The 72089-nt window shown below is 39.4% G+C and overlaps 1 protein-coding gene and 1 pseudogene across 5 annotated transcripts; one reads left to right on the top strand and one right to left on the bottom strand.

The window, feature by feature from the left end:
* The first annotated feature begins 10202 nt into the window (after nucleotides 1-10202).
* On the top strand, nucleotides 10203-11122 carry LOC137217618 (hypoxanthine-guanine phosphoribosyltransferase pseudogene; annotated as a pseudogene).
* A 26117-nt stretch (nucleotides 11123-37239) lies between these two features.
* Nucleotides 37240-53242, bottom strand: RAP2C (RAP2C, member of RAS oncogene family). Of its 5 annotated transcripts, XR_010940075.1 has the most exons (5): nucleotides 53027-53242; nucleotides 50613-51427; nucleotides 47821-48135; nucleotides 45149-46713; nucleotides 37240-39736 (listed from the first exon to the last, which is right to left on the bottom strand). XR_010940075.1 is itself a non-coding variant. In XM_067724062.1 (4 exons), exons 2-3 carry the CDS (start codon nucleotides 50883-50885, stop codon nucleotides 47857-47859), a joined length of 552 nt encoding a protein of 183 aa, XP_067580163.1. In that variant the 5' UTR covers nucleotides 50886-51427; nucleotides 53027-53233; the 3' UTR covers nucleotides 37240-39736; nucleotides 47821-47856. The 5 variants fall into 5 exon arrangements, 4 of the variants coding, with proteins under 4 accessions (XP_067580163.1, XP_067580164.1, XP_067580165.1 ...); XM_067724062.1 differs by lacking the exon at nucleotides 45149-46713 and having other exon boundaries at nucleotides 53027-53233; XM_067724063.1 differs by lacking the exons at nucleotides 45149-46713; nucleotides 53027-53242 and adding an exon at nucleotides 51572-51737.
* Nucleotides 53243-72089: the final 18847 nt, after the last annotated feature.

The following is a 72089-nucleotide window of genomic DNA, read 5'->3' as shown; positions in this document are numbered from 1 at the left end:
TACAGTCCTCCTTCATTCGGTCCTAAAGAAGACATAATATCTCCAGCTAATGGGCTGTCCACAAATGACCATTATTGAATGAATAATAAAGGAATAATAGCAATGTGATTTCCACTTACATCAACCACAAAAATCTTCTGGGAATCATCCAAAAACTGCACTTTTAAATGTAGCATTCTCGGAGAGGCCGTTGGGCTGCGAGCAGGCTCAGAGTGCTGTGAGTTCTGTGACAGGAAGGGGGCTTTCTCAAGGAATTTCACTCTTAGCTGGAGGCAGTGCGCTCGGGTCCCCCCACCCCCATCCAGGCACCTCCACCCAGCAGGGCACACTTCTGTTTGCTTGAATTGATGCACACTCAAGGGCATGTGTGCTGATGATCAATAGCATCTGGGCTACCTCCTATTTGGTCAACGTCAAATCCAACTGGACTCACTCTAGCCCTCTTAAACTCGGTTCCTTTCTTCAAAGAAAAAGAAGAAAGAAAACACTTGCAACCCCTGGGGATTTTCTTTACTTCACAGGAGCACGATTTTGAAAACCCTAGTTGAAGCTTTGATAAACTGAGAATAGCCATTCTCAAAAGTAAAAGGATTAGAGTTAGTCTCATATTGTACTAGAAATTTCATGGCTGAACTAGGAAACTTTATGTGTAATAATTGTAATTGTTTTGAATGTACGTGATTTAGAAATGAAAATTATATAAAAAAGAATATATGGAAAAGCTCAATTCCACGTCTGTCCCCTCTATTCTGTGCCCCCATACATCCCTATCAGTAACCAATTTTATTAGTTTTTTGTTGTTGTTATTTAGCCTTCAGTGTTTCTTTATGCAAATACTGTACAAGAAAATACGAATGTATTTCTCATACATATGTAGCATGCTGTTAAACTGCATGCTGTTTTGTGCCTTCCTTTTCTCACTTCATATATCATTGTTGATTTCTCTTTAGCTTTGCATGGAGAGCTTCCTGATTTTTTTTACAGCTGCATAATTTTTCACGGTGTAGGTGAAATACAGTTGACTCAAATAATCCCCTATTTGTGGACATGGGTTGTTTCCAACTCTTTGCTTTTATGAACAAAGTTTGAAATGAATATCCTCATATATATGTCATTTTATATGTATGTCATTTTATCTGTAGGATCGATTTCCAGAGGTGGAATTGCTGGACAAGGGTAATGTACGGGTAATTTTTATAGCGACTTCTATTTCCTTCCATAAAGGTTGTTATGATTTGATCTGTGTCCTCCAAAATTCAAGTGTTTAAGTCCTAACCCCCAGTTACTCAGAATATGACTCTATTTGGAGATAGGGTTTATAAAGAGGTAATTAATTTGAAATGAGGTCATTAGGGTGGGCCCTAATCCAATATGACTAGTGTCCTTACAAGTAGAGGACATTAAGACATAGACATGTACAGAAGGAAGACCATGTGAAGACACAGGGAAGAGAAGATGGCCACTTACAAGCCAAAGAGAGAGGTCTCAGAAGGAACCAACCCTTCCAGCACTTTGATTTCAGACTTGTAGCCTCCAGAATTGTGAGAAAATAAATTCAAATAAATTTCTGTTCTTATAAGCCACCTAGTTTCTGGTACTTTGTAATGGCACACCTACCAACCTAATACAAATGTTGTACCAATTTGCAGTCCTACTCACAATGTATGAGCGTTCCTATTTTCCCCAGGCTCACCAACAGAGTACGGTGTCAAACTTTTTGATTTTAGACAAATTGATAAGTGAGAAAAAGAATCTCAGTGTAGTTTTAAATTTGAACTTTTCATATTATGAGAGAAGTTGAGTATCTTTTCAGATGTTTCAGGGTATTCTTTTTTTTTTAAATAAACTATCTTTCCATGTAGCTCCACACACTTTTTGAAAAAAATACTGGTTATTGTCCCTTTTCCTCAATCTCTAGAAACTCTTTAAAAACTAGGAAAATTATCCCTTTGTGATATGAATTACAAATATTTTCCCCATTTATCCTTTGTCTTTGCTTATGGTGTATGTGTATGTGTTATTTGCCATAAGAAATTATTTATTTTGGTGAAGTGAAATTTGTCAATCAGTGTTTAAATGGCCTCTGGATTTGTGTCATAATTAGAAAGGCCTGCTTCACTTCAAGGTTTACCATTAGTACTTTTATGGCTTAATTTTTTTAAATTTAAATCTTTGATCTATTTAGATTTTATCTTGATATATGGTATGAAGTATGGATCAAATTTAACCTTTTTCCAAATAGCTACTCAGTTGTCCTGATGTCATTGATTAGAAAGTTCATTTTTACCCCCATCGATTTGAGAAGATGCCTTTATCATATATTAAATTGCCACATGCATTTGGGCCTGTTTTTGGATTTTTGTTTCCTTCCATGTACTAGTTTCACATTGTTTTAAGTTTTGAGGCTCTAGAGTATGTTTTAATATCCAATAAGGCTGCTCTACTCCACACTGCTCTATATTTACAGAGTTTTCCCTGCTATTCTTGTTTACTTATTTTTCTATATAAGCTTGTACAGTTTCAGGCAAAGAATCAGGTATATTTATAAAGATGTGTTAAAAATTATAAATTTATTTATGGAAAACATATCTTTCTGATGGTGAGTCTTTTTTTTTTTAACAACTTTATTGGGCTATAATTGCTTTACAATGGTGTGTTAGTTTCTGCTTTATAACAAAGTGAATCAGTTATACATATACATATGTTCCCATATCTCTTCCCTCTTACGTCTCCCTCCCTCCCACCCTCCCTATCCCACCCCTCCAGGTGGTCACAAAGCACCAAGCTGATCTCCCTGTGCTATGCGGCTGCTTCCCACTAGCTATCAACCTTATGTTTGGTAGTGTATATATGTCCATGCCTCTCTCTCGCTTTGTCACAGCTCACCCTTCCCCCTCCCCATATCCTCAAGTCCGTTCTCCAGTAGGTCTGTGTCTTTATTCCTGTCTTATCCCTAGGTTCTTCATGACATTTTTTTCTTAAATTCCACATATATGTGTTAGCACACGGTATTTGTCTTTCTCTTTCTGACTTACTTCACTCTGTATGACAGACTCTAGGTCTATCCACCTCATTACAAATAGCTCAATTTCATTTCTTTTTATGGCTGAGTAATATTCCATTGTGTATATGTGCCACATCTTCTTTATCCATTCATCTGATGATGGGCACTTAGGTTGTTTCCATCTCCGGGCTATTGTAATAGAGCTGCAATGAACATTTTGGTACATGACCCTTTTTTTTTTTTTTTTTTTTTTTTTTTTTGCGGTACGCGGGCCTCTCACTGTTGTGGCCTCCCCCATTGCAGAGCACAGGCTCCGGACGCGCAGGCTCAGCGGCCATGGCTCACGAGCCCAGCCGCTCCGCGGCATGTGGGATCTTCCCGGAACGGGGCACGAACCCGTGTCCCCTGCATCGGCAGGCGGACTCTCAACCACTGCGCCACCAGGGAAGCCCACATGACCCTTTTTGAATTATGGTTTTCTCAGGGTATATGCCCAGTAGTGGGATTGCTGGGTCATATGGTACTTCTATTTGTAGCTTTTTAAGGAACCTCCATACTGTTCTCCATAGTGGCTGAACCAATTCACATTCCCACCAGCAGTGCAAGAGTGTTCCCTTTTCTCCACACCCTCTCCAGCATTTATTGTTTCTAGATTTTTTGATGATGGCCATTATGACCAGTGTGAGATGATATCTCATTGTAGTCTTGATTTGCATTTCTCTAATGATTAATGATGTTGAGCATTCTTTCATGTGTTTGTTGGCAGTCTGTATATCTTCTTTGGAGAAATGTTTATTTAGGTCTTCTGCCCATTTTTGGATTGTGTTGTTTGGTTTTTTGTTATTGAGCTGCATGAGCTGCTTGTAAAGTTTGGAGATTAATCCTTTGTCAGTTGCTTCATTTGCAAATATTTTCTCCCATTCTGAGGGTTGTCTTCGTCTTGTTTATGGTTTCCTTTGCTGTGCAAAAGCTTTTAAGTTTCATTAGGTCTCATTTGTTTATTTTTGTTTTTATTTCCATTTCTCTTGGAGGTGGGTCAAAAAGGATCTTGCTGTGATTTATGTCATAGAGTGTTCTGCCTATGTTTTCCTCTCAGAGTTTGATAGTGTCTGGCCTTACATTTAGGTTTTTATTCCATTTTGAGCTTTTTTGTGTGTATGGTGTTAGGGAGTGATCTAATCTCATACTTTTACATGTAGCTGTCCAGTTTTCCCAGCACCACTTATTGAAGAGTCTTCTTATTCATGGGGCATGTATGTCAATTTGTTCAGGTCTACTTTTATGTCCTCTTCTACAATGTTGTATTTAATATAAATTTTCAAACATACACAAAACCAAAGAGTTTAGTACAATAAACTCCCATACATTCATAAACGAGATCAAAAACTGTTATGAGATGAACTGTGTTCCTCCCAAATTCATATATTGAAGCCCTAACCCTCAGTACCTCAGAATGTGACTGTATTTGGAGATAGGGCCTTTAAAGAAATAAGTAAGTTCAAATGAGACCTTTAGGATGGGCCCTAATCCAATCTGACTGGTGTTCTTATAAGAAAAGAAAATTTTTATACACGAGAGAGATCAGGGATGCACACAAACAGAGGAAAGTTCATGAGAGGGCACAGTGAGAGGGCAGCCATCTGCAAGCCTAGGAGAGAGGCCTCAGAAGAAACCAAACCTGCCAACACCTCGATCCTGGATTTCTAGCCTCCAGAATGGTGAGAAATAAATTATGTTGTTTATGCCATTTAGTCTGTGGTATTTTTTTATTAATTTATTAATTTATTTATTTTTGGCTGCATTGGGTCTTCGTTGCTGCATGCGGGCTTTCTCTAGCTGCGGTGAGCAGGGGCTACTCTTCGTTGTGGTGCGTGGGCTTCTCATTATGGTGGCTTCTTTTGTTGCAGAGCATGGGCTCTAGGCGTGTAGGTTTCAGTAGTTGTGGCATGCGGGCTCAGTAGTTGTGGCTAGCAGGCTCTAGAGCGCAGGCTCAGTAGTTGTGGCGCATGGGCTTAGTTGTTCTGCGGCATGCGGGATCTTCCCGGACCAGGGTGCAAACCCGTGTCCCCTGCATTGGCAGGTGGATTCTTAATGACTACACCACCAGGGAAGTCCCATACTATTTTTAAACTTTCTTTCTTCACTGATCTGTACAACATGGACATTTTTCCAGATCAGTACATTAGATCTATCTAGTATTTTATGCACTATTATATATTTTCTCAGTTCCTTTATTAATAGACATTTGGGTTGTTTTCCCTTATGAACAATACTGCAATAAACATCCTTGTACATAAATCTTTGCACATTTGTGGTGACGTCTCTCTAGGATAAATTTCTAGCACTTGAAATGGTGGATCACTGGGTCTGAAAATTTATCTTTTAATAGATACTATCAAGTTGCCCTTTGAAAATGTTATACCAATTTTCACTTTCAGCAAGAGTGTGCTAGCTAATACATCCAATGAAACATTACATAATAGTGCCAATAGTGAGCATCATTTCCTTTCTCCTGACATTAGCAGGAATGCTTCCAGGGTTTCCCCATTAAGTAAAACTCTGGCTTTTGAAGGACACATTTTCAAAAGTACATTTAAACCTGATTGGGTAAGAATCCCAAAACACCACTCTTGATCTATATTGAACCAACTTATCCTATGTCACTAAATAAATAGGCTGGTAAAATTAGACCAACGAAATGCTGCCATCTGATGTACAAGAGAGCATACCTTTGCTAATATTTTGACAGCTCACAGCACAGTCTCCACAACAACTCCAAGTGGAGAGTCAGCTGCAAGGCTGGTGGAAAAAGCTGTAACTCTGGTGACCAAAGAATCTATTTAAAATCTTACCAGCAATGTGACCTGAGACAGGTCACTTCAGCTCCCTGTGCCTCAGTTTCCTAACTTATAAAGTAAGGTGACAATTCTAATTCATAGAGTTGTTGTGAGAAAGAAAAGATCTAGATATATGAAATCATAAAATTCAGGGCCTGGCACACAGTAGGCACAAAATAAACGTTTGCTGAATGGGTGAGTATCAAGGAAATAAATATAAATAATTCACTGTTTGCTGAAGTTTAAAACAGTAAATGAGTTCTCTCTTTTCCTCTCTCTTTTTCCACCTAGACTTCAGTCCTTCAGTTATTACTGGCAAAATGTTACTAATTGACTGTGATCCAAAACAGGAAACTGTCTTAAAGGAAATTTTCATATTCTACTTTAAAGTAAAAATCCAAAGTTGGGCTCACCCCTGGAAAAATTAGCCTGGCCAGTCTGTCTTCACTTTAGTCCCTCCACACATAAGGAGGTGGAGAGGGAATGCTGAGCAGGAGGCCAGAATAGGAGCAAAAGGAGATTGGGCGATGGATCCCAGGGTTGGTGAGCTAGGATGTAAATGGAAGAGTGTACTAGATAGCTTTTACCCTTACCATTTAAAAATAAACCTAAATCAGAAATAAAAATAAAAAGCACCACATCACTGTTTTTTCCTAAGATCCAAAGGGTGAACTGTGATATGACTTTAAGGGTAAGAGTTAAGAATTCTGACCAAAATTAGGGCCCCAGTTCCTGGCATTTCATCATTAGTATCTTATTTCTTTGGGGTTAAGGACTATTCTTTTTCAAAAGTTCCTTATTTTTTCCAGCTTTATTGAGATATAATTGACATAAAACATTGTGTAAGTTTAACGTGTACATGCGATGATATGATACACTTATACATTGTAAAATGTTTACCTCAGTAGGGTTAGTTATCACCTCCATTACCTCATGTAATTACCATTTCTTTTTTGTGATGAGAACATTTAAGATCTACTCTCTTAGCAGCTTTCAATCATATAGTACAGTATTGTTAACCATAGTCACCATGCTATACTTTAGATCCCCAGGACTTATTCATGTTATAAGTGGAAGTTTGTACACTTTGGCTGACATCTCCCCATTCCCACCCCCGCCCCCAGCCACTTACAACCACCATTCTACTTTGTTTCTGTGAGTTTGGGTTTTATAGATGCTACATATAAATGATATCATACAGTATTTGTCTTTCTCTGTCTGACTTATTTCACTTAACTTAATGCCCTCAAGGTCCATCCATATTGTTACAAATGGCAGGATTTCCTTCTTTCTCATGGCTCAATAATATTCCCTTGTGTATATATGCCTCATTTTCTATATCCATTTATCTGTAGACTGACACTAAGGTGGTTTCTATATCTTGGTTATTGTGAATAACATGGCAACGAACATGGGAGTGCAATATCTCTTTGAAGACTTGATTTCATTTCTTTTGGATATGTACCCAGAAGTGAGATTACTGGATCATATGGTAGTTCTATTTTTAATTGTTTGAGGAAACTTCACACTGTTCTCCATAGTGGCTGCACCAGTTTACATATCCACCAATAGTACACCAGTGTTCCCCTTTCTCCACATCCTTGCCAAAATTTATCTTTTTTATAATAGCCATTCTAACAGGTGTGAGGTAACATCTCATTGTGGCTTTGATTTGCATTTCCCTGATGACTAATGATATTGAACATCTTTTCACGTACCTGTTGGCCACTTGTGTATCTTCTTTGGAAATGTGTCTACTCAGTTCCTCTGCTCATTTTTTTTTTAAGAAGATGTTGGGGGTAGGAGTTTATTAATTAATTTATTTATTTTTGCTGTGTTGGGTCTTCGCTTCTGTGTGAGGGCTTTCTCTAGTTGTAGCAAGCGGGGGCCACTCTTCATCACGGTGTGCGGGCCTCTCACTATCGCGGCCTCTCTTGTTGCGAAGCACAGGCTCCAGACGCGCAGGCTCAGTAGTTGTGGCTCACGGGCCTAGTTGCTCTGTGGCATGTGGGATCTTCCCAGACCAGGGCTCAAACCCGTGTCCCCTGCATTAGCAGGCAGATTCTCAACCACTGCACCACCAGGGAAGCCCTCCCTCTGCTCATTTTTTAATCATATTTTTTGTGTGTTTGTTTTTGAGTTTTATGAGTTCCTTCTATGTTTTGGATATTAACTCCTTATCAGATATATGATTTGCAAATATTTTCTTACATTCCATAGGCTTCCTTTTCATTTTTTTAATTATTTCTTTTGCTGTGCAGAAGATTTTTGGTTTGATTTAGTCCCACTTGTTTACTTTGGCTTTTGTTGCTTGTGCTTTCAGTGTCATAGCCCCCAAAATCATTGCCAAGACCACTGTCAAGGGACTTTTCCTCTATGTTTTCTTCTAGAAGTATTATAGCTTTAGATCTTATGTTTAATTCTTTAAATCCATTTCAAGTTAACGTTTTGTGAGTGATGTGAGATAGGGTTCATTTTATTCTTCTGCATGTGATTATCCAGTTTTCCCTATACCAATTATTGAAGAGATTATCTTTTCGCCATTGAGTATCATTGACTCCCTTGTCAGTATTAGTTGGCTGTATAAGCAAGGGGTTATTTCTGGGTTCTTGATTCTGTTCCATTGGTCTTTTGTCTATTTTTATGTCAGTACCACACTGTTTTGATTACTATACGTTTGTAATAACATAGTTTGAAATCAAGAAGCGTGATGCCTCTCACTTTGTTCTTTTCAGGATTACTTTGGTTCTTCAGGGTCTTTTGTAGTTCCATAAAAATTTTAGTATTTTTTCTCTATTTCAGTGGAAAATGCCATTGGAATTTTGATAGGAATTGCATTGAATCTATAGATGGCTTTCAGTAGTATGGACATTTTAACAATATTAATTCTTCTAATACATGAACATTAGATATATTTCCTTTTATTTGTGTCTTCTTCAATTTCTTCAAATTGAACAATCTCATGCAAAATTATTCAATATTTTTGCAGATTATATTATATTATAAATTGTTACAAGGTAATAGCTAAAAATTCCCTGTGTTCTAAAATGTATCCTTGCTGCTTATCTATTTTATTCATAGTAGTTTGTATCTGTTAATCCCTTACCCCTAGTTTGTTCCTCTCCCCTTTGGTAACCACTAGTTTGTTCTCTATATCTGTGACTCTATGTTTTGCATATACATTATTTTTTAGGTTCCACATATAAGTGTTATTATACAGTATTTATTTGACTTATTTCACTAAGCATGATATTCTCTAGGTTTATCTGCATTGCTGCAAATGGCAGAATTTCATTCTTTTTTATGGCTGAGTAATATTCCATTGTATATATATATATATATATATTGCATCTTCTTTATATATTCATCTGTTGATGGGCACATAGTAATCTCTAATGGTTTTTCTAATTTCTGTGGTATCAGTTGTAATATTTCCTTTTCATTTCTGATTTTATTTGTTTGAGTCTTCTCTTTAAATTTAGTCAGTTTTTGTTGTCTTAAAATTAAAAAATAGCTCTTAGTTTCATTGATCTTTTCTATTTTTTTTTTTTTTTGGTCTCTATTTATTATTTCTGCTCTGATCTTTATTTCTTTTCTTCTACTAAATTTGGGCTTAGTTAATTCTTCTTTTTCTAGTTCTTTGAGGTGTAAAGTTAGGTTATTTATTTGAGATCTTTCTTTTTTCTTAATGTAAGTACCTATTGCTAAAGCTTCCCTCTTATAAGTGCTTTTGCAGCATCCTATAAGTTTTGGTATGTAATGTTTCAATTTTTGTTTGTTTTCAAGATATTTTTAAATGTTCCTTTTGATTTCCTCCTTGACCCATTGGTTGTTCAGGAGTGTGTTGTTTAATTTCCACATGTTTGTGTGAATTTTCCAGTTTTCCTTCTGTTATTGATTCCTAGTTTCATACCTTTGTGGTCAGAAAAGTTACTTGGTATGACTTCAGTCTTCTTAAATTGGCTAAGAATTGTTTTGTGATGTGATCTTTCCTGGAGAATATTCCATGTGGAACTTGAGAGGAATATATATTCTGCTGCTGTTGAATGGAATGTTCTATATACGTCTGTTAGGCCCATTTGCTCTAAAGTATAATTCAAGTCCAGCATTTCCTTCTTTTATGTCTGGGTGATCTATCTATTATTGAAAGTGGGGTTATTGAAGTCCCCTACTATTATTGTACTGTTGTCTATTTCTCCATTCAGATCAGTTAGTGTTTGCTTAATATATTAGATTAGCCAAAAATTTCGTTTGGGTTTTTCCATAAGATGTTACAGAAAAAGCTCATCCCAGACTGCCCTCAGCCCACACGCCAGCCAGCTCCATTATGGTGACCCACAGCTCCAGCATCATGGACCGAATGGCTGGCTTGAGATGTGATGAAGGAGATGGGAGGCCATCACATCACGGGCCTCTGTGTGCTCAAGTGGGGCTATAAATTCTTTGCTGACCTGCTGGATTACATCAAAGCACCGAACAGAAATAGTGATAGATCTATTCCCATGACTGTAGATTTTATCAGACTGAAAATCTACTGTAATAAGCAGTCAACAGGTGACATAAAAGTAATTGTTGGAGATAGTCTCTCAACTTTAACTGGAAAGAATTTCTTGATTGTTGAAGATACAATTGACACTGACAAAACAATGCAGACCTTGCTTTCCTTGGTCAAGCAGCATAATCCAAAGATGGTCAAGGTTGCAAGCTTGCTGGTGAAAAGGACCCCTCGAAGCACTGGTTATAGACCAGACTTTGCTGGATTTGAAATTCCAGACAAGTTTGTTATAGGATATGCCTTTGACTATAATGAGTACTTCAGGGATTTGAATCATGTTTGTGTCATTAGTAAAACTAGAAAGGCAAAATACAAAGCCTAAGATGAGAGTTCGAGTTTGGAAACATCTGGAGTCCCATTGAAGTCACCAGTAAAATTATCAAATGTTCTAGTTCTGTGGCCAGCTGCTTAGTAGAGCTTATTGCATGTATCTTCGAGGAATTGTATCTGTTTTGCATTTTAGAAAGGTCAGTTGCTGCATTCCTGAACTCTTTATTTGCACTGTGAGTCTATAGACTATCAGTTCCCTTTGGGTGGATTGTTATTTCACTTGTGAATGAAAAATCTCTTAAACCACACCACTATTGAATGAAAATATTGAAATTGTATCTGTAAGAAACATTTAAAGAGATGAATATATTAGTTTTTTTAACTGAGATTTTAATTTTTATATAGTCAAGAAAGAACAGAAGTGATTGAATACTGTTAATTATACCACTGTGTGTTTAGAAAAGAAGCAGTTTCATATCAGTGACAGCATTTAGAGGTCATTATGTCGTATAAACCATATGTCCTGGCATTACTTTAGTAGGCTTCAGTAGTATTAAATTGTATTTTCCCGCTTGTTCAGATTATTTCTGGTGAATCTTTGTTCCTTTTAAATACAGGTCAATAAGTTCCAAAAACCTACCACTTTTTGAATTCTTCAATGTAAAAAACCCTTAAAAATAAAGGCTGTCTCTTTAAAAGAAAAAAAAAGGTTACAGAAAAACCCAAAAGAACTTTTTGGCCAACCCAATATTTAGGTGCTCTGAGGTTGAGTACATATCTATTTATGACTGTTAGGTCCTCTTGATGAATTGACCCCTTTGTAATTATAGAGTGACCTTCTTTGTCTCTTGTTATAGTTTTTTTCTTAAAGTCTATTTTGTCTGATATGAATATAGCCATCCCTGTTCTCCTTTGGTTTCCATTTGCATGGAATATCTTTCTCCAATCCCTTTGCTTTGAGTCTATATGTGTCCTTATAGCTGAAGTGAGTCTTCTATAGGGAGCATATTGTTGGTTCTTGGTTTTTTTTTGGTCCATTCAGCCACTCTACGTCTTTTGAGTGAAGAATTTAGCTCATTTACATTTAGAGTAATTTTTGATAGGTAAGGACTCACTAATGCCATCTTATTAATTGCTTTCTAGTTGTTTTGTATTTTTCTTATTCAGGGGTCCCTTATAAAAGTGCCAATAGTCTTGAAAGGTAATCAACTTTTTACAATGGATTTAATAGAATGTCAGAGCCTAAAGGACCTTTCTTAGGTGTATTGACTTATTCTTTTTCTGTGTCTCCCATGAAAATAGTTTTTTATGATCATATAAAAATAAGTGTTCATTTTTTAAAGTTTAGCAACATAAACACACAAAGAAGGAATTAGAGTCACCTGAATTTATTCAACAAACCTGAGATATTCACCATCAACATCTTGGTAACTATCTTTAAAAATTATAGTAGTAGTCCTGGTACCATAATTTGCCAACTGGGTGATTTTGGTAGGTTGTTATCTAAGCTTGTTTCCTCACCTATAAAATAGGGATAATACCCCCTGGGTAGCAAACCTTGTCAATGTGTCTGTGCTTTGCCCAGATCCCCTCAAATACCTTTTACTATTTTTGTGTGCCCATCTTCCCAGCATCTATGTATTTTGCTTTTAAAGTCCAGCACTTGTGAAAGTTTTTACGAAGACTGTCCCTGGGAGACTGGAGCCACTTTTCCTAAAAGTGCAGACAAATCAGAAAATCCTGTGAAATTTAAATCTCTCCAGGGCAGCAGTTAACCAATGGCTGATGCAGAAGTATAAAAGCTCAGCTCTGATGTATAATTTACATGTTAGAGCCTCCCTGAAGGATAAAACTAAGGTTGGGACTTAGCCCAAAATTGCACCTTTTTTTTGCTTCTTATCCTTCTGTATCCTACTTGCCCCACTCTTTCCAGTTCTTCCAGGAGTAATTACTTAATAAACCATGTGCACATGAAACTATCTCAGTGTCTGCTTGTGGCGAACCAGCTTAAGACACTCAGGTTGCTTACTTCACAAGTTGTTGTCAAGATAACTCAAGAAAGTGAAAGTGACAACTTTTGCTAGGTAAAGGGCCCTCCCATGACCATCTTTCTACTTTCCTTTTCAAGAATGAGCTCTATATAAGACTGACACTCAGGATCCATGCAGAACCACCTCTCTAGAAATGAGTCTTTGCCCCTGTTTAGAGTTGAGGAAACTGCCACTCTTTCTAGTCCAGTATTTCTTTCCAGGTATGTTAATCCCAAGAATACTAATAATTATAATTATTATATGTAGAGCTCTTACCATATTCAAAAAGTTTGAATATGTTATCACATTTTATCCTCAAAACAGCCCCCTGAAGCAGGAATTCTTACTATCATCCCCATATTACAGATGAGGAAATGGAGGTCCATAAAAAATAGGTATCATCAAATGCCAGTGCCGGAATTTTAACTCAGGTCACATATTCATGACTTCGGTGTCCAACTCTTGACCACTACACATATTGCCTCCCACTTTTTGCTTACCTCTCACTCAGGGAACTCAGGAATCCTGGTTTTCCTCCCCATACGAGCATCAGGATTTCACCACTTAAAACATGCCTCCATTATATCTTAACATTCACCCCTGAGCGAGTCTCTGAATTTCTGTAGTATACATCTTTGATCTTCGCTTTGGGAAGATCTATATAAAACAGTTTATCTTGACAGGATTCTTCTGAGACTTCTGGGAAAATGAGCTTTTGTCGAGTGTTCATTATGAGCTAGGCACTTTGTTAATCAATTAGCTAATCAGCTCATTTAATTTCCACATAAACCTATGATGTGGGCACTGTTTTTATCAGAAAAGGAAGGAAGATCATTTTGTAGGCGAAAAAATTGAGGATCAAAGAGGTCTTACCCAAAGATCACCCTAGCAGTAGCTGGCAAACCTGGAACTTGGGGCCTATTGACTCCGAAGTTTGAATTTGTTCTTTTTCCATCAGGCTGCCTGTCAACTTTATTTGTCCAAATCTCAAATTTGTCTTGTTGGCTACAGAGCCAAATGTGTTGTGTCTGTTCTTAGTGATGCACTGTTACTGAAGAGGGTGTTTGGTGAATATTCTGGCTTAACCAGGTGCTCAGTCTGATTTTTGCAAGCTCTGTCACATGCCCAGTTTTGGGGAAGGTGAGAAAGAAATGACGAGGCCAAAGGCACTCCGTCTGGTGGCTTTTTTGCTCTTGGCATAGCCAGTCTCCCATTACACACCTAACTGGTCTAAGAGAATAGCAAGAGGGGTAAGAAGATGGGTGGGTGAGAAGGGAGGACATAAGTCTTCTCCCACGTGTGAGCTCAGCTTCCTGCAGGGCTTTAGTTACGTAAGAGGCACTAAGATTTTCTTGGGTGCCTATTATGTGCCAGGCTTCTTCATATGCTATTCCTCCATCATTCGTTCAAAAATCTCTGTTGAGCCCTGTTAATGTAAGGCATTATTTATTTTAGACATTGGAGATATAGCAGTGAACATAACAGGCAAAATACCTGCTGCTCTAGAGCTTGCATTCAAGTGGAAACCAAAGAGAAACTTGCTTTTCTTCCCCCAGCTCTAGCTGCAGCTCCACCCCGGGCATATTTGCTTTTATTTATTCAATACATCAGGGTTCCAAGTGAGAATTCATTTGAAAAAAAAGGACCCTGTTGCCTAGAAGAAAATGAAGTTTGAGAAGGACCATGCTAAACAAATCAGATAATTAGATCTAAAGTAGATCTGTAATTTAAACACAGTGCTTTGGGTTAAAAAAAAAACTTGTTGGAAACTAAATAGTTGCTTTTATCAGAGAACATCATTCTCAGTATAAATCAGTTCTGAGTAAAGGCCTCTGGCTTAGAGAGCAAGAAAGAGATTTGAACACTTTTGTTGTCAAAACTGCAAGAAAACCCCAAGTAAATTAAAATATTGTATTTTAAAATTATCAGGTGAGGGTTAATGACAGCAACATTGCTCTTTCATTTCATTTTCATTGGAACTGCATAAAGTAGATGCTATGATTACCCCATTTCTCAGATAAAGAGACTAAAACTCAGGGAGATTGAGTTCCTTGCTGCTGTTTCTGTGCTTCATCCACACAATCCGTATGTGGAAGGGCTGGGATTTGAATCTAAGTCTGTTTAACTCCAAAGTCCAGACATTTTTTACTTGAGCAGATACTGTCTTTTAGTGAACATGCTTGTGTTTCTGCTCCCTACACTCATACTAATGAAAGACAGTGTTCAAGAGACTTCACTAATGTTTTTCGGCTAAGAAAGAGGAAGAGCAGTGTGGATCCCACAGCTTGTGTCTCAGCTGAGCTTCCTGGGGGTCACCTGACCCAAGGTCCCTGGGCTTCACCATGCCAGTATGGGCCTGCATTTGAAGGAAGGCAGTCTTGCCTCCTGTCAGATTCCAGGGATTGAACTTCATACAGCTACAAAGGAAGCAGCCATTTATTAGATCCTTTCCACTCCTTGAAAATTTCCTGTGATCCCTGCGAAGACAATCCAGGTTCAAGGAGGTGCAATGAAACTCTTTAAGAGAAGGGCCACTGGGGGCACATTGTGCTGCTGAGAAAAGCCAATCAAGCCGTAGAGAGAGAGCTGACAGTGTGCCAAGATTGCAGCTTAGAAGCATGAAGCGTAGAACATTCTTCCTTATTTGCCCCTCAACTCTGGCTTCCTCAAATACCAGTCTCAGAGCCAGTGTAGCTGGCTGAAACATCCAGCAAGTCATGGATGCCCTCAATTGTCAAAACACAGCCAGGTCTTTGAGAGCAGATACAGTGAAATCCACCAGATGGTGATGTTTCCAAACAAGGTGATGTGGAGCATGACTCGGAGCTGCCTGGGAGGTCTGGAATGTTCGCTGATGCTGGACTAAAAGAAAGCTTCACATGTTGCTCAAGAGTCAAAGGGCATCTCTAAAAGCCATGAAGATGATGGGTCTATGCAGAAAGGAAAAAACAACTTGGGGAAGGCTGCTTGGGACCCAGAATCATTTGTTCTCTAAACAAGGAGCCCTTTAGCCTCCTGGGACTAAACGTACCCTCCCTGAGGGCCCTGAGTACTTGATGTCTTGGGGAGAGGGATACATGACTAAAAATTAGGGCTGATGTCAGACATTTCAGCAAGAAAGCAAGTTCCAACGTCTGTCCTAAGATCAGCCCAGATGAGGCCCCATGTCCCACATGATCTATATCAGTGGTTGGCAAACTTTCAGAAAGGGCAGGCCACAGCTTTATTTAGCCCCTCTAATTTAAGGTTGTGCATGCCAGGAATACATTTGAGCATTTGAGGTCTCTTGACTCAACTCTTCACATATGTACAGCAAATATGATTTCTTAAGTGTTCAAAGGCCTTCTTTTAAAATTCAGCTGCAAAAGCAATTTGGCCACTTTTGTGTGATTCCTTGCCTTGACTTTTCCTTGCAGAATATCTTCATGGATGCTTTAATCTACCTTGACAAAATGTAGCCTCCAGCAGTCACCTCCCCCCCACACCCCCCCACCCTCCCGCCCCAGGGTTGTGTCCCTCTGCCTTGCAATTTCCCAGGGGATTAGAGGATTTGTTTCCATAGGGCAAGCCACTGGAATTCTCTTTTCCCTGGTCCTCAAGGACCAGGGAAGCATATGCAGTCCTTCCCTGTAGGCGGCCTCAATTCCTACCAGGAATGTGGACTAGCAGGCTGAGCACCCTAGACCTATCAGAGACCAGCCAAGCATCCTGGCTTCTCTCAGCCTCCTTCTCTTTCTCTTAGCCCTCTTCCCCAGGCTAATTTACTCATTCTCCATGCTGCAGCGGAGGTGTCTTGCCTGAATACTTGGACTAGAAGAGCCTTCTCTCTTAAGCATGCTAATCAGCCCCTTTGTAGCATTAATCGTAACTCTAAATTAAAAATTACTTAAGTTTTTAATGCCTACCCTCTGTACTAGACTGTAAGATCCATGAAGGCGGGGAATTATCAATTTTATTCACCATTATATCCCTAGTGGGTGATAAAGTCAAGCATTATAACGTTCACTTATAGTAAGCCCTTAAATGTGTCAGACATTGCTCTGTGTGCCTACGTGTGTGCTCTGTGTATATTAATTCATTTAATCCTCACAACAATCCTATAAGGTGTGCACTATTATCATCACTGTTTGAGAGGTGAGGAAATGAAAGTGTGGAGAGGTTAAATAGCTTGCCTAAAGTCACAAAGCTAGGAAGTAATAGGGCTGGGATTTAAACTCAAGTAATAGGGCTTCAGAGTCCATGTTCTTAACCATCACACTCTAGTGCCTCTCCCTGAGACTAATACATGAATGGAAATGAGTGAAATGAAATAATCCACCTCTACCATATTCTCCAGTTATGATCAAAAGTAGTGCTTTTCTTGGACCCCAGAAATAATCTTTTGTGTTTAAAACTGGAAGCCAGATGGAAGCAAGCACACAAGTATTGGCAATCTTGGTTTAGAGGGGTCCATCCAAGAATTGTCCTTTGCCTGGCTAACAAGAGAATACCTTGGACTCAACTCATTTCATATCACACATTGAAAAACACATTCTTAAAGCTCAAACAGGGATTTAGGAGGATCTTATCTTTAAGACAAGGCAGAGAAGGCTGAATAATACTGTATTATTGGGATTAGGTTTAGTTATGAGCAATAGTGAATCCCCAAATAAGAGAAGTTTATTTCTCTTTCATGTTTAATAAGTCCTGAGGTCATCAGTTCAGGATGGGGGCATGGTGTTTCTTAGTGACAGGGACTGTGAATGGAGATGTAAATCGGGGAGCAAGAAATAAAGGACTGGAGTTCAGGGCAGAGAAACTCCACTACGTTGTTGGTAGGAATGTAAATTGGTGCAGCCATTATAGAAAAGAGTCTGGAGATTCCTTTAAAAATGAAAAATAGAGTTACCATATGATCCATCAATCCCACTCCTGGACATATATCTGGAAAAGGTGAAAAACTTTAATTCAAAAAGATACAGTCACCCTAATGTTCATAGCAGCACTATTCACAATAATCAAGACATGGAAGCAACCTAAGTGTCTATCAGCAGATGAATAGATAAGAAGATGTGGGAAATATATACAGTGGAATATTACTCAGCCACAAAAAAGAATGAAATATTGCCATTTGCAGCAACATGGATGGATCCAAAGTGAAGTAAGTCAGGCAGAGAAGGAAAAATATTGTATGATATCACTTATATGTGGAATCTAAAAAAGAATAATACATATCAACTTAATTACAAAACAGAAACAGACTCACAGACACAGAAGACAAACGTATGGTTACCAAAGGGGAAAGAGGAGGGAGAGGGATAAATTAGAAGTATGAGATTAACATATACACACTACTATATGTAAAACAGATAACCAACAAGAACCTACTGTATAGCACAGGGAACTATATTCAACATCTTGTAATAACCTAAAATGGAAACGAATCTGAAGCTATACAGCTGAAACTAACACAATATTGTGAATCAACTATAGTTAAAAAAAAAAGAAGAGAGGTTGGGGGTGGGGCACAGAGGTGAGATGATGCTGAATTTGAAGCACCTCTGGGATATCTAGATGAAGATGTGTATCAGAAAGTAAGATATAATGTCAGAGGACTGGACTATAGATACCGATTTGAGAGTCTTCATCTCAGAAACAATAATGAAAGCCCTTGGAGGGATACTATTTCAGAATCTGAAAGTATAAAGAGAGAAGAGAATAGGCCAATATCATGAGGTTTTCAAAATAAGAGTTTCAAGGAGGAGAAGGAAAATCAATAATGTCAGCTGTTGTAGAAAGCTCAAAGAGGATGAAAGCTAAGAAAGGAATATCAGAGACAACAAGCTGAAACTGCCCTGAGCAGTCTTGGGTGGTGAAGAGCTGTGGGAAGTGTTGAGAAGGTGCGGGTATGCAGGCAAAGCAAGGCAAGGAAGAAGGGAAAAGACCCCGATTTCAGGGTACCTAGTGTGGGCAAACGGTGAGGAAGTTTGGGTCCAGGTTGTAGACCACGCATTAAGGTTTTGATGTGTGAGTTGAGGGTGGGCAACAAGGTATGCTCACTTTTACGCAAAGCATGGAATTTCAGAACTGGAAGTGCCTTTCGAAACTTCTTCTAATCCTCAACTGAGCAGTAATAAGAACAAAATTTATGCCCACAAAGCAAAACCTAACCACTTCTGTCCTCAGCTGTTACTAACCAAGGCACCAGCCTTTCCTTGGCCCTATAGGAACCCATGTGGGCAAGACTACAAAACACTCTTCAATCCCATTTAATAAAACAGGGAGTTTTTCCAAAGATTCAAAGTCTGACACCAGGGAATTAATTATCAGTCTTCTTTACAGAGATAAAGTATCGCCTGTGGAGACACCTATAGAGAGAAATATTCTAATTACTATTTGGGTGCCAGAAAACAATATCTGGAATCCCAAGGCAGAGAGAAGTTTTGGAAGCCACTGGACCTTGAAAACTAGAAAGTGGGCCTAGTCTATTGACTTACTACAAGGCTTACTCTGACCAGTCATTAGATATTAGGGATGCAATCAAGGATGGGGATCTCTGTGAGTTTCCAGAAAGCACCTTAGCTAGTTCATAGTAGAGAACCTAGAGAGCTTTATTCTTTACATATGTTCCTTTCTGAGAAGTTACAAAGGGAAGAATCAAGCTCCAAGGCCCAGTAGACCCTGATAGAAGGCTATGCATTTACGGGAGGAAATAAAGGCCACATACAAGGAAAGAGCAATGTAATTTTTAAAAAATTAAATAGTGTTCCGCTCAGCCAATTTTTTAAAATTTAGAAGAAGAAACATAAAAATTCTATTCAATAAATTCAGAAACAAAAAGCATACCTTAGGTGACCCAAAACAGAAACTCTGTAGCCATAAGCAATAACTCCCCATTTCCACCTCACCTCAGCTCCTAGTAATCTCTCCTCTACTTTCCATCTCTGTGCATTTGCCCATCCTAGATATTTCATATAAATGGCATCATATGATATGTGGCCTTTTAGGTCTGCCTTCTTTGGCTTAGCATAATGTTTTCAGGTTCAGATGAGTGGACAGAATTGAAATTCGGCATGGGAGTAGGGGATCACAGAGTGAGGGACAGGACACCCAAGACCCTAAGGGAGATGAAAGCAGAGCGATAGAGACAGAGATGTTACAAAGTGAACAGAGACAGGGAAAGAGGAGACTGGAAGGAATATCCTTCTTGGAGTTGTGACGGTATAAGTCTATGGAGAGGGTGGCTAAAGATAAAATGCGAGTCCCAGACTTAGCAAAGACGTATCAGAGTCATGACTTGACCTCTGAAATGCTCACAAGCTCTGCAACAATTCAGGAACCATCCTTTCTTCACTTGGAACATACTTCTGCATTTATTTTCAAACCGAAGGTTTATTTTTAAATAAAGGTGCATTTACCCATGGAATTCTGAAGGTTTTATATAGTTACAAAGGAATGGCTTAAGTTATAGAAGTCTCCATTAGAATCTTAAAGGAGTTGATTTTCTAGCTTTTTTTGGGGGGGCGGATTTTCTAGCTTTAATCTTTTTTTCCCCCTTGGCTGCGTTGGGTCTTCATTGCTGTGCGCGGGCTTTCTCTAGTTGAGGCGAGTGGGGGCTACTCTTCATTGTGGTGCATGGGCTTCTCATTGCAGCGTCTTGTTGCAGAGCACAGGCTCTAGGTGCACAGGCTTCAGTAGTTGCAGCACGCAGGCCCTAGAGCACATGGGCTTCAGTAGTTGCAGAGTGTGGGCTCAGTAGTTGTGGCGCATGGGCTCTAGGGTGCATGGGCTCAGTAGTTGTGACTCACGGGTTCCAGAGCACGGGCTCAGTAGCTGTGGCGCACGGGCTTAGTTGCTCTGCGGCATGTGGAATCTTCCCGGACCAGGGATCAAACCCATGTCCCCTGCATTGGCAGGTGGATTCTTAACCACTGCTCCACCAGGGAAGTCCTCTAGCTTTCATCTTAAACTATTTATTCCTGAAAGGTTTGCTTCCTGAAAGAACAATGAGATACCACTACACACCTTTAGAGTGGATAAAATCCAAAGCACTGGTAACACCAAATGCTAATAAGAATGTGGAGCAACAGGAACTCTCATTCATTGCTGGTGGGAATGCAAAATGGTACAGCCACTTTGGAAGACAGTTCGCAGTTTCTTATAAAACTAGACACACTCTTACCATATGATCCAGCAATCACACTTCTTGGTATTTACCCCAGTGAATTGAAAAATTACATCCACGCCAAAACCTGCACATGAATGTTTATGGCAGTTTCATTTATAACTGCCAAAACTTGGAAGTAATTAAGATGTCCTTTGATAGGTAAATGGATTAGCCAATTGTGGTACATCCAAATAATAGAATATTATTCATTCTAAGAAGTAATGACTTAGCAAACTAAAAACATTGAGGAACCTTAAATACATATTGCTAAGTGAAAGAAGCCAAATCTGAAAAGGCTACATACTGTGTGATTCCAACTAAATTACAGTCTGGAAAAGGAAAAAGTATGGAGACAGTAAAAAGATCAGAAGTCGCCAAGGGTTCTGGGGGAGGTAAGGATGAATAGGTGAAGCACAGGGTATCTATAGGGCAGTGAAAAATCATTCCACATGATACCTTAATGGTAGATAAATGACATTATCCATTTGTCAAAACTCATAGAACCGTACAACACAGAGTGAACCCTAATGTAAACTATGGACTTTAGTTAATAATAATGTATTGATATTCGCTTATCAACTGCAACATGTATCACACTAACGCAAGATGTTAACAATAAGGGAAAGTGTGTGCAGGGTGGTGAGTAGGGGAGTGGACAGAGTGGGTATATGGGAACTCTCTGTACTTTCTGCTCAATTTTTCTGTAAACTTAAAACTGCTTTGAAAATAAAGTCTGTTGATGGAAAATGAAAGGCAAATAAAAAGGCCACGCACCCTCCGAAAAACGTTGATGTCCTCTTTACATATTTTGTGGTTGTTGCTATTTATTATCTCTATAAAAATACTACCTCGACTAAAATCTGGATTTGATTTGTAACAAACCACCCACATTAAGACATAAATTTTGATTTCCAGTTCAAACTTTGGGAATTATGGACCAAGCTAGCTTAAATCTCTCCAAGAGCAAAGATCATCTAGAATCCATGGAATGACACCAAGATTTTCACCACTCTTTATAGCTTGTCAGTTCTTCTGTCACGTAGCCAGAGGTTTCGGCCTGAGTGGAATATTTACAGTAACCCCTCTTGTGAGGGTTTATTCTCGACTGGAAGCTTGTCCCTGGAGCAGTGGTATTCTTTTATACTTGCTAACTGTATTTGTTTTCAAGGGCTGCTCTGACAAATTATCACAAACTGGGTGGCTTAAAACAATAGAAATTGATTCTTTCTTAGTTCCAGAGGCTAGAAGTCTAAAATCAAAGTGTCAGCAGGGCCATACTCCCTCTGAGACTCTGGGTAGAATCCTTCCTTGACTCTTCCTAGCTTCTGGTGGTAGCCACCAATCCTGGGTGCTCCTTGGCTTAAATCTGCATCACACAGTCTCTGCCTCTGTCATCACATGGCATGTCCCTATGTATCTCTCTGGGTCTCTTCTCCTCTTATGAGGACACCAGTCAAATTTGATTAAGGGCTCACCCTACCCCACTATGACCTCATCTTAACTTGATTCCATCTACAACTACTACTACAACTCTATTTCCAAATAAGGTCCCATTCTGAGGTCCTGGGGGTTAGGACTTTAACATATCTTTGGGGGGACACAAATCAACCAACAATACTAACAGAATAATGAGGTCAAGTTGTGGGCACGGTTTGACTTTTAACGTGAAGCAAAGCCTTCTCAGAAATGACATCTTCTACTGAGAACAGCCTTGGGATTCTACATAGACCAAAAGTCCAACTCTTACTACCATGTACAGTCATGCTTCCTCAGACATCAGGTAGAACATTCATTCAGGGGCTCTTTACCTATAGGCTAATAGCTCTAAAGAGGCTTTTTTTTTTTTAATCAGCCTCACTGGGCAGGACTGTGTAGCTCTTTGAAGCCATCAAACCTGACAGTTCACACCGCATAGGTAGCATTACCCAAAACCAGGCCTCGATCTGAATTATTCACAGCCTCAGTTCTGAACTTTCTGCCCTAGACTTTCCTCCCCACTTATATCTTATTCTTTCAGCTTCTGATCTCATGATTCCTCTTACTGATGATGGTTATACTTGTTCTTTGGACTTGATGTTTAGCACCATTCCTCTGGCTCTGACCAATATCTTTCTTCCTGGACCCCAGTTTGAACTTACCAAAGACTGTTGTAATCATGCATTATGGGCAAATACCCTATAACGTCCACCCATACGCAGCACAGTCACCTGCAGTTAGTGCTCCCATTGAACCATATGAATCAGAGCCAAACATCAAGCCATGACCTCTAAGGTTCTAGGCCATACCTTGTGCTGCCATGAAAAATTGGACCTTCTTTGATCCAGACAGAACCATCCTTTTTCCACTGGGAACATATTGCTGCATTTATTTTCAAAACTGAAAGTACATTTTTGAAATAAAGATTTATTTTCTCATGGAATTATGAAGGTTTTACACAGATATGATGGAAAGTCTTAGGATATAGAACTCTCCTTCAGGTTCTTAATGGTGTCAGTCTTCTGCCCTCATATCTTGCCAGGTACAACCCTAGGAAATGTCCCCAGTAACCTCCTAATTACTACATTCAATCACTTGTTTTCAGCCCTCACACTGCTTGACTTCATAATGCCATTTGACACTATTGACCCCTCCCCATGTCTCAAAAATCAGCTCTCTCTTAAGAGATAGAACCTCTGCTATTTTCTCCAACTTCACAGTCTCCTTTGTTCTCTCCTCTGGCTCTGACCATCCTTTAATCATTGGTCATTCTCCAGGCTCTCTCCTTGGCTTTTTGCTGTCATGCTATACCTTCTGTGGGTGATCCCATTTCCTGTCAAGGCTTCAGTTATATGTTAATGATTTCCAAATCTGTATCTCCAGCCTCGACTTCTTTTCTGAGCTCCAGACCTGTGTATCCAACGACTGGGCACCTCAAGTTCAACGTGTCCAAACAAATCTCATTGCTTATATTGTCTACCTCAGTGAAAGTACCATCAGCCTAGATTTGTTGCCCCATTTCACCCCTCACTTCTAATCTACATGTTCTCTTTCTCTTAAACGACCCTTTCTCTTTGTACTCACTAGCTTTACCCTAGTTGGAGGCTTTACTACACTTTGGACCATTTAAATAGCCTTTTGCCTAGTTTGTCTCTCATTTCATACCGTTCTCCACCTGGCATTCAGAGTGAATATGTCACAGCATGAAAGTCTTCAGTCACTTTCCATTGCCTACAGGATAAAGTTCGGTTTCCTTAGTAAGCCATTCACGGGGTGGCCTTTCGCACTTTGAACCTCATCTTTTGTTTGCTACACCTCCTCCCCAAAGCTTCAGTCATATCAAACTACTTCTAGATCCCAATGTGTATTATTGTTTTATGCCTTTAGTTCTTTTTCTTTCTGCCTGGAAGGCTTCCCCTTCTCCACCCCCGACTACTTAGAAAAGACTCAGGGCCAGACCTCCTTTCTGAATACGAGGTAAGAAAGGCGGACCTCTGTAAGAGCTCATCCTTGCGGACGTCCCAGCAGACACTCTGTTGGGCAATTGCCCCCTTTTTCATCTGGGCCCTGAGAGAGAGAGAGCTATGGCATGGTGACCCTGGATCCCTGCCAGAAGCTGCAGGGCAAAGACAATTTCTGTGGTGGACTCTTCCGGATGTGTGTCAGTTCCAGGTGAGGCTTTGAGGCTGCCAGGTTCTCAGGCTGGATCTCCTGTGGGCAGGCAGACAGCTTCTCCATGTCCTAGGTGCCGGCATTGTGAAGGTTTCTGCTGAGGGGTTCCAGTTTTCCACAGTTACACAGATAGCTAAACCTACCCTTTTCTTTGGCCTGACTCAAAACAGATGGGTGAATGGGACTGTTCCCATCCCCACTGGCTCCTGGGGTACATTGTGGCTGGCCCACAGTATCCATCATGCAAGAGGCCTCTTTCTCGAAATAACTTATAGGATGATCTCTCTCTCTCTCTCCTCAGCATTTATTCAATCAACCAATATTTATTGACCAAGAACTATACACCAAGCACTCTACTAAATACTGAGGACACAGCAATATACAAAAAACAGGCAAAAAAAATCAGTGCCTTTTTTGAGCTTACAGTCTAATGTGGGAGACGGACATTAAATACAAAGACATGTAAATATTTCCTTAATAACTGTTGTGAAGGAAACAGTGCAATGAAGGAAAAGTGCAGGGTTCTATGAAAGAACTGAGTCTTTGTCAGCCTGATTGTTGGAGAAATGAAATCCCTCAAGTGAGTACAAAGCAATTGCTTTTCTCTTGAAGTTTTAAGTTTTTCTTCTCTATTTGTATGAGTTTCTTATACGTTAAATCTATTAATCCCTTGTCTACTATATTTGTTGCAATTATTTTCCATGTTAAAAAAATTCTAATTAAATCTAAAAACTCTGACACATTTGAGTATTACAAAATACTCAAATATTTTTTTACAAAATGTAGGTGTCCCCTATTTGAGTTTGTCTCATGTTTTCTCATGACTAGGTTCAGGTTATGCATTTTTGGCACAGTTGTCATAGAAGTGATGCTTCCGACTTTTCATTGCATCCTATCGGGGGCACATGATTTCAATGTATTCTATTACTGATGGTGTTCACTTCCATCACTTGGTTAAGGTTTTCCACTGTGAAATTACTCTTTTTCCCCTTGTTTTATTATTTTGTGGACTCCTTTCTCACCCTGAATGGACTCCAACACCCCACACAAGGCTGCTCACCCATGCATGCCTTCATCACCCAGGAATGGACAACCTTCTCACCCCGTTCAGGCTCTGACAACCCATGCCTGGCCACTCCCATGTGTGGATGCCCTCCTCACCCTCTCTGGGCTCTGACACCCTTTGCCAAGCCTTTCCTCCACACGGATGCCCTCTCTTACCCTGCTCTGGTTCTGACGCTGAGTTTTCCCCCTTCATGGAGGCCACTGTCATTCACTTGGGTTCCAACATCCTATGGCAGGTGCTCACCTCGCAGATGGACACCCTCCATTTGGGCTCGGATGTCCCATTCTGGGTCCTCCCCCTGCATGGACACCTGCCCACGCTGCTTAGATTTTAAACTGCACCTGCTTGGAGTCTGACTCCGCACAGATGCTGGGGCTCTGCAGGGATGCCCTTCTGACAGTGACCTGGCTCTGACTTCTCACTCCAAGCTGCCTTTCCACGCACCTTGCTCCATCCCTCTTAATGGCATGGGGACTGAACTGCTCAGACAGAGAAGAAAAAGGAACAAAAGAGGAAGAAGTAGAGCTCTACCCACTCTGCTACATCCAGAGTCTAAAGCCACGGTCAACCCTCATCAAGATTATCTGGATTATTTCAAAAAGCTCCACCTTTTTAAAGGTACATTTAAATGCCATCTCTTTATGAAGCATTTTCTTTTCTAAAAAAGAATTATTTTATAATTAAGTGTGCCAAGTGCTCAAGTGAGAGAAACGCATAATCTGTAGGTCATTAAGGGGTAGTCGAGAAATGAGGATGAAGAGATAGGTGAGGCCCATGTAAAGCCCATGTGCTTTACATTTTAAAAATATCCCTCTAGCCATTGGGTGGAAGATGGAATGGGGGGTGGGGAGGTCAATTTTGAATGTAGGGAGGTCAGTTAAGGGGCTATTCCAGTAGTCAAGGTGAGAGATGAGCCTGTTCTGGACTGGACTGGTAGCAAGGGAGATGAAGAAAAGCTGATGGGTATAGAATACACGATGGAAGTAAAACTGACAGGACTAGCTGATGGGCTGGGTGTGAGAGGGAAAGAGAAGAATCAAGAATGACCCAGGGGCTTCCCTGGTGGCGCAGTGGTTGGGAGTCCGCCAGCCGGTGCGGGGGACACGGGTTCGTGCCCCGGTCCGGGAGGATCCCACATGCCGCAGAGAGGCTGGGCCTGTGGGCCGTGGCCACTGCGCCTGCGCGTCCGGAGCCTGTGCTCCGCGACGGGAGGGGCCCCAACAGTGAGGGGCCCGCATACCACAAAAAAAAAAAAAAAAAAGAATGACCCAGGTTTTCAGCTTCAACAACTGGGTAGTGCCAATAACTGAGATGGGAAATCTTGGAAGAGAAATAGGTTGATGTGGGAGGGGGAAATCGAGAATTCTGTTAGGTATCCAAGTGTAGATGCTAACTAGGCAACTGGATATACATTTCTGAAGCTCAGAAGAGAGAGCTCCATCTCAGAAATGTCTCAATCTGAGACACCCCTCCATCCCTAATCACAATCCCCCATCCCTTTACCTGTCTCCTAATCAACATGCTTTTTGGTTTCATCAAGACCTCAATTCCCATCCTCAATCCTCATTCTCCAAGTCTGGCAGCCACCTTCTAGCTTCATTATTTTTCTCTCCGGCCCAAACTCAGCGCTCTGCTTTGTCAAACATTCCAGTTGAATTTGCTCTATTTTGTAACTTCTGTCATATCCGTCTTGCTAATCCTCAATCCTGGACAAATACAGTCATGTTTCTTTTTTTTTCTGTTCCTAGTCCCTCTATGGGTTCATAACCTGGGATCCAAAGATGGGCTTCATGAACCCTCTGACTTGTAATATATATATATATATATATATATATATATATATATATATATATGCATTTATTTGAATAGACCATGCATTGTACTTACATTTCCAGAAGTATTTAGGACCTTAAGAAATTTTGAGAACTTTTACATTAAATGATACTGGCAAATATTAAAAACAAGCAACAATAATTAGTCCCATTGTAAATTCATGTTATGGGAGCTCAGCTAGTTCCTTAAAGTCACTTAGTGATACTTTTTACTGTTATTAAAAGTTCAGGGATTAGGGAAATATGAGGGAAAAAAGACTCACAAAATTAAATTTGGGGTTGATTCTTTCACTTACAGATGCTTCTTAAGGCATAGTGGATATTCATCTAGGCAGAGTAGAACAGAAAGAACATGGAATTAGGAGGCCCAAGGTCTAGCTCCATCTCTGCCTAAAACTAGTAGTGTGTCTTTAGGTAAGTCACCTAACTGTTTCTAAGCCTCAGTTTCCTCATCTGTAAATAGAGATGATAGTATCTCCCAAAGTTTTTTAAGGGTCAAAAATTGTAACAAACATATGTGAAAGTGTTTTGTACATACCTAAACTACAGACCCCATGTTGCTAAGGAGAAATGGCTGAATTCTCAAAAGTGTGGCATTTCTTTTCCTGAGACGAATTGAGAAAAAGGGTCAACAGGGCAAAGTCCTGGAAGCAATACGAAGTGGACAGAGAATTCATAATTAGCAATTGATTCAACATGTTTTGCTGTAAACATACTCCTGGAAATATTTTGAAAATCTTCAGCTGTTAATCTCCAGGCACTGAGTTGGGCCAAACAGGGAGGGGACTTGGGTGGAATGATGAAATCCAGGATGTGTCTTTTTGGCCCCCCCCTCACCCATCCCCAGCCCCACACTCCACGCCTGTACCCAGTGTCTCCTGCTGGCAAAGTCAGAAAGTATCTCACCCTGCAGCAATGTGGGAGCATGGAACAGCCTGAAGGCAGAGAGGGGCTGAAAGCAGGCAAGCAATCCTTCCTGGCAATTCCCCTGCCCTTGGCCTCTTGCCAAAAAGAAGTCATGTGTCCACCTGGCTCTCTCTCCCTTCCTGTCAATTTCCTTTCTACCAGGGAGCTTTGCAGTTTCTTAAGGAACTCTCGAAGACCTATAATTTTTCCAGACCCCAGTGAAAGGATTTTTCATGGTGTCATTCTAGGCACTGTGACCAGCAGTGTGTAGAAGCAATGCCTCCTCAGCACATTAAAAATCCAGCTCAATATTTGCTTTCCAGTCTTCCTGATCTGAAGATTAGCCTTGGTGACAGAAAAGAGAGCTACAAGCCTTGAACGTTCTAGTCAAACATTCTCTTCCCAGAATCATGAGTCACCAGGGTGGTTGGCTTAGCTAATAAATAAATATTGAAGCACTGGCTTCTTGTTGAATCCTTGTAGTTAATAATTCTTCAAAAATAGATAATCCTCAGTAGTGTCACATAGCAAACATACTTGAGATCATGGTATAGTGCAGTGGTGCTCCATGTAGGGTGTGCACTGGAATCTGTTGAGGGAGGGGATTATTGGAATCAACTAGGACCCAACTCCAGGGAGTATGATTCATTTGCTCAGAGGGTAAGTGATGGGTGGGGTGGGCAGGGCATTAGTATAGTCTAAAAACTCTCCAGGTGAAACAGTCTAGCAGTTCCTTAAATGATTAAATATAGAGTTGCCATATGACCAGCGATTCCACTCTCAGGCATATACCCAAGAGTAGTGAAAACATATATCCACACAAACACTTGTACATGAATGGTTTATAGCAGCACTATTCATAAAAGCCAAAAGGTGAAAACAACCCAATGCCAATCAATGGATGAAGAGATAAACAAAATGTGGTATAGCCATAAAATGGAATATTATTCAGCCACAAAAAAGGAATGGAGGACGAATATAGGCTACAACCTGGATGAAACTTGAAAACATTATGCTAAGTGACAGAAGCCAGTCACAAAGGTCCAAATATTATATGATTCCATTCATATGAAAGTCCAGCACAGGGAAACCTATAAAGACAGCAGGTAGCTTAGTGGCTGCTTAGGGCTGGGGGTGGAGGATGGAGGAATAGCAGGGTGATAGCTAATGAGTATGGGATTTCTTTTTGAGGTAATGAAGATGTTCTAAAATTGACTTGGGTCAGGTTTGCACGTATATGTGAATATATTAAAGTCATTGAAATGAGTGAATTGTACGGTGTGAATTATATCTCAGTAAAGTTGTTTAAAAGAGAGAGAGAGAAAATAAAATACTGCCCGGGTGATTTTAATGTGCTGCTGAGGTTGAGAACCACTGGTGTAGTTGAAGGAGCATGCAATTGAAGTTAGACAGACCGGAACAAAATGACTGTGTCGTTAGGTGACCCAGCTGTGGTTCTCTGAGCTTCATTTTCCTCATCTGGAGAATGAGGATAATAATTTCTGTCTCATAGGCTTGGAAGGAGGATTTAGTGTGGAAAACAAATGAAAGTATGTATGTGTAGCATCTGACACTTAGCAAGCCAGCACTCTATTAAAGGAAGCTATTGCCATCATTGGTTTTCTTTTCTGCCTGAAGGCTCAGAAGGACAGCATTAGAAATATCAGTTCTCACTGCACAAGCTGGGGGAAGGCAAACTGAAGAGTGGAGGGGACCAAGCCAAATACATTATCTGAATGTAGACTCAATAAATGTCCTCTGTGCTGCTAATAATTTTTTTGGCCCTGTCACAAAGCCCACATTCTTCCGATGAGTAAGACTGCAGTGTCATTGTTCACAAAGGAGATGGGTTGCTTCTTTTTTGCCTTAAGTGTTGATGGAAGACCAACACAGGCCCACAGTGGGATCTACTGACTTTCATAATATATTTGCTGTCAAATCTACCACTGTAGGGAATTCCCTGGCTGTCCAGTGGTTAGGACTCCACGCTTCCACTGCAGGGGGCCCAGGTTTGATCCCTGGTCTGGAAACTAAGATCCTGCAAGCCAAAAAAAAAATCTACCACTGTAATATGTCTCTCAGATCCCCTCACTTACATCCATTTCCACTGTCATTACCTTAGGCCTCTAACACCTCTCGCCTGATGACTGCAACATTCTCCTTAACCGTCTCTAACCCTTTCCCCTCCTACTTCTTCTCCATACCTCAATTCCAGCCATCTTGGTGAAGCACCATTCTGATGGAATTTTTTATTCAAAGACCTTTCAATGGCTTCAAGCCTTTCAAGAGTTGCTGCTATATGACAGTTCTGTTAATAGTATCATCGTCTATGCAGTTGAACTCAGTTCAACAAATCTTTATTGATGGTCTGCTTCATGATAGGTTGTAGAATAACTAGTAAACAAGACACAGTCCTTTCCCTATCAGAGTTTACTTTCTTGCCAAGGGAGGCAAACAAGCAATTTGGATGTATGTGTAGGAGATAGGCAAAGAAGAAGAGGCAAGGGGTTTCAGAAGGAAGAAAGAGAGTGAGCAAGGGCATGAGAGTATATGCAAGAAACTACAAAGCCACAGGATATTAAAGGGAAAGGTGTGAGGACAGAGTGGGGGAAATAAGGATGGACAAATAGGCAGGGGCCATGTTACCTTAAGAAGTTTGGGCTCAGTCTGATAGTGATAAGGAGCCCTTGGGGAGCTTTTGGCTAGGGGGAGATACAGGATTATATTTGCATTTGTAAAAGATCACTCCGGCTGTTTCGTAAAGGAAAGATTATAGTGGGTCAGGATTGGAGGCAGGGGAAGCTCTATGGAAGCTAGATTATTTATGACTGTCCAATTACCCAAGCTAGAAACTACTTAGTTTCTATTCCCCCTCTTCATCATAACCAATAATCACATCAAGTCCTGTCAGTTCTACCGCCAAAATTGACTTAATCACTCAGCATTTATTGAATCCTTCTATGCATCAAAAGCTGGGCTTGATGACAAAGGATCCATTTCTCTCCTAAGAGAAGCTGATTGTCTTTGGGGGGGGAGACAGATATGTAAATGGATAAATGTGAAATAATGTGATAAGTACTCACTGGGCGCTGTCAAGGCAGGAAGAGGAAGAGAGAAACAAATGAATGTCTCTGCCTGAGGGCAATGAGACAGAAATCAGGGATCCGTGGAGATGAGGTATGAGTTACGTCCTGAAAGATGAGTAGAATTCTCTAGAGGGAGGAGATTTGGGGAGAGTGTACTGCCCATGATGGGAATAGCTCCTGCAAAGGCATGGAAATGTGAATGAACAGGGCTTATTTGGGAACCAGCAAAAGTTTGGGGTCATGGGGACTGGAGATTAGGTTATGAAAGGAGGCATAGAAAAAGATGAGGTTGGAGAGGTAGACCAAGTTGGAATGTGAACTCCCTTGTTTAGGGCAGTGGATCCTGGAGAGTCATGAGAGAATTTTAAGCTGAAGAATGTGATATGAGCAGATTTGTGACTTGAGTCCCTATCTTAGGCCATATTAATTTATCACCATCTCTTCATTTTTTGAAGACATCCTGATTTTGCCCTATTAGGGCACTTGTTCTTTCTTGTTTATATGATTGCAGTGGTCTAACAGGTCTCCCTGCCCCAGAATCCTCTTCCAATTTATCCTCCACTTTGGCATCCTTCTAAAACACCTATCCATTCCTGCCATTGCCCTGCTGCAGCCTGCCAGTGGCTCCCCATCGCTGCACGGCACGCAAGACCCTTGTAATCCAGCCTGTGCTGCTGTCCAGCCTCATCTGTCATCCCTCCTTCCCATCCTTTTTCCAGCCTGCCCCTTTTGCTATCCTTGTTAACTAGAGGGCTCCCAAGACCACCAGGCACATTTGGGGCTCCACATCTCTTCTCGTTCTCCTCCTACAAAGTCTATCTGAAATGCCCTTACTGCAAACTTCTCCTTAGCTTTCAAGAACCAACTCATAAGGCAAGTTCTTTCGACCTTCCCTTGACCCCCTACAGGGAGAACAAACCCCACTTCCAGTTACGTTCACTCTAAGCATCTTTGCCACAAGCATTTTTTGCCATTTAACTAATTTGCTGTAAGGCAATTTTGCCCTGAAAAATTAAAAACACTGGTTGACAGTTTTTGGTTTGACAGTTTGGTTCCAACTAGTTGAAATGCATTTCCTCCAATTAGTGATGTTATTGATGGCTTTATGGAGCTGACAGATGATGGATGATAATTTGCACCGAGTTAGTTTCTTATTTAAACACACTGTATTGGAGGAGAAAGAGGCCAAGGGCCTCAAAGGCACAGACTTGAACCTGAGTTTCCCATAGAACTTTGGAATGTCTATCAAGGGACATGTGACAACATGCCAAGAACACCCAACAGTGTAGAGGCTTTCACAACACAATACAGAGCTCTGTTTTGTTTTGTTTTTGTTTTTAATATTTATTTACTTATTTGGCTGCGCCAGGTCTTAGCTGTGGCACGCAGGATCTTCGTTGCAGCACGTGGTATCTTTAGTTGCAGCATGCGAACTCTTAGTTGCAGCATGTGGGATCCAGTTCCCTGACCAGGGATCGAATCCAGGCCCCCAGAATTGGGAGCACGGAGTCTTAGCCACTGGACCACCAGGGAAGTCCCCAGAGCTCTGTTATGGATATGCATCCTAGCATTTGAAAATTGATACCTCTCTTAATGAAGGAAGACATTTTAGCAAAAAAGAAAAAGTTCAATGCCAAACGAGGAGAGGAATCCACAAGTTAGAAAAAAGGAAAAAATACTATGAACAGAAGACTTGGAAGACAAGTACTTAACGTACAACCCACAAAATAAAATCAGTTATTTTTGTAGCATTGCCGTGAATCTACACACATTTAAAATGCTTTCTTGTATTTTGCAATAGTCTTTTAAATTTTATTCATTTTCATGCTTTATTATGTTGTCTTTAATGTCCCTCTTTTATTTTTCATTATTTTATCTTTTAGGGCAAAACTGCTTACAGCCAATTAGTTATGTGGTGAAAATGTGGTCCTTTTAATTCTGTTATTTATTTTTCATGTTTCATTATGTCCTTCTCAATGCCCCTCTTTTATTTTTCGTTATTTTATCTTTTATGGCAAAATTATCTTACGGCCAGTTAGTTATGCAACAAAAATGTTTGTGGCAAAAATTCTTATGGCAAAGATGCTCATGATGAAAATATTGGATACACAAATCCTTTCCCTTCTCTGGGCTCCCTGGCATCTGGTACATGCTGATATTAGAGCATACAGCATATTGCCTCATAATTATTGCTCGTAGGGCTGTCTCCCAGGCTGGAATGTAAGCTCCACCAGAGGATAAAGTCATATCACATTCCTCTTGTAAACTCAGCCTCATAGTACAGTGCCTGGCATATACATAGAAGCTCAGTTAAATGAAGTTAAATAAAGGTGTTGATTTTCTTGTCCCTTTTTTGTCTGGAATAGTTATCTTCCCCACCAAGCAACTATTTACTGTCAAATGGATATCACTCTTTTCTGGGTCGGATTTCCATCCCTCGGTCACTGAAAATATTCTTTTTAGCCAGCTGGAGAGCCAAAGGCCTGCAGCTCAGACTTCTCTTGGGTTAGAGAACAAGGGTTTCGATTGCCATGCCATAGTGGTCAGAAGACTCAAGCAACCACCAGACTCAGCTTGTAACCAAGCAGCATGATAAAGCCTTGCATTTGCCATTTAAATGTCCACACCCCCCATTTACTTCTATATATTTTGGGACCTGAGCAAAGGGCCAAAACACTTGTAGAGATATCCTGGGGGCATGGCATAATGTCTATGCTTTGGTTGGGATTTTTCTAAGGGTAACCATGCAAGTGTTCAAAAGAGGGACTGCAGGAAACCAGAGAAAACGATGCCCACTTGTATAAGGGATTCCTGAGGCTCCCTCCTAAACAATGAACCCCCAAACTGGGATTTACTGAAGGGTCAGAACCCCCAGAGATCCTTACATTTCTTAACTATAGACTTCACACCTGTCCACTTTCAAGGTCCAAGAGAAAGTTCAGATGGGCTTAAGCCCCTCGCTCCCTCACATCCCCCTTCCAAACTTTAAAGCTTACAGCAGCTGGTAGGAGCTTCAAACTACTAAGTCCAGGGCATTCTCTGAGGCTTACAGCATGAGTAAAAGTATCTAGAGCCTCAGGAGCCAATTCCTGGAGGGCTTTTTGGGGCATCTGGGAGTCTCTGGTTACACGGCAGACTGCACAGATCATTGACATTGAAGCACATACATGGGACTAACATCTGGGGGATAACCTGACATTGGTTTAAGGCCAACCTGAAAATGTCTCCAACTACTGGTGTCAAAGGATTTGGAGACTGAATCTTGGTGTTGGGGGAACCAGAGTAAAAAATCTTTACTTCCATTAGTTTTATTACTCATAAAACTGTCTTATGGAAAGAAGGGAGGGGGCAGGGTAGGAGTTTGGTTACATGGGGTACAAGTTAATTGGTAGGTACGATGAAGGAATGGGGACAAGGATTAAAGGAAAGGCCAAGAAGATGACTGTAGGGGTGTAGGTGGGGAATCGCCTGAGATTTTGCAGAGAGAATAGGAATTATTGCCTCATTAAGGGGAAATATTTGAGAGGTTGGGGGACCCAATATGAACATTTCTCTGACTTGTCTAAGAATGAGGCTGGGACAGGTCTGGGTCAGCTTCGAAATCTACTGGAGAGGAAATCCAGGCATGAGCAGCAAATACTCTTTCTTGACTGTATTCTCCTCCCTAGATTCTGGGGGAATTTAATCTTAGACTCAAGGCCCTTCCGTCCATATTTACGGTATGCCTGTATGGACCATCTCTTTATGGTATACATTTCTCTTGAAAATGAGTTTGGAAACAATTACTTCTCTCATAAACAAAAACAGAAAGCAAAACAAAGGAGCAAAAAAAAGTCAACTTAGTGCTGCAGAGGATGCAGGAAGGTGGAGGAAGAAAATGCATTTCCCATACTACCTGCTATAAATGAAAATGACCAGTAGGAAATGGCAGGGTTAGAGTTTTCTAAAGAGTCAACACCCATCTGCCATACTGGTTCTGTGATTATAATTTCATAAAATATTTATTGAGCACCTATAACACACTAGAGGTTAAGAAGTGACTTAGGCAAGGCCCTACCTTCAGAGAGCTCACAGTCTATGGGAGAAAACTGATGAATGGGTCCTGTACAATGACAGGACCATTGAGTTTGTGAATGGGGCAGCCTGGGCCATAGAGAGCAATGCCTAAGCACTGAAGTAGGTTTGTTTGCTGACAAAGGATGTGTCTGGGATCAACTGCACTTCTGGTCCTCCATTCAAACGCTAAGTTTAGGTAGAAAAAGGGTGCAGCTGAACTCTGCAATGGATTCAGGATACAGCTGCTAAACCTAACTATAGTTCTTTTGGCACCGCTAACTGGGCTGGATTCTGCCTGGCGGCCAAAGACTGCCAAATTCTGATTTAAGACATTGACTTTCCAAAGAAAAATAGCTATAATGAAAATAGCTTATGTCTTACATAAACTCTTAGCAATATAACAAACACATTACCTTTAAATAGGACGCATAGTATTTTGTTACATATGAACTGTCACACTGACTCAAAACAGTTATTTCTTGCTGTGTGTCTTTTGTGTTGTTTCCATGAGCTTATAATTTTAACAGCACATATTTGACACTACTCAATGATGAATTAATTTTAAGCCTTGTCCCAAAGTACCCTCCTCAACATTTTAATCATTTGACTTTGCCTTTATGATCTTAAGTCACAACTTTCCTGAGCTTTGGTTTCATCAACAACAAATTGGGGACGATAAAGTCCAAAACACCAGATAGCTGTAAGGTTCAAATGAGATAAGTATATGTGAAAGCAGGAGCCTATCTAAAAACTGTCCCTGTTTTAAATCTGAACGAGAAGTCTTACAGCTTTGGATATTGACCCACACAAGCGGCTATGTCCTGGAGGATGAATCTTCTCCCCAGATGAGAACATGAAAAGGGCAGAAAAGGTGAAGATATAAAGGTGACCTGGCTGTGACAGAGTACCCTACTGATATGGCTCATCAGGCATTTACCCTACTCCACCCTCTCTCTCTGTTATTCACTTGGTTAAAAATGTTGACCTTGCTGGATGAGGGATGCTATTCCTTCGGTAGAAAAAAAGGGGGAGGGCTCTGAAGTCATGAGAGCCTTCCTTGTAGAAAAGGGCTTTTGGACTTGAAGGACAGCATCTAGTATGGCATATATGGGGTATTTAGAGCCCAACTAAAGACTGATAATCGATGGTAATAAACAACATAATATCTTCTGTATGTTATGACACAGGTATATAAATCTGCCCATTTTTTACAATTAAAAAAGTCCAGTTCATAATACATTTGGACAGACAGAACTGTCCAACTTCGAAGAAAACATGTGGCTTTAAAGAACATTGAGATTAAAACATCTATTCTGTTCAACAATTTAAAAACACTAGGTTAAGCAGTGAATTAAAGTGATTGGCAAAACCTTTCACTGGACAAAACAAAGTGATAATTGTGTTGAATTTTCTTAATTCATTATTTCAGAATTTAATTATATTGCTTAATATCATCTGGAAAGTCCTACACATGGACAATTCCCAGCCAGATTTGTAGCTGGGCCACTTTCTCCATTTGGGACAAGTCATATACATTATACTTTTTTACCCATTATTTCTAATTTCTAATTTATTTATAAGTTATTCAATTGATTAAATATTACATTTTAGGATATATCTCAGTTTTTCCCCATATATGCCAGAATGGTGACTAAGGACACAAGTGAACGTTTAACTTGTCTAAACATGTACTGCAATACACATTATCATTTTGATAAAAAGTAATGACTTTGAGTTATGAGATTTACAAGCTAGCAAATAACAAGTAGTAATACACCAAATAATTCAAGAAAACAACCTCAGTAATACAGATGTCTATTTTATTAAAAAAGTTACAAACAGGTGGACTGCAGGGTCGTCTTACAAAATGACAAGAATGAAATCTATTGGAAAAATTTTACTTTTACAAATCTTTATAGGTCATTGTTCAATGTTTGTACTTGTTATTCGAGATTTTTTACCTTTCATTGATAAAGTTACAGTACATTAGATCCATGATAATAGGTTACATGATTTTATTTGCAGAGCCCTACTGCAGTGATTTGAACAACTCCTAAACAGATGCCATAGTAAAGACGAGACATATATTGCATTTAATATTAATTTATTATCCTAATAAGCAACTTGACATGCAATCTATTGAGGAAGCTAAAATAACTTTTGGTCCCTTTTCTTAAAATGTGCTGGAGAAACCACCTTTAAATCACTTTCCCCTGATTCCTGTGATCCTAAGTGAATTCAAGTTAAACTTGCTGCTGAGGTCAGTGACAGAGAGAGCGAGAGAGAGCAAGAGAATGAGAACTATCCATAGGAAAGAAACACTGTATTAAAAAAAAATCCATCTGCAGAAAATTTAAATTATGAATTATTTGATTCCTTTAGAATTTCACAAAGCTAATAAAGATGAACCACAATCACCTAACCTACTTTGAACTGAGTGTTTGGTTTTAAGTTTGGTGTTAAAGTGCAAACTTAAATTAGGTATTCATTTCAAGCAGTTTATAAATAAGAAACAAAGTTTCAATTGCCTCCACCCTTACAATCTCACCATAAAATTCAAAATCTAAAATCAAGAGTTCACTTTGAGGGAATTTGATCAGGAATCAAATGCAACACGATTTTAAAAAAGGAAATCAAAGTTTAATTAATTTCTACGCAATAATTAATGGTCATGCTGACCAATAAATCACATGAATGTAGATAACACTTTATTTGAACATCACACACAATATAAATTTAAAATTGCCACACCCTTCCAAAAACCATCACTGCATATATTAGAGCTTTCCTTGACAAAGTTATTGAGCTATTATTATAGATCAAAAGTATAGTTTTGGTTTTTTTTGTTTTGTTTTATTTAGAAGCATGTTCAAATGACTAAAGCTGGGCTCCTAAAATCGAGAACTTTGGTGCAGTAGGTGAGCTGCAGTTATTAACTTCTGCAAATTAAAAGCACACAACTAAAACCAAATAAAAACCCAACAACAAAATACTGTCAAACTTACAAAATTTTTAAATCATTGCTAGAAAAAGCGCTCGTCATGATGTTAAAACTGAACCACAAGATTACTCTTTATAAGTTTTCTTTCTGCTTCTATACCTGTGTTACTGTTAAAATGTTCAAGTATTCAGACAAAATGTGCTGATTAGGTAAACAACATGGAAGGCAATGGCTATTAGAAGCACATTTGCAAAAAAAACAAAAACAAAAACAAAACGCCCAGAGACTTGGCGCTATCCTCCCTCCTGTTACACAGATTTTTGTCTCTACTACAAACATGCTTCTTGAGAAATAACTAAAAAGCAATTGTGATAGTGCAAGAAAACTTTAACAAATATTGCTTTAAACTATTACTCAGAAAGACAAATATTAAGAACTAGAAACTGTATATGATTTTATTTGAATTTAATTTTACATGTGCAGAAGTCTACTAGATGTCAATTGCAAGCCTGACAGGCAAAGCTGAGCTATCTCTGTTTAGGTATACAATTAATTTACCATGGATACAATATCCCTCTTCAAAGGCATTGCTAAGTAGGTCATAACTAAATTTAGAACTTCACAGAAAGGAAAATGTTACTGCTGCAATTTGATGCTGTAAATGAGAATAACACATGTGAAAACCTAATGGAATCAAATACTTAACTCTTCAGCTAAATGCTCTACAGTCAATTTCAAATATCAATTGTAACTTTCAGAACATTTTAATTACAAAAACACATCACAAACTGCACTTGAAGAAAAGGGATATTCCATCCATACAGGTAAAATGTGATCTTTAGTTTCTTTTTACAACACTGCCACACGTAAACAAAGGCTCAAAGTATTAACCAACCATTTAAAGGAGAAAGATTTTACAAATAGAATGAAGCACTGGTGCGAGGTAATATACAGAAGTAACCATTTGTTTAAGGCTCAATTTTTTCTCCATTATAACTTTCTTTTAAAAGGCATTGAGTAGGTAATACTGAGTTTGAGTATTTAATAAATACAAGTTGAGAAACTGATTAAAGAAATCAATTAAAATATTAAAAATTAATTCTTGCATATTAGCCATCAATAAGAACTTAGAAAGCTACAAAAGGACTGATTGATAAAGAACAGATTTTAAACATATGGTAAACGTGCTAAGCATTCCTGTTTAAGGTCAATGGATCTTGAAGGCCAAAGACCTTATGCACTTAATTAGATGTATGGCAACATGCTGTAATAGAGACAGGTTTACCAAGGCTCAGTTCTGCAACCCAGGTTGTAAAGTTCTCCAAAGCAGCATCTGTGCAAATTTCCTCTGAGTTTTATCTGCAATTAAGATTAAAATGTCATTAAAATGTAGAAATATAGATTACAGTTTAAAATGAAAACACTGACAACAGATCTCTATACACATGCAAATGGTACCAGAATCGTAAAGTGGAATTTCACTGTGTTCCCCATAAATTTAAGCAAAAATAATTTTCTGTGGTCCAAAAGAATCATTAAATTTTAGCAACACTATAATGATGCACTGGATGTAATATACTGTAACTTTTATTTTTAAAAATATTATATTTTATAAAGTATACAATATTAAAAATGTTATTACATGTTTAAAAGATCTTACAGTATAAAAGTGGCAAATGTCACTTCTACTTTGATCTCTTCATGTTTTTATTGGGAAATAGTATTAGAATTAAATGTATACTGATTATGAACTAACTTGACAATATGCAAAACTTCAAAAGTTAGGGTTTTTTTTGAGATTTTAAAATAAGAGAATGTAATTCAATCAAAGTCTAGCTATCAAGCATCTACTAGGTACCCCGACTTGGGTTAGATGCTAGGTGACAGCAGTAGTTCAAATTTCCCACTCTGGTCTGCCCTCTTCAGTACATCCTCCCAACCATAAAAGCTTCTCCTATGATTGAGATTTCTCAGTCTCTGCTCTTAGAATTGGTAGACTTCTGCCCTCCTAATTAATACCAGGGGGAAAAAAAATCTATCATTCAGACACAATGTCTTTTAAATATGCTGGATCACCAAAGTGCTTCTAGGGGAATGGAATTACATTTTTTAGTGTAAAAGATTAAAATTGTTAAATAAAGCCAGAAACAAAGAGTAGAATAGCAACTATGAAACAATGCCAAGTGAAACCAACTTAAGATCATCTTAGGGCTCTACCAATGTTTATACATGCAAAATTTTAATTTCATTTGACAGCTACACATCTATTAGTGTTCAAAGAGCCTGAGAGAACTCTTTATTAGCAGCTATATCATAAAAATGATTAGTTTTAAAGAACGTCTCTCATTATTATTGAAATTCTGCCACCTAAACACATTAGGAAAAACAGAACAAAAGTTTGCCTCTTCAGAAATTATTAAAGAAAAATTTTTCTTCCAATTAAAATTAAGACTTTCTTTGCATTAACGCAAGTTGTTAATTAGGACACTGGTTATTTAAGCTTGGACAAGTCCAGTTTCCTCATCATTAAAATAAGGATAAAAATTCTTTCCTGACAGGGTTGTGGTAAACATCACATAAGGTACTATGTGAAAGCACCTTACATGTCAAACGTCAGGTAACTTTTTCATTTCTCAACTACGTTATAAATTTCGAAAAGACCAGGATTATGCCTTTGATATCCAAATTAAAGACCTTTATATTTTTAATTTTTGGCCTCATTTCAATTTTTATACCTATTTGAACACAACAGTATTTCATTATATACTCAGTTCATTGTGAGGACTCTTTTTCAGATCAGACTTTCGTCAATTAACATGAATTAGTAAGTTGACTCTAATTTTTTTTTTTTCCGGTACGTGGGCCTCTCACCGCTGTGGCCTCTCCCGCTGCGGAGCACAGGCTCTGGACGCGCAGGCCCAGCCGCTCCGCGGCACGTGGGATCCTCCCGGACCAGAGCACGAACCCGTGTCCCCTGCATCGGCAGGCGGGCTCTCAATCACTGCGCCACCAGGGAAGCCCTTGACTATAAATTTTAACCCACATTTTTCAAAATAAGCAATTATAAAGAGTTTAAGATTTCCAAATATGAATATGTCTCTTAAATAGGGAAGACTTGGATGATTTAATAGTTCAGGCATTCTCTGAAATCAAATTGAGGAAGTAGTAATTATTTCTAGCCAAAATAAACATTAAGAATACATACCAGCTTATTAACCATAATCTACATTAAATAAAATGTGATAAATGCATTATTTCCCACCCTCTAAAAACCTGGTTAATACTTGGTCTATCCACATTCCACAGGATGACAATACTCCAGTGAAATCAAGAGACATAGATAAATCCCGGGTCAGATTCAACAGTATTAATATGAGGCATACCATTAAACAAAGTATTAATACCAACTACTTTTCCAGAGAGTAATAAATTTTAATTCTCTGCAGTAATAAATTCTGAGGCAAAAGCTTGCATGAAGCCAAAAGTACAGTCTCTCTCAGATTAGAAGTTCCCTGAATGCAAAATGTAAACGCTACTGCTCCACACTATGAAAGCAAAATTTTCAGTGTACTAACAACTCTTATTCATTTAAAAAACATTCCAGAAGTTTTAAAGGCAGCTGGTCAAAGTCATACTTTTTAACTCCCAGGATATCACATCCAGACACACTGCAAAAGTACATGCTACTTGTGAGATAGAACCCAAGTGATGCTCGTCCTTACTCTCAAGTTTCCAGCAAGACACCCAACAAATCTGAACGCTGGAAGCTTCTGCTCAAATTCTTGCTTAACTGGTTTCACTTTTCCACTTTTTTCTAATTAGATTTTGTTAGGAAAGAATAAAAAAAAATCCCAAACAACAGTCCAAACCTTTTGCTCAGGAAATTATGAAATAGGGTCTCCCAAGTGGGGTAAATTGGTACACGAGAGTACCAAACACAGAACTGAAAGAACAAAGATCATTATTTATGTCAGCGTGAAGAAAAAGGGAGACTCTTGATTCAAGACTAGCACATCATTTCACGTGGCAGCAGAATGCCTGGGATATTAACAAAGGCTCCTAAAAGGCTTAGCAGTTTATGAATGCCTTTCTAGCTTAGCTGGATTTAGCATTTCTAAATACAATGGTATTTACTAGCATTCTTTTTAGCAAATATAAATGTGCAACCATAATCAATTTTAACTTTTTCCAGTTTTATACATATGATATTCTGGGGACTTAACCAAAGGAACTTTTAAAAAAATAAATTTCGTTTTCCCGTTTTTACTTGGCATTTTCATATCCAAGTTAAATATTAATTATATTAGCAAAGCACTAGGCTAGAATTCTGTTGATAGAGTTTATGTTTTTTGTCAAATATCTTGCTTGTTTCTCCACTGTAATTTGCATAACACTCATGAAGCTTATTAGGGGGTGGAGTGAGAGAGCTATAGGATCATTAAAAGTGCTCATCTGTCACCCATTAGAGAGCAGAAGCTGAACCTATGGCATAGAATCCTCAAATGGAAGGTGAACCGTGCTTTAAGGAGAACATGCACACTAAAAGTTTACAGTAAACCCAGGGTAAAAAGGAAAAGCTATTTTTCTTACGTCCTAGACCTAAAATCTCTAAGTTTAAATTAATATGATGAATTCAATTCTGAGATCTCAAACAGTATGGTCATGCCCACTGATAATAAGCAGTGTGAGCCCAATGATCTGATCCGAGCTGCTAGCTTTGAATTAAACCAGGTAGGGCACTGCTTCCCTCAACTCTAAATTGCTTTTTCTGAATCCCATACTCCTAAGACTGTGGCTAATCAAAGGAATTTGGGAGTATGTTTTTAGTAGGATAAGTTTTTCCAACAGCTGACAGGATTTAAGTTTTTCTTGGTGATATTATCTTCTGGATTTTAGAATTCCACTGAGAAGTACTCCCACGAGGAGAATCTTTCCTGAAGTATGGCTAGAATACTTCCTCAGTGGCAATTCTCCAACTCCATGATGCAATTTTTGTTAATTCTACTGATGGCTCATTCTAAGCTAGAGAGGTAACAGAGTAAAAGTGAATGGCTCAAATGCATTTTATTCTGCAATAAAAGCCTAATCTTGAGGTTAAAAGGAAGCAGTTAAAGTGGGAACAGATATACAAAGAGTCATTCTAATCACAGACACCTCCACACCCAGAGCAGGTCTAACTAGGCACCTATCCACCCTGAACAGTCCCAAACCATGAACCTTGTGGGGGTCAGTGAAGGTCTGGGAGAATTAGTGGGCAGAAAGGACAAGGCAACTCTGTTCTTCCCTTTTCCCCCAGGTCCATTGCAGATCTATATGGTGCACACTACCCCAAGGAATGCTTTCTCCTCCCCTCCACTCAGGGCCGCTGTGTCACAGGCTCCATTCTGGCTCACTATGTGAACTGGATGACGAACGAGCATTTAAAGTAAGCTATTTTCTCCAAAGTGATAAGCAAGATAGGGCAGGGGGGAAAAAAGGAAGTATCTATCTAAACTGTAACTTCAACAATAGAATTCCACCCCAGTGTTTTACTGACATGATTAATATTTAACTTGGATATGAAAATGCCAGCATTTTAAAGTACAAAATGTGATTTAATTTTCATGATTTCCCCCTCACATCTGCTAAATCCCCAGCATATCATATCTAATTAAAAGCTGGAAAAAAGATTAGAAACAATTCTGATTCCACATATTTATTTATTTTAAAAAAACCTGAAAATGCTAATCAATTCCACTGTGTTTAGAAATAGTAAGGCCAGCTAGACTAAAATGACATTCATAGATGGTTCAGCCTTTCAGGAGCCTTTGTTAACATCCCGGGCATTCTGCCGCCACGTGAAATGATGTACTAGTCTTGAATCAAGAATCTCCCTTTTTCTTCGGGCTGACATATATAATGAACTGAGGCTGACATAAATAATGATCTTTGTTCTTTCAGTTTGATTCCCGGTGTTTGGTACTCTTATGCACCACTTACTCTCGTCGAGAGAACCCGTCCATAATACACGGAGAAAAATAGGATAAAATCCTGCAGGAGACCTTCAAGCTGTAGTAAAGAACACCTTCTTTTATTCCTGTTTTTTTAAAAAAATAATTATATTAATTTCTGTCAATACTGGACTGAGATACAGGAATCCTTGAAAAAATAATCTTTAAAAAAATTCTATTTGCCAAAAGAGTATTTACCAAATGATCACATTTAAGGAATAACTTTACTGTACTTCCCTAACAGAATATTTTTAGGATATTATTTTCTTTCTTTCTGGCATTCCCTCTGTTTGGAAATCACCTCTACCCCTCCCCCCATCCACTCAAATCCTACCCATTCTTCAAGGCCTGACTCAAACGCTACTGCTCCCCGGTTCCTCTAAATCAGTGGTTCTTAACCAGGGGCAATTTTGCCCCCAGGAGACACCTGGCGATGTCTGAAAATATTACTGTTCACCACGACAGAGGGGCGGGGGGAATGCTCTTGGCATCTAGTAGGTCGAGGCTAGGGATGCTGCTAAACATTCTGCAATGCACAGGATGGTCGCTACAGCAAAGAGTCCTGAATGTTGAGAACCTGCTCTAACTGAACGTGGTCTCTCCTTTCCCTGAAACCCCACAGCACTGTGATTTACTTCTTTTATAGTATTATGAGATTATTAACAAAACACTCATCATTCTCAACGACAGTATCTCACAACAGCCTAATGTCAACTATTTACACCAATACAGGGGAACGATGATACAGTTAATAAAACCAAGACAGGGCTGCAACACTGACCTGGGTTTCTATTATACTTCTGCTGCATAGTAAACGAAGTCCTTCAAAGCAGTTGGTGGCAGGCTCCTCAGGTCAGTAAGGAAACCAGCCACGAAAGCAGTGCATAAGGAATCTGGCATTGCTTCCAGACTTACAGTAAGATTACTGCCAGTGGGAGGGTGAAAGGTGAGGAAACAATCCTGGGAGCCATGCAGATAAACAGGTGTTGGGCAACAGACTGGTCACTCAAATTGAAGGGTGGTAAGAAATAAATGTGAGGAATTATCAGCAGTAATGCTTAGAACATTAATATATTTTCCCTTTCAATTAAGAGAAACCAACTTACAACAATCACAGTTCTTCTGACTCACTTGAGTCTTACTATCTCTAATTTGGACAAGGTACTCTTATAAATATTAAGGACAAACATTTCCCAAATCACCTTTATTTGTCAAAGTTTGATCTTCAATCTGAATCTGGGACTGGTAGACTTCAGAGCTCTATGACTCAAGCTACAGGACTCAGAATCCATCACCTATTTTTTCAAATAAATAGTAAGCAAGCACAACCACAAACTTTATGGACCTCCAATTACAGATACCTGTGCACATCAGTTCAATTTTATTTGATAGCAAAAAAACCCACTGCGTATAGTGTGCTTTGTTCTAAAAGATCTTGGTCAGGGGACTCCCTATAATATTTTCAGAAATCCAGCTGATTAGATATTTTATTTCAAGACTCACACCTTCAATTGTGTATTCTGCTTATAAAAACCAAACAAAAACTACACAGGCAACTTAACCCATTATTATAAAAATGAGCAATTATTGTTATTAATATTTTCTGATTTCAGTACCTTAGTTAACAAAAAATATAAACATAGTTTCCTTGAGATATTAAAAAGTCTACTTAATCATTCGTGTAGGTAACCAAACAGATTAAAAGTAATTTAGATCACACAAGCTGCAAAATGAAATAAACTCAGAAATAACTCAGAATAAGAAATCTTTAAAAATAGCTTTAGACATTACTCATTTGCCAATTTGAATAAGACAGTGGCCCTCTACATGTGAGACCAATTTTATTCAGTTTCCTTCCTATAGCTGTCTACATTAATGACAGAAAAAAACTGGGAACATTTTGCAGGAGCTGGTTAATTTTTTATAAAGATGATAAAACTAAAATGCACACACTTACGTCATTTGCCTGGTTAAAAGTGTCAGATAGAGAAGTAGAGCATAACGGTAAAGATGCGACACCACACAGAACTTGCTCAAACTTGAAGCTGGCTTACAATTTAAGAAGAGACATTGTGGTATCAAGAACCCTGGACTCAATCACCTACATAGGCCTGTTCCTGCCTCAAAAAACTATATTGCAAGTGTGATGCTATCAACAAAACATATGCTGGGCTACAGTCTGCACAGTGACACTATATGATAACAGATGGAGCTAGGTATAAGACAATAAATGTGTTTTCATCTCATTCTGGTATGCTCAAAAACTGATGAGTGAAAGCATTTTGAATAAAGCACTGTTGTCATCCTTCATTTTCAAAGATGACACCAGCTGACAGAAGATCTTGTCTGAAAAGATAAATTAGGGACTGTTAGTCTTTTCTCCAGGGAGCACATATAAAGCCAGACCTTTGATTAGGAATCATCTCTGCAATCTGAAATGACTGTTGCCATTTGCAACACTGCCTCTTAGACTTGAGGTCAGTCTTGGCTCAAAACAATCAATTCCATTCCTGATATTGTCAGGCTAGTCTGGCATTTTCTGTGGTTTCTCAGTCATCCAGGATATTTGTTGTCTTATCTTATAATCTAAGTATTATTGTCTAAGTGAGACTATCTGCCCAATTACAATCTAGATTAAAAGATCATGACATGAATAAAATAATCTCATTTTAAATGCTCAGTAAATTTTATATAACCTTACTTTTCCAAAAACACATTCATTAAAAAAACCTTTATTAAGTTATTAGCCCAATGAAAGGTTTGAAGATTTTACTATTGTTCTTATTAACTCCATTATTTATTAAACTGAATACATTATTTTCCTAGGCTTGGGACTGTCCGTTCTAAACACATCACAGATGATTTCACCAGATTCTCATCTGGACCATATATTCATAATGAAGTCAAGGTACATTGTGGCACTATAATTTATTATTATCAGAGGTCACTTAAGTCCCTCCAGTGCAAGGTACATATTAACTTGATTAAATAATCATCCTGTAAATCTAGCACTTGGGTGATTAGTAAATTGATGATTTCAATTACAGCAGCTCTCCAGCCCAGAAAAGAAAAGTATAGAAAACACAAAGCTAATCATCTTCTCAAATTATTACTGGATGCTCTCCCATGCATTTTGGATGCCACATCACCAAAACAGGGAAAGGTGTATCATCCTTTAACTTACCCCACCCCAAAGGAATGTTACCAGAGAGAGAAGCACAGTAAGTTGCTTTAAAAAACAAATCTTGGTGATGGGAATACAGGCAATTTCTTACCTTCATTTTACTAATCTGTATTTTTTTCGATTTTCTACATTGAATGTTGACTATTTTGCGCTAAGGGAAATACTATTTTAAAAATAAAGAAATTTAAGGTAGCACAATGTGTATTATTAGTATTACCCAGCTTTTTGTTCCACTTGACCAAAAACATAAGGTTCCATCAACAACTAACCTGCTCGGTATGGCCATGATTGAGGTTATCTTTTTTTTACTGGACAACGCAAGTTGTACAACACTGATCTTGCTTCTCGGGCAGGGAAGAATAGTTCATTTGCCTGACGATCTCGGCAAAAAGTTCATCCACCATTGATTTACTTTTTGCCGATGTCTCCATGAAAGGACAGCCCCATTCTTGAGCCAGAGCTCTGCCTTCTGAAGACATAACCTCTCTTTCTGGTTCCAGATCCACTTTATTTCCTACTAGGATCAGTGGGACTTTTTCATATCTCTTCACTCTGACAATCTGATCTCTCATTGGCTTGATATCCTATGTAAACAGTCACAAAGAGAAAGGAAAAAAATTATGCTATTTGCATAACCATAAAAGAAATATTGCAATATTGCAAGAAGTCATCCTTCAGTAAGTAGAGAACGCTGAATCCAAAATAAAACCACACACCCAAATAGAGAAAATGTCATTTTCTCCATTGAAGTAGCAAGTAGGTAATTTCCAGATTCCACCTGCTGGATTTCTGTCAAGAATATAAAACATAGGTTGCACACTAACTTTAGGACTCATTTAATCACTTCTTTCCCTCAGTCGATACTGATTTGAAAAGCAAATTCCCAAACATGATGAATCCATTTGTACAAAAGGGTGTCTGGCCATGTCCTTAAACCTGCCGGCTTGTCATCACTCCTGATAACACCTGTTATCCTAGCACAGGATGGCAGCATCTATGCATTCCTAGCCATTTAGCAAGAGCGCTTGAGAGAAAGTGTTTTAGGTGGGAACAAAAACACTGCTTTGTGTCTAGAAGACCAAAGTTAAAAACAGATTCACACATGTCAATGTTTCATTTTAAATGTAACGGTATGCCTTTATCCTCAAAATACACTTCAATGTTAGAAATTACTGTACACTAGTGAGCAGCTCCTGGGAGGGACAATGCAGGGGGGAGTCTGGGCGGGAAGAAGTCAAACTTTCCTTTGCCTATGTTCAGGTTTACAACTTGAATTTTCTCCCGCATGTATTACTTTTTCTAAGTAATTACAATTAATTACAAAAGGTAAGAGCCTTAACAATTCTCTAGGAGGGTGAACTTTGGGGGGGGCGGGTAGTACTGATTTAAGACATGCTATAGATTTAATACTAACATTAGTTTTTTGGATTTTTTTGTAACTTAAAAGATTTGACTTAAATATAACACGTGTTTAATTTGAATAGTTACAGTGCACAGTATTCACTTGCAGGATGAAGGAAGAACAAGGGACTGAAAATTTACAAAAACATACGGTTATTTGACATTTGTAACAATTTTGTTTGATCACATATCAATTCAGTCTTCTAGGTTAAGCTTCTTTTCCCTGTGTCCTTATGGAAACACAAGTTCAGCCGAGAATCCAAATTTACGGCATTTGGGCTTAAAAGAGTTTCAGTCTCCATTGAAATAATGGCAGTTTTTCACTCTTTATTTATGTGTATAAAAGAAGTAGCTATAATGGATATCTTATGAAAAACCCTTCAAAAGACTGCCAGCCTCAAGAGAGTCAGCTAATAGAATAACAAATGTCCCAAGGATCCTTTAGAAAGAAAACGCCTGTCAAATAGCACCTTTAGCACATTGGTACTTTCTGGTGAAAAATGCTTTTATAATAGTAATGCTTTGGAATTTAAGCCTACATAAAATGAACTTTAGTTTGGTCACAGTAGCGTTGTTTCATTTATTATTACCTTTAAAAGAAAAAAAATCCTGAAGTTGCTATATCTGGTTACTGGAAAAGCTCACTATAGTACTTTAAGTTAAAATACTAAGAAAAGTGGAATTAGCACATTGGCTTGGCTAAAGCACTTAATGTCTCTTATGTAAGCAACATTAGTGCACACCTTTAAATGCAGAAAAAAATATCCATTTCCTAAATCAATGGAGGTCAATATAACGGGTCAATATGAGGTTATTTATTTTCAAGGAATAAATAGCAACATTTATTGCATCTCTTAAAATAATGTTAAACCTCCAGTCTGTCTTCCAGTGAAGGACACGACAGATTTTCCGAAGAAATTGGACCACCTCCAGTTCGGCCACCGGCCGGGGGTTAGAAATCTGCACTTGTTCAGTGTTCCCAGTTCCACATATTTTCTATAAATATTGTCAATATTATCAGAAATGATTTGGATGAACTGCAAAAAAGGAGAGTCATTCTAGATTTTTGTTCGTTATTAATTCTAGGTACTAGTCTTTTCAATTAGTAACTTCCCTTCACACGCTCCAAGTAAGTAAAATGCCTAGAAGGCAGGTCTTGAGTTCATCTTGCAGCCCTAAGATTTATACATCTGGCTGAGAGACTTGGCTGAGAACAGAGAGGGGGAGGGGGGAAGCAGACGCAGAGGAGTTATCTGTGCAACAGATAATCGGCTCCAAATAATTTTCCTTCTGAAGTGCTCTATTTGCCCGAGATTATCTTTTAAATGTTGTTTTGTTGAGTACATTAACCAAGACTTGTTGACTTGAACAAGCAACTTCAGAAGGCTATATTGTCCAGGCTAAATATACACAAGCTGACATTTCTTTTTCACTTCTCTTTCACTTAAAAATAACTTTAAAACATTTGTTGACGGTTGACTTTAGTCCTCTCTACAGAAACAACTCGATACTTTTCCGTGCCAGGAGTAACCTCAAAAATGCGCCATGTCTAACTTTCAAAAGCAAAACACAGTCATTTACGCACGGTGCAAGCAAACCAGAAGTAAATGTAGGATTACCACACCCCCTTCTAACAAATTACAAGACTTGGTTTGGTTACCTGAAAAGACTGTTGATTAACCAGACTATAAACCAGGATGAAACCTTGGCCGTTTTTGATGTAGAGATCTCTCATGGAGGCAAACTGCTCAGTTCCTGCGGTGTCCAGAATTTCCAGCACGGAGGGGGAAGAGTCCACTTCGATCTCTTTGCGGTAGAAATCTTCAATGGTGGGGTCATATTTCTCAATGAAAGTCCCAGTGACAAACTGCACAGTCAGGGCAGATTTGCCAACCCCTCCGCTCCCTAACACCACTACCTTGTATTCCCTCATGAGTCTCACCTTCCCCAACTCCTACCAGAGGGAGGGAAAAATTACACCCCGCTCGCTGCGGCGCGGCTCTGGGAGGCGGAAGGTGGGCGGAAATCTGCGAACCCGGGAGGAGAGTGCAGAGCAGCCGAGGGCCCAACGAGGGAAGAAGAGGAAGTTAAAGGAGGGGGAGGGGAAAGAGCGAAGTGTCGGGGTGGGTGGGGATGGGATGGTAATGCCCTTCCTATAGGAACTGAAGCCCAGGCAGGGGGCGTGGGGAGAGGGCGAGCCCGGAGCAGCCCGGAGTGGGGGGGAGGCGAGGCGCGCCCCCCGGAGGGAAGGGGTGGGCGCCGCAGGACCGACGGGGGCTCCCGCGGGAAGGCGGGCGTCGGAGGAGCCTGCGGCCGGGGGCTGCCCCGTACCCCTCCCCCGCCCTTCACACAAAGGGGCCCAGGGACCCCGCTTCCTGCTCGCGCCGCCGAGCCGGCCCGGGCCTGTGTGCTCTGTTCCAGTCTCTGCTGCCCGGACGGGTCTCTGGGCCGCGGCTCCCGCGGGCGTCGTCCGGCCTGTGATGGGGCGGGGAGAGGGCGCGCGTTACCCGCCGGACCCCCGCCCGCCCCAGCCGGGCGGCCCGGCCAGCCGCCTCCCCTCCCCCCGCCCCCGGCTCCCACCCGGACCCGGCCACCGCCGCCAACACCGCCGCCGCATACCCTGCCGTCCTCACCCGCCCGGCCGCCCGGGAGGCTCTGTCACGCCAAGGCCATGGCCATCGGCCGGCTCCTTGGTCTCACCGCCGCCCCTGCGCTGCGGCTCGCAGAGGGAAAAGGGGCGGGGGCCGTCCGGCGGCGGCGGCCGCTGGGACTCCAGGCGAACCCACCTCTTTTTTTTCTCACCCCCCACCCCCCCCCCCACCGCACACACCCGGAAGGGTTTCCCTGACACACTGGTTGAGGTGCCCCAGTTCCCCGAGACTGGACGGGATCACTTCCGGTGGGGAAAGTCCCACCTCTCCGGGGCGAGCCGGCTGGCGCTGGGGCCGCGCCCTGCTGGGCGAGACGGCCAGGGGACGGTTTCGGGTCGGGGCTATGGCCTTGGCAAAGGGCCTCTCCCAGAACCTCCGGCGTCCTCCCTTTTTCCGCCCGGCTGCCCGCAGCTGCTGTTCCTGCTGCTGATGCTGCGGACAGTCCCACCCCGACCTCGCGGAAGCCTCTCCGCGTCTCAGCTGCCCCCAGCCCGGCCTGAGGACTCGATCCACTCTTGGCGGATCTAACGACCCGGAGAACGCCAAACATCTCCGGACTAGAAGCAGAAGGGAAAATAAAACAGCCAAGAAAGTTGATTCTCTTTGCTGGTATTTCTTCCACTTGACATTTTTCGAAGAAACGCGTGCAAACTAGCCTTCGACTTCGCTAATGGTTCTGATTTCCTCTGTGGTGTGTTTTATTTAGCCGTGCCTGACAAATAATTAAGCACACACACGGTACTTTTATCATCTGGCAAATCTGCCTTGTCTCCATCAGCAAATGCCAAAGTCATTCCTTTCTTTCTTATCACCAGGGTCGAAAAACAACAGGATTAGAAGTACACTTTACGGTACTGTAACTCAGCTTTGCCCCATTTTTTATTCCAACCGCTACGCAGCAGGGAAGCCTTGATTGGAAATTGTTTAGGCCAGCAGACTAACTTCTTTTAATCTTTTCATTATTTGCAGGCACAGCAATTTGCATGGCTGGCTCTTCCAAGTTAAAGTTTGTTTTAACGGCCATCCTTCATAGTCTTTGAATTCAGAAGCAAAGGACTCGGGTTAAACACACTAAGTTTCTATTTTTAGATAAAATTGGTACTTCTTACATATCTTTCCCTCTGCTAACTTTCTATTTGTAAACCTTGTGTCAGATCCACAGAGCCCCAGGGTCCCAGAAGCCTAGGTTATATTTTAGGCATGTCACTCCCTTTTTGATTCAGGCATGCACCCAGAAACCTGAGTCAGTGGCCAGTCGAATTAAATTGACCCCAAATCCCCTTACTTGTAAGCCCTAATGGCTGAACTGTATAAATAGGGATTTATTACCAAACCCAAATTGTTAGACATTAGACAACAGGCAAATTACAGTAGTGTGAAGTCCCACTGTGTCTCTCCCTGAGTACTCCCCAATGTCACTTACAGTATCCAAAGGAGAGTTTAGCTCAATTTCTCCTCAGCCTAGGGTTGGTGTCATCTGTCCCGCGAAGTCCCCAGCTCTGGCTCCAGCTGGCCTGAGTCCCACCTGATATCTGAGGCACTGCCCTCTGCTGGAAGAGGTTTGGTCTATGAATTATGAGTCTCCTTGTAGGTCACTGCGCTTCCACACGTACTGTTGCCTGATTTGGAGCTCTGCTGCCCACCTCCCTGGCTAGCTGTCTCCAGACTGTCTGGGGGAATCCACAGCCCTGCACCAGCCCTGCTTGTAACTGAGTCTGGAAATTCCTCTTCTGATCCAGCAATCAGTGCTGAGCAATTGTAGCAAGTCTCTGCTGTTACTAAACTGGCTAAACAGGGTGCCCTTCTTGTTGAGGTGGTCCCACCTGTTGGCAACTCTAATATGATTGTGTTGGCCAAAGTATTTTGGAGAGAATTCTTCGTTTCTCCCCGCAGGGAAACATACTCCTACCCTCGGTACAGAGTCCGATTGGGTCACTCTCATCGACTACAGGGTAGACAAATGTCACACAGTCTGAAGATCCTTCTAAACTTTCTTAGGAAGGGTATTCATTACAGCAGCGTCTAGGAGAGTAAACAATTGGAAGTAACTTAAACGTCCTTCAGTAGATGATTTAAAAAATAATGTGTACATACACACACATTCACAAAATAAGATACCGTGCAGCTATTAAAAAAAGTAGATTTTTAAGTGCTGATATGAAAAGATGGCCAAGATATATTGTAAGGATTAAAAAAAGCAATATACTGAACAAATATATAGTTGCTCCCATTTATGTAAAATATGTGGGAGTGTGTGCAATATATAGTTATATAGCCATTATAATCTGAAACACAGTCATTAATTATCAGTGAGGGGTATTATGAAAGGACTTTCATTTCTCCATATCATTTTAATTTTAAAACAGTGATCAGGTATTATTGAGGAAAAAGGGAATAAATATAATTTTATAATATTTTAAAGGAGAAAAAAATTCGTTGATCCTCCCCTCTTCAGGGAAAAAGAAAAACACCAATATCCTGACTGTCTAGGGGTCAGTGGACAGGTCTCCCAATTTAAATTCCCTCCTGCTGCTCAGCCTGTCCTCCCCAAACATCTCTATACTTAGAAAAGTATTTTCACATACATTACCTCATTAGACTCCAGTTGTTTGCCAGTTCACTCTTATTAGGCAATGAGAATATAAAGACCAATTAGAAGAGCACAGCCTGGTAGTTGAGAGCCAAGGGCCCTGAATTGAGGTGGACAGGCATTTCAAACGGCAGCTTCCCCACTTCCTAGCTGTGGGACCTCAAGCAAGTGATTTCACCTGAGCCTCGAACATCTCACCTAGAAAATGGAGCTAATCATTTAATGTCAGACTATAATGAATTATATGTAAAATGCTTAGCACAGTCCCTTACTCATTACGAACCTTCAATAAATGCTAGCTATTGGGTTTTTATTTTAAAGATTTAATAAAGTGTTTTTCTAAAAAAAAAAACTCAGTGAACATGGAGAAGAAAACAAAACTTTTAAAGCCCAAGTATCTCCAAATGGTACAAATATAATAACTCAGTTACTCTTTCCAAAGGCATTTATTGTTAAAGGCTTTTTTGTTTCCTTTCGGGGAAAAAATGTTTATATGCTACTACATCTATCAATCCATCTTCTATATGTGTTTTTTAAATTACTACAAAAGTAATCTTACTATACACACCATTCAGCACCTTGCCTTTTCCACTTACTATATCTTCGTGATTTTTCCACTTCAGAACATATAGATCTACTTCATGTTTTAAAATGGCTGAACCATGAATTAGCTAACCAGTTTTCTACTAAAGGACACTGGTTGATTCTAGTTCTTTGCACTGAACATCTTGCACATGTTCTTTGCCAGTTAAACCTTAGGGTGAATTTCCAGTAGCTCAATAATTGAAACAAGGGGTACTTACATTAAAATTCTTCTTGTAAATATTACCAAATTGTCCTTCAAAAAGATCACAGTAATTCACATTTCCTATGAACATAGTATGACCACCACAGAAACATATCTGTTTCTTTATAACGTCACCCTAGGCATTACTAAGTGTAGTATTTTATAACTATTGTTACTTGCTTTAGGGTATTTTCAGGACTAATGAATGCAGGCTAGCGTTATGGAAGGAATTTGGGCGTCAAAGTCAGACAGTCCTAACATTGCCCTTTGCCAGTTAGATCTCGATTCCCTTACTTGTAAAGTTGGGCATAATAGCAGTGTCTAACTCATAAGGCTCCTTTGAAGAATAAATGAGTCAATCCATTCAACGCACTTAGGCTTCCAAACACTAACTGCTCAATAAATGTAACTGCGCAAATAATAACTTTCCACTTCCAAGGCTCAAAGATGGGGGGAGGGGTCACTTCTCCCAAGAGTGTGCCCTTGAGATTTAGAATTTTTCTTTAATTCTGTATCAACCTCCACTCCAAAGTAACTATTGCTGGGGCAATCATTTTCAAGAACACAGCTGAGTTTTACCACAATGTGAAGAAATCTTAGGGTATAAACTATATGCAGTATCTGTAAATTACAGGTACATAAGCTCATTTTATGCACTTAGCTTGGCACAAGTTTAAAATGCTAAACAGTTTGCTTCAGGCACTAGTTGTTCACTTCTCTTATTCCTCCCTTCTAGTTTATACCTACTTCCGTTATGATCCCTGGAGCCATTAACTGTTCTGGATAATTCCACCTTCCAAGTGAGCCCTCTCACCTTCCAGGTCCTGGAAAAAAAAACCCACAAACACCCAGGCCATGTCTATCCACGTCCCAGGCGCCTGCCTTCTCTTTGCTTAAAGCTGCCTTTGAGTTAGCAGAAAAGTAAGTCTGTAGTGTCCTCGGTCTTTGCCTATGGAAATCTCCAGCAGAGCATCGCCTCTTCTTCAGTGTTTTCGGGAGGCCCCTCGATATCAGATCGTCCTGGGTTTTTTCCAGCCTCTAAGTTTCCAATCTTCTTTTTCAAATCATGCCTCCAGCTACACCAGCTGTTAGTTCTGCATGTCAGTCCCCTCCAGGTCCACAGAAGCAATTTTATACCTTTATTATCTTTTTCTCATTATAAAAAATGTTTTTTGAAAAAAACTTTCAAAAAACATTTTGAAAAACATTTTTAAGGGTCATCCCACTACCCAAAGAAAAAAATCACCATTATATATTAATGCCATTCACAAATTTCTTTCTCTGAGAATGAAAGAATATTTTTTAAACTAAGAATGGGGTCTATAATTTTGCAAGCTGCTTCTTTTACTTACTGAAACTTCATGTTTGTGTAAAGTATTAAAAATACTCATGTAGCCCTCATAGCCTGAGTACATCTTTTCCCCCATAGCTTTGGCTTTCGTATGACCCCAATTAGTATTTAATCACATTTAACCTTGCCCACCTGGAATCCTCCATCCACCCAATGGGATTTCACCAGAAGGGCTGCTTACCACAGAGGCCACTACCTGAGCCCAGCCAGGCAAACACTCCTGTGGAGACACAAAACTCTTTATTTTCCAGATATGACGGCAGAGAGAGTTAGTTCCTTGGAACTCAGGGGCCTACTGAATAGGTATGTACCTAAAACAGATCTGAACTCCTTAATAATTTTTCCTCTCCATTTCATTTTTTTTTTTGCGTTATGCGGGCCTCTCACTGTTGTGGCCTCTCCCATTGCGGAGCACAGGCTCCGGACGCGCAGGCTCAGCGGCCATGGCTCACGGGCCTAGCCGCTCCGCGGCATGTGGGATCCTCCCGGACCGGGGTACGATCCCGTGTCCCCTGCATCGGCAGGCGGACTCCCAACCACTGCACCACCAGGGAAGACCTCCGTTTCATTTTTAATGTCAAAGGTAGTAGTTAGGAAAGCCTTTTGTTAATTTATTAAGTACCAAATAAATGTAGGAAGTAGTTTAAAAAATAACCATAATCTTTTAATTGTTTATATCTGCATGTTTATTGAAAATTTTAATCTGTTGTATAACCATACCCTTCATTTCTGTGCATCTGAATCACCTGGGGGTGTTGTTAAATTACAGATGGCTCCGTCTCAGCCCCAGAGTTTCTGATTCTGGGGTGGGGAAAATAATTTGCACTGCTGCTGCTGGTCCAGGGACCACACTTTAAGCACCACTGTTCTAAAAAGTGGTAGGACTTTGTACTTGGACCTTCCCTGCTCAATATTCATTAATCTATCCACTCATTCATTCATTCATTCACTCATTCACTCACTCAACATACATTGGTTGAATTCCTACTTTACACCAAGCACTTTGCTAAATAGTGGGAATAGAAAGATGGATAAGACACAGCGCCCTAAAGAGTTCATGGCCCCTTGAGGAACACAGACAATGTAATCAATATTTATATTATAGTGTGGCAAGTGCCATGACAGAGATATGGCCAGTGTGCTCCTGAAGGGCATCAGGGAAGGATTTTTGGATGCAGTGATTGGGCTGTAGGCATGGACGCCAGAGGGGTTAGTAGGGGCCAGACCCAGCTAAAGAAAAGCCTTATGTAGTAAGCTGAGGGGTTTGACTTTTGCCCTGGAGGCCGTAGGAAGTCATGGAAGGTGGTTTTTGAAAGGTCGAGCAGTGCTGCACTGAGCAAAAGTAAAGGATTCAGAAACCAGGCCTAAGTTCAAAACTTGGCTTTGCTACTAGTATGACCTGGGGCAAGTTACCGAATCTTCTTTGGGTCTCCCTTTCCTTATGTGGAAAGAGAAAAATAGTATTTACCTTATTTAGGTGTTGTGAAGATTAAGGAAGAAAAAGTACCTAAATGCCTGGCATGTACTAATGAATGATGATTTAATGAATGGTGATTATGATCAGGTTTAACCTTTAGAAAGCTAAAGACATGGAAGACATGCCTCTCAGATAACTACAATTCATTTGAGACTACCAGGCTAGTTCAAACATCAAGGCCATATTTGTCATAGTGGCAAGTTGGATGATTTAATGGTATAATAATAATGATCTATTGATTACAGACTATATTCCAGGCATTGTGCAAAGTGATTCACACACATTTAATTCTTGTAATAGCTGTAAGAGTTAATTGTTATTATTATTATTCCCAATTTTACAATGAATGGAATAAAGCTCAGAGAAGTTAAGTAATTTGTACAAAGTCACACAGTTTGTCAGTGGCAGAGCTTGAATTCAAACTCAGGTCAGTCTGACCCCAGAGTCTACACTGTATTAACCACCTTGTTTCAGAGCAAGCAGTTCTGTTTCTTTGGCATATAGAGTAGTGAATGAGTGGTAAAACAGTGTTAAAAATTTCGGAGTTATCTTTCTGTTTCTCTAAACGTGAGCAAGGCTGACTGTTCCTACTGATTTCCTATCCCCTCTGAGAACATGCCGCCATGACCTGCCAGGGGCCACTTAACTTGGGTCTGTGGCACTTCCTGTTGATGCCGAGGTTGTCACAATTACATTCCACAATGCCCTGGAGACTTTGCAACAGGGAACCTCCTTCTCTTGCCCCTGGGACCATATTCAACTCCATGCGAGGGGGCAGGGAATAAGCTTAATTATTTTTCATACTGTTATTACAAATAGCAGTTCTTGTTTATTGGGCACTTGCTATGCGTCAGGAACTTTGTAGAACACTTCAATCCTCACCACAACCCACGGCAAGTACTACTATCCCTAGTTTAAAGAGGAGGCAACTGAGGCTCAGGGAGGTTGAGATCTAAGATCACACAACTAGCAGATGCAGATTCAAGCAGAGAACTGGTACCTTCATTTTTACAAACCTTACATTTTTCATTTCTTCATTTTAGCCTCTGTAGCTAAAACACTTCCAAACACAAATGTAATCCTCTTGAATGCTTCTACTGCCTACATGACTTAGTTACCAGACAATAGTTCAAACCCTGTTTTTAATGATGTGTATGCAAATAATGCCTGTTGCCTCAAAATTATTGCATACCATAAGAAGTCACTTTTTGGCTATTATCAAAAAAAACAAGAAGTAACAAGTGTTAGTGAGGGTGCGGAGAAAAGGAACCCCTGGTACACTTTTTTTGTGAATATAAATTGGTACGCCTATATGGGAAACAATATGGAGGTTCCTCAAGAAATTAAAAACAGAATTACCATCTGATCCAGCAATCCCACTTCTGGGTATATATTCAAAGGAAATGGAATTGTATCTGAAAGAGATATCTATACCCCCATGTTCGCTGCAGCATTATTTACAATAGCCAAGACATGGAAACAATCTAAGTGTCTGTTGTTGACAGATGAATGAATAAACAAAATGTGATGTATATATATATATATACACACACAAACACACATTTATTTTATTTTATAAAATATATATAAGTATGTATTGTACAATATAAAATATATATACTATTATATATAATATATATTATATATAATATTATACTATATTATCATACTAAATATACTATGTATTATATATTATATATATTATATAGTATGTATATTATATATATTATATATATGTATGTATAAAGTAAAATGCTTCTCAGCCATAAAAATGAAGGAAATCCTGACATTTGTGGCAGCATTATGCTAGGTGAAAAAAGTCAAACAGAGAAAGACAAATATGGTATGATCTCACCTATATGTGAAATCTAAAAAAAACCCAAACTCACAGAAACTGAGTAAATTGGTGGTTGCCAGGGCCAAGGGTGTGAGGGAAATGGGTGAAGGTGTTCAGAGGGTTCAAACTTCCAGTTACGAGATGAGTAAGTTCTGGGGATGGAATGCACAGCCTGGTGACTGTAGTTAGCAATATTGTATTGTGTATTTGAAAGTTGCTAAGAGAGTAAGTCTTAAAAGTTCTCACCACACACAAATGACGTAACTGAGGTGAAGGATGTGTTAACTAGCCTTATCATGGTCATCATTTCACAACATATACATACATGGAATCGTCCCATTGCACACTTTAAATTTACACAGTGTTCTATGTTAATTATGTCTCAATAAAGCTGGGGAAAAAAAGAAGTCATTTTCCCCTCCCCCATTTACTAATTCATTCTTTTTGGCAAATGGTAGTTTATAATAGTTACATACAGGGCTAAATTTTGGCTGTTTAGTATAAACCCTCAATGTGAAATTGAGGATTCTTAAATAGTTGAAAAGTATGGTTATGAAAACATTGTGAATTCCAGTCCCACCTGATTCAACTTCTAAAGGGAATTTATCCTCAGTCCCACCTGATTCAACTTCTAAAGGGAATTTATCCTAAGTGTTCACAACTTCCAGAAAGTGAAATCTTGACCTCCTTGGGCCTTCATGTGCTCTCAGGAATTCCCCCAGCAGGTAACCAAAATTGAGAATAGAAAGAAATTGCCTTCACATTGAATTCTTAGTCATTTAAAAGGACTGGTGTCTGAATGCTTTAAAAGGCTGATATATAAGTATGAGAAATGATGTTTAGATAGATATTATTTGCCAAAAGAGATTGTTGTTATTGCTGAACTCATGGCACTGTATAAATCCTGTTAATTTTTTTTCTTTTTTAAGAGCAGCTAGTTGAATATGCAGAGTTCCAGCACTAGGTGTCAGCAAAACATTAAATAGAAACTCCCACTTTTTTTTCTTTATTTTTCAAAGTTTTCATAACAATAAAAATAAAATACATTTCCTGGATTTTAGAAAAGACGACACAACACACTTCCTTGCCGCTGTGACATCAGTGGAAGAGAGGCACCAGAGGGAATCACCATGGCTCAAGAAACTGTAAGTCTTAGTTTGACTTTCAACTTTGAATGGCCTGGTACTCAATTTTGTGTCACCTGGAAAGGATTAAAATTTTGAGGTGAGGGTGAACTAGTTCCTAAAATTCTAAATAATGAATTCTTTCACAGAGAGAAATCTAATTTTCAAGCTGACCACAGCACTGGTGTCAATGAACTCATTGAATGCTTTTCCCATGTGAACAAGATGAATAAAATTAATATAATGGTTCACTTTGATGAGCCTTGGGAGTTGTCCCATCCTATGTCTGGTCTGGTGTATAGAGAGATTTGAGAAACATTACTGTGAAAGTTCTTTCCTAAAGTCTGTAGTAACCTAGGTAGTGTATGTCTCTAATCCTTCCTTCACACTTCCAGAGTGTCATGAAGCAAGTGTGTTTGAAGCAAGTCTGAGTACATCTTTCTGCTGATTTCAGCAACTCCCTATCAAGATAAACTGCAAATTCATATGCATAGAATATAAGGTCACCTATAATTTTGTCCCTGCTTACCTTCTGCATCTACTGAGATGATCATATAGTTTTTATTCTTCAATTTGTTAATATGGTGTATCACACTGACTGATTTGCAGATATTGAAAAGTCCTTGCATCCCTGGGATAAATCCCACTGGATCATGGTATATGATCCTTTTAATGTGTTGTTGGATTCAGTTTGCTAGTATTTTGTTGAAGATTTTTGCATCTATGCTCATCAGTGATATTGGCCTGTAATTTTCTTTTTGTGTGTGTGGCATCTTTGGTTTTGGTATCAGGTTCGAAAGTATTCCTTCCTTTGCAATTTTCTGGAATAGTTTCAGAAGGATAGGCATTAACTCTTCTCTAAATGTTTGGTAGAATTCACCTGTGAAGCCATCTGGTCCTGGACTTTTGTTTGTTGGGAGTTTTTAAATCACTGATTCAACTTCAGTACTAGTAATTTGTCTGTTCATATTTTCTATTTCTTCCTGGCTCAGTCTTGGGAGATTGTACCTTTCTAAGAATTGTCCATTTCTTCTAGGTTGTCGGTTTAATTGGCATAGAGTTGCTCATACCTGCTTACCTTCCAAGTACATCCCCCACCTTCACATCCTTTATGTTCTAGTGCAACTAAACTCATCACGGTTTTAGTAAATTTGCACCCAGTCTCAGGGCTTTAAATACCATCTTTTAAACTGAAGACTCCTAAATTTCCATGTGCAGCCCAGACCATTCCCCTCAGCTCTAGATTCACTCTTACTCTATAGCTGTACTTGTATGTATTCAGACATCTCAGATTTAACATGTCCAACACTGAACCTTGACAACCACCTCTCCTCAAAAAAAAAAAATCCTCAGTAAATGGCAATTCCAGCTTGCAGCTGTTCAGGCCAAACCCTTGTGATGGTCCCTGAGTCTTCTGTTTCTCTCCTGCCATATCCAATCCATGTGGAGATACTGAAGGAATTACCTTCATAATATATCCAAAATTTGACCACTTCTGTTACCAAAACAAACTTGAGTCCACTCATCTGAGTGCAGTAAAGCCAATCTACTGACACCAGGTTGTGGTGAAGGGAAGTACAGCATTTATTGCAGGGCACCAAGCAAGGAGTCCAGGCAGTTAGGGCTTAAAAGACCCAAACTCCCTGATAGGTTTCAGCAAAGCATTTTTTGTAATAAATGTATTTATTTTATTCATTTATTTCTGGCTTCCTTGGATCTTCGTTGCTGCGCGTGGGCTTTCTCTAGTTGCGACGAGCGGGGGCCACTCTTCGTTGTGGTGCGCAGGCTTCTCACTGCGGTGGCTCCTCCTGTTGTGGAGCACAAGCTCCAGAGTGCAGGCTCAGCAGTTGCTCAGTAGTTGTGGTGCACGGGCTTAGCTGCTCCGCGGCATGTGGGATGCTCCCAGACCAGGGCTCGAACCCGCGTTCCCTGCATTGGCAGGCGGACTCTCAACCACTGCGCCACCAGGGAAGCCCCAGCAAAGCATTTTTAAAGGCCAGGTGAGGGAAGGGAGTCCCAGTGTTTGTGATCAGCTCGTGCACAATTCTCTGATTGGTTGATGGTGAGGTGACAGGGCAGTGTCACAAGGGTTAACATTATCAATCCTTAGGCTTCAGTAGGTCTGGGGGCTATGCGGTCAGGGTCATCATGTAGTTAATTTCTTCCATTTGGTGGGGGTTTAGCATCTACAAAACAACTCAGGAAATGTGCATCAGATACTCTTACCTAGGTACTGTAGAGAGGAGCTAAAGCAGAGGATATGGGGAAGGGGTCTGTCCCGGGAAGACCCCACAGGGTCCTGCTTGGTGATACTTCTTACCACCTCTACTGCAATGAATCTGGTCCAAACTACCATTTTCACTTTCCTGGGTTATTGCTCTAGTCTCCTAACTGCTCTTGCTGCTGCCATACTTACCCCTCACTCAGTGTCTTTTCAACACAGGAACCAGAGTGTTCCTGTTACAGCCATAAAACCCTCCAGTGGTTTCCCACTTCACTCAGAGTGAAGTCAACATCCTTAGAATTGTCTAGAAGGCCCTGCATGATCTGGCTGCTCCAAAATGTTAGGCACACTCTGACACCAGCCTCTGTACTTGCTGTGCCATCTATCTGGAATTCTTTCCCCAGAGACACACAGCTCCCTTCCTCTCCTTGGGTCTTTTACTCAAAAGCTGCTTCTGCAATGAGGCTACTCTATATAAAATTGTAAACCACCCCCCAGTACAATGCCTTCAATCCCTCTTATCTGCTTCATTTTTTTTGTTTTCAATAACACTTATTCTCTTCTAACTAGGCATTTTGTTTAGTATATTTCCCCTGTTAGAATGTAAGTTCAACAAGGACAGGGATTTTACTCAGTTTTGTTCACTGCATATTCCAGTGCCTAGAACAGTGCCTGCAACATAGTGTTAAACAGTGAGGAATTGATTAAACTGCTTATACTATTATGCATATATGATATTTCTTTCCCATGTACCTCTGTTTATGATATTACTTCTGCCTAGAAGTCTTTTCCCTCTCTTCATTTTTTCCCCTATGGATTTCTTATCAGCATTCTTTTTAAAAAATATCTTTATTGAGATATAATTTGCATACTATATAGTTCATCCATTTAAATTGTATAATTCAATGGCATTTACTATATTCACAGAGTTGTGCAACCATCATCACAGTTTTTTAGAACATTTTCATCCCCTCAAAAAGAAACTTTTTAGCTACTGCCCACCCTGTACCCTTAATCCCTCCACCCCTAAGCAACCACTAATCTACATCTCTATAGGTTTGCCTGTTCTGGGCATTCTGTATAAATAGAATCATATAATATGTGGTCTTTTGTAAGTGGCTTCTCTCCCTTAGCATCATGGAGAGGCTCATCCATGTACTAGCATGGATCAGTATTTCTTTTCTTTTCATGGCCGAATAATATTCTATGGTATTGATATACCACATTTTGTTTATCCATTCATCAGTTAATGGATATTTGAATTGTTTCCACCTTTTCACTATTATGAATAATGCTACTATAAACATACAAGTTTTTGTGTGGACATATATGTTTTCATTTCTCTTGGATATATACATAGGAGTAGAATTGCTGTGCCATATGGTCATTCTAGGTAACTATTTAAGAAACAGACTGTTTTCCAAAATGGCTGCACCATTTTACATTTCCACCAGCAGTGTATAAGAGTTCCAGTTTCTCCTCATCCTCCCCAATATTTGTCATTGTCTAACTTTTTGATTCGAGCCATACTAGTAGGTATGCCATGGTATCTTTTATCATTTTGATTTGCCTTTCCTTGATTAATGATGTTGACTTCCTTCCTTCCTTCCTTCCTCCCTCCCTCCCTCCCTCCCTTTTCTTTCTTTCATTCTAATTTATTTTTTATTGAGGTAACATTGGTTTAAAACACTATATAAGTTTCATGTGTACATTATACTTCTACATCTATACACTACAGTGTGCTATGCTTACCACCAAACATTTATTTCCATCTGTCACCATACAGTTGACCCCCTTTACTGGTTTTGCCCTCCACCCCCCAAGCTTTTCCCCTCTGGTAACTACTACTCTGTTCTCTCAGCATCTTTCCACATGCTTTTTCATCATTTGTATATCTTCTTTGGGAAAATGTCTATTTAGATCCCTTTCCCAGTTTAGAATTGGGTTATTGGTCTTTTTATTATTGAGTTGTAAGTGTTCTTTATATATTTCAGATACAAGTTTCTTAACAGACATGATCTGTAAATGTGATCTCTCATTCTATAGACTGTCCTTTCACTTTCTTGATAGTGTCTTTTGAAGCACAAAAGTTTTAAATTTTGATTAAGTTCAATACATCCATTTTATCTTTGCTTGTGCTTTTGGTGTCATGTCTAAGAATGCTTGGCCAAATCCAAGGTCATGAAAATTTAACCTATGTTTTCTCCTAAGAGTTTTATAGTTTTAGCTCTTACATTTAGGTCTTTTATCCATTTTGAGTTTATGTTGTGTATGGTGCGAGGTGACGGTCTAATTTCATTCTTTTGCATGTAGCTAACTAGATGTTTCAGCACCATTTGCCAAAAAGACTAAAACAAGATTTTAATGGCCTGTTTGTTGCAGAAGATGGGACGTATTCCAGAGTCCAGTGGTTCTCAAAGCGTGGTCCCCAGAGCAGTAGCATGGGTATCACCTGGGAACTAGTTAGAAGCACAAAGTTTCAGGTCCCATTGTCAACCTACTGAATCAGAAGCTCAGGGGTTAGGCCCAACAATCTAGGTTTGAATAAGTCCCCCAGGGGATTCTGATGCAAAATCAAGTTTGAGAACCACGGCAAGTCAAACCAACTGATGAAGCACTTGTACTTAATGAGCATCTCTTGTATGGATCATCTCCCTTTCCCCCTTATACTTGGTCAGGCCACCAAATCCTATCGATCCTTTCTTATTAATATTTCCTGCATTCATTTACCACCACCTTTACCCATTCTGAGCCTCACTATTTAGTTCAGTTCCTCATCACCTCACACTACAAGAGCCTCCTAATACCCCACTCCACCTCTTACATTGTCCTTTCCAGGTTGACCCAAGATTCCTAGAATATTGTACGTGTCAGTCAGTGCCTTACTGAAAAATAAGTGATAATGCCTTACCACCTCCAAGATGAAGCACACATTCTTCACTTGGGCAATCAAGGATCTCCTTCATTTGGTTCTAAACTGACTTTAAAATTTTTTTTCATTTATGAATCCTCAACAGGAACTGCTGTATATCTAAATTATTCCTTACACATACCATGAGAATTTTTGCCTCTGTACCTTTCCCTTTTCCAACTCCTCCCACCCCGTACTCACCACCTCCCTCGTTTAACTCCCACTTCTCCCCTAGATTTTAGCTTTGATGTCTTAACTTTTAGGATGCCATTCTTGGGTGCTTTAGAAAAGATAAGGTACCCCTTCCCCTCCTCTGTGCTCCCATAGAACACTGTACTTACCCACTGTATTTTAATTGTCTGTTTGTCTCCTCTATGAGTGTGTAAATTTCATGATGGCAGGAATCTTGTTCATTAACTCAACAAATATTTATTGAACAGTACTGTGTGCCAGGCCCTGTATCCCCCACACCTAGGAGGTATTCAATAAAACTTTTAATGGATTAAAATGAGGGTTATCCCTTTTTATGCTTGCCCCTCCAGCCACATATTGCTCTGTAAACCATGATTTATGGAGGATGAGTTTTTGGACACTTAAGATGACATCCAAAGTAAGTGGTGTAAAAAACATAAGAGCTATGGACCTAATAGCAAAGAAGAAGGGAAGGAAGGAAACTTGTCCAAACTCATCAACTACAACGTGTTAGGTACCTTATAGGAAATAAAGCCCTTTATTTTCTTCCTCTGTTTTATGTGAATTTGTAACTAAAATTAAATATGTGCAAATAAAGAGAATTTATCGTGAGAAAGTAAATCTTTTTTGGCACATATTTGCGTGTCAGAAAAGATGAGCATTTCATATTAAGATTAGGAAGGAGTCATTTGGGTGTGAATTGTGTTCCACTATTCATAATTTATAGGTTGATTATAAATATTTCTTCCCACCTCTTACCATACTTTCCTCTCTAACCATCATTGATTAATGACATCAATTGAGAATGCATCTGACTTGGGAAAAGGTAGCAGAGAATAAAAGTGGGAATTCCAAAATGTTTTCAGACAGCCTGGAAAGTTCAGCCTCCTTTCAGTATTCAGGAAAGACTGGACTATGAACAGGATTCCAGATTCACCTAAGGTTAAGGTCAAAGTTTCCAAACTAGGGGCTGTGGATCCCTTAAGGGTTATATAAAAAACAAACATTGTCTATACACAATAAATAGATCTGGTACATATATGTGAAACTATGGACTGTAAAACAGAAGAACATGAACTTCATCTAAAATACTACTACTACTCAGAGGTAGCCACAGTTACATATTTTTAAATAAACTTTTATTTTAGAAGAGATTTAGATTTATAGAAAAATTGTGAAGATAGTACAGAGAATTCCCATACAACCCACACTGTTTCCCCTATTATTAACATCTTACATTAGTATGCTACATTTGTTATACTTAATGAATCAGTATTGGTTCATTATTATTAATGGAAGTCCATATTTTAGTCAAATTTCCTTAGTTTTTACCTAATGTCCTTTTTCTGTTCCAAGATCCCATCTGTTACATTTAGTTATCACATTATAGTTAGTTGTCATATTTCTTTAGGCTCCTCTTAGGTGTGACAGTTTCTCAGACTTTCTTAGTTTTTGATGATATTGACAGTCTTGAGGAGTACCAGTCAGGTATTTGTAGAATGTCCCTCAATGGGATTTGCCTGATTTTCTCATAATTACACTGGGGTTATGAGATTTGCGGAAGAAGACCCACAGAAGTAGAGGGGCATTCTTATCAACCCATATCAAGGGTACTAAATGTAATATATATATATATATATATATATATATATATATATATATATATATATACACACACACACATATATCTTAATAATATATATATTATTATATTGTACTTACTGTTTTGTACCCTGCTGTTTTCATTTAAATGACTATTGTGAAACCCTTTTCCATGTCATTAATAGCAGTATATGAATATCTAAAAGTTCATTTTTAAATTTTAATGGCTTTAGAGGTACATTTTGTCTCCATATCTTTCTTCAAAAGATGGATTCCCCAGATCCAATTCCTATCGTGTGCAAGACGGTGTAATTTGTTTACATTATAAAAGGGGTTCTAATTAAGGAATTTCGTTCCTATACCCTGGCATTGCACACTGAGGGCTCTTGGTTGAGTTGGACTTTGTGAGCTATTTTCATGTACTTGTTGAAGTTTCTTTGAGGTCAGTGAGATGTGAGCAGGTGAGAGAAAAGTATAGAGGATGGGTTAGGTAGAGAATTAAGAAAAATAAGAGATTTTTCTCCTTGTCAATTGCATTATTATGAACTTTCATCAAATCTTTAACTGTGGTCATTTTTAAGTCTTTTGTCATTTACAGACAGTTCTGAGTGTACTCTGATGCTTTTGCAAAAACGTTCCTGTAAAAGGGTTTCATCTTCAAGGAATTCATGGAAAAGACTCAGACAAGTACAGGTTTCTAACTGACTGTACTGCTGAACTGAATGAATAATCATTTTCGGAACTCTAATGGAAAACTGATGAATTCATAAAAGTGCTAACAAAAGATCAAGGTGAAAAAAAATTAATTACATGAGACTGAGTGAACTGATGAGGATGATTATAATTTTTGTAACTTTCTGTTTGAATAAAAAAAAAATCCCACAAGGACTCAGAGGCAAAAAATATACAAATCAATTTTCACTGCAAAGTAAAGGAGCTGTTACCGTGGAGGATTACTGGACTGAATGTCAGTATTATGACATAGTATGAGTGTGTTTCGTGTTTGGTAATTGCAATCACTGTTGCTTTTGTTGTGGTCATCCACTTACAATGCTTGGTGTCAGTTTATTTACCTCTTATAAAAATAAAATACAGTGTGTGTGTGTGAAAAAAAATCAACACAATTATACCTATCCTCTTTAATTTTTAAAGTTTCTGTGCGTTTTGGTCAAAAAGATGATTAAGGTTAGATTCGCTTTCACAATATGCAGACAAACCTTTCAAATAAATAATTGGGCCTTCCAAAGTAAACTGTACTCAGAGCAGCCTGAGTCTTCAAGGTATGTTGTGTTTCATAATTATTAAAACTTGCTATTTAAAACAAAAACAAAAACAAAAAACAAACAAAAAAGAAAAACAAGAGATTTTTAGACTTTCACCTGAAGGGGGAGAATCCAATTCAGAGTCACTACGTGGGGCAGTCTCAGAATTGAGAGTCTCCAAAGGCTCTGGTTTTGCTAAACCACAGCATATTTCCATGAGTTAAAAGACAGAAGATATAGAAGATATGTGGCAGTAGATGGTTGTGTTATTTTAAAATTATATATATATATATATATATATATTTTTTTTTTTTTGGCTGTGTTGGGTCTTCGTTGCTGAGCGCAGGCTTCCTCTAGTTGTGGCAAGCGGGGGCTATTCTTCATTGTGGTGTGTGGGCTTCTCATTTGCAGTGGCTTCCCTTGTTGTGGAGCACGGGCTTTAGAGCGCAGGCTCAGTAGTTGTGGCGCACGGGCTTAGTTGCTTTGCAGCATGAGGGATCTTCCCGGACCAGGGATTGAACCCGTGTCCCATGCATTGGCAGGTGGATTCTTAACCACTGTGCCACCAAGGAGGTCCAGAAATGATATTTTTATGGTTTGAAAAGTGACCCCAAACAACTAGCTAATTTGTGCTTTGGTGTAATATTTTATTAAATGTTAAAATTTGGTTCTTCTGGTTGGACTTTTGCCTAATGTAATCATAATATAATCATATCACATAATTACATCATTTAAAGCAACATTTTGATTGAACACAACTTCATATTTTGGGTGTTACTGGCAATTGGACAATATTTTCTTACGACTCCAAAAGGGGTGAAGGTAAACAAACTGCATTATTGTTTATTTTTAGATCTGCTTATACTGATCCAAATACATATGTCATTAATATCTGCTAATGTTATTATTTGAATGAAGTAAAATTAAGTGTGTATTATTATGAATAATAGGGATTTTTGTTAAATATTTGAGACTGACTGCTGGGTACTATAAAAGAGGTTCTGCTGATTTTTGCCTACACATCAAGAAAAGCACATATGCAGTATCATGTTAGGAAATGAGTGGCTGGGGCTTGAACTGGGACCATTATACCAAAGTGTAGTATATTTCCAGCAGTAAATCAGAAGTCAGAGGAGTTACAGGAATAAGACTGCCAACCCATGTTGGATATACAAAGTTCATTCAAATAATAAGCAACCGGGAGATCTTATCAACCACTGAAATGTGGCATGCTGGCTGCAGCAGGGCACTGAGAAGTGTGAAGGTCCGGGTTTGAAAGCCTACTCCTCAAGCAGCGTGCCAGCTCCTTATGTAACACAGACCCATCACTTCTTCTCTCTGAGTTTCAATCTCCTAAGGCTCTTTCTAGCTCTAGTCGTCTATGAATCTATGATTCTACTCAGTGTGAGGCACTATGCTAGGTGCTTTGTGGGAGCCAAAGTTGTACAAGACACTGTCCATGTTCTTAAAAATCAAAATAAGGATTTGAACGATTCCATGAATATTTAGCAAACATTTGCTACTGGGACTCAAGAAGGCTTCAAGTACTGAGGTAGAGATAGAACGTATAAGTGACAGTGACACAATTCCAACAACAAAACAAAGCTATGACGTTTGTCTTAGCTTCAATTTCATTTATTCTGCTCCAAATATCTACTTATACACGGCTAATATGAAGTGATAATATTGATTTAAAAACAAATATGGCAGAACTGAAGCATGTGTGCAGTCTCTTTGAAAAAATATCCTTGAAAGATTATTCAGATGCTTGATAAGTCCCTTCATGGCCTGTGGCACATGTTCAGATTTACTCGGTTGGAATAGATCTTGGTCATCGGAGAATAGACAAGGTGTTTGGGAATAGCCATGTGTCACTTAGAGTGAAGTCAAATGAATAAGAGGAGTGATAGAGCTAGGCCATACATTTTGAGTTGAAAATGAAGTGTGACAATTAACAAATGAGACTGGTTTTCTTGACAGCCTTGTAATTGGCTCTGAAGGCAATTCTTGTTCCTAGAGATGTTTTGAGTATCACAAGAATAAGTAGACGTTCTCCCGAGGGAAACAGTTTGAAAGGCAACACTACTCTGGCATGCTTGTGATTTCAGGGTTTGTTTAATTACAAGTACCAGCTATATTATAAACAGTTATATATTATACCTCACTGATCCTTGTTGTTACAGTTTTGGGAAAAGTAACATCTTTCATCTGAAGGAAAACATCTTAACGTAACACTTACTGAATCTCTCCCTCCTCTCACGAATCCATTAGGTGTTAGATGCTGAGCTATATAACTCCCTCAGCAACACTGTATGAAGTAGGCATCATTTCCCCCATTTTATAGATGAAAAAACTGAGGTTCAAAAAAGTTAAGTGGCATATCAGTAGAAATCAAGATCTTGGAGTTTGCCAAGGATCATAAAAGAACCCTCCTCCACAGTGTATTCGAGGAGTTCTTACACAGTTAGCAATGTTTGTAGCATTAGTACAATCCACTTTCTTTTTTCTGGGTGTTGTAACACCATTTTAACCAACCAGAGTATACCATTGCTTCCATACTTGCCTGCCAGAGATTAATGTAATAAACATGATTTTTTATTTATTTGCTACTTGTTTCTCAACACTAACCCTTTCAAATTTGCCAGTTAGGTACAAAAGAGTTTCCCCCTCTTTCACTGCGTGGTTGCTTTGTTTTATTGTGCTTCAAGTCTCTTGACCCATAGGGCATATTCACCTTGGTTCCTGATAATAGTTCTTTTAACTAGTCTCCAGACTTCTAAAATTTTTTATAGCCAAGAAAATAGTAACTATCCAACCCTAGGTAATTTACTGATTATCTAGGTAATCATTCTGAACTGTTTTCTTATCTTTCACCTAAAGATAAAAATGTTTACCTTACCTCCCATCTCAGGATTGATGGATGGCCTGAACGCAGTAATGTATTTGAATGGATGTTGAAGTATAATGCATGGTATAAAATGCCCAGTATTGTTTTTTCACGTTGACTGTGTGATTGACTAACCACTAAACCAATGTGGATTTTCATGTAATTTGATCTAGGTTCTGGGCTGGCTCCAGAGAAAGATTACCTTCTTTGTCTCAGCTCCAGAAAGCAGAAAGCAGTCGTAC

This window comes from Pseudorca crassidens, chromosome X, assembly GCF_039906515.1.
Source record: "Pseudorca crassidens isolate mPseCra1 chromosome X, mPseCra1.hap1, whole genome shotgun sequence".
NCBI lineage: Eukaryota > Metazoa > Chordata > Mammalia > Artiodactyla > Delphinidae > Pseudorca > Pseudorca crassidens.
Note: the sequence above shows the minus strand (reverse complement) of the source record. Positions and strands in the feature narration are given on the sequence as shown.

Coding starts and splice junctions, on each gene's coding strand:
- RAP2C (XM_067724066.1), bottom strand. CDS start 50,885: ATGAGGGAATACAAGGTAGTGGTGTTAGGGAGCGGAGGGGTTGGCAAA. Junction 48,136..50,612: donor TTAATCAACAGTCTTTTCAG/GTAACCAAACCA, acceptor CTGTTTACATAG/GATATCAAGCCAATGAGAGA.